The sequence below is a fragment of the Lycium barbarum genome, chromosome 11 (assembly GCF_019175385.1).
Source record: "Lycium barbarum isolate Lr01 chromosome 11, ASM1917538v2, whole genome shotgun sequence".
In the NCBI taxonomy this organism is placed as follows: Eukaryota; Viridiplantae; Streptophyta; class Magnoliopsida; order Solanales; family Solanaceae; genus Lycium; species Lycium barbarum.
The window spans coordinates 80,761,682-80,833,770 of record NC_083347.1 but is presented as its reverse complement, the minus strand read 5'-3'; the positions used below and the strand labels follow the sequence as shown (position 1 = coordinate 80,833,770).

The 72,089-nt window shown below is 34.8% G+C and overlaps 1 protein-coding gene across 2 annotated transcripts; it reads left to right on the top strand.

The window, feature by feature from the left end:
• Window positions 1-37,122: 37,122 nt before the first annotated feature.
• LOC132616567 (probable WRKY transcription factor 4) lies at window positions 37,123-45,609 on the top strand. 2 transcript variants are annotated; one of them, XM_060331066.1, is made up of 4 exons: window positions 37,123-37,785; window positions 40,839-41,521; window positions 41,623-41,781; window positions 45,153-45,609. In XM_060331066.1, the coding sequence occupies exons 1-4, from the start codon at window positions 37,417-37,419 to the stop codon at window positions 45,433-45,435; spliced, it is 1,494 nt and encodes a 497-aa protein (XP_060187049.1). In that variant the 5' UTR covers window positions 37,123-37,416; the 3' UTR covers window positions 45,436-45,609. The 2 variants fall into 2 exon arrangements, with proteins under 2 accessions (XP_060187049.1, XP_060187048.1); XM_060331065.1 differs by lacking the exon at window positions 37,123-37,785 and adding an exon at window positions 38,183-38,892.
• The last annotated feature ends 26,480 nt before the right edge of the window (window positions 45,610-72,089 follow it).

The window sequence follows — 72,089 nt, the reverse complement described above, 5'->3', positions numbered from 1 at the left end:
CACAACATCAGAACACATCATATGCCATATCACATCATAACGCCGTATAAAAGCGGTACCCGGCCCTATGGCGAGGAACTCGAGAACCGTAACACATCATACTGCCGAATATAACATAGTGCGCACGATCACAAAACCGGCCCGGGACCCGGCGAACGATGTAATAGTAGTATGCACGAGCGGAGTAGTGAGGAAACCATATGCATATAAGTAAATAAAGTCCAAGACTCAATGAATAAATATATATATCGATATCAAAAAGCTCAGAAACAAGTATCGGGTCAATCGGAATTAGTATAAGAAAGTTGCGAGCTTTTGAAGTACGGAACCTTCTAAAAACATTTCATAAGCCATATTTGGAAATTCCAGTATCATTCATATTAGGAAACTTTCGAATAACATTATGGATCAAATCAAATGGAGACTTTAAGACCATATTTACGTATCAAAGTATTCATCAAAGACTTTAGTCATCTCGATTTTCTTTGGAACAACATTCGGAAACATAACAACTAGAATCTTCGAACATCATAAATACGTATCAAGCCATATGGAATAGCTTATGGAAGTCAAAGATATTAGTCATCCTAGTGGCTCTAAGAATAGGATTTTCCTAAGAAGCATACATATACGTTATTCGTTCATTTCATAAAGGCCATGCCAAAAGAAGGAAAGGTAGGCTTTACATACCTCGATCGCTCGCTAACCAAATCCTAACTCAAGTCTCGGGCTCTCCAATATCTACAATAACGTTATCAATTACCAAACATTAGCTACAAGTACTTAGAAATTCGATTCTAACTAGTACTTGTCTACAGAAATTTCGGCAGCATCTCCCTTATAAATTCAACATCCCCGAGAATTTAACTCGGCCAAATTTATCAACAACCATACCAACAATACCAACAACCATACTAATAATCATCAAGAATCAATTTAAACGCATTCTAACATTAGTAACTTTCTTCTCTACGTAGCTTATCATATTCAATTCGACTACGTACATTCAAGCCAATATCAACGCTCACATCTTCATTACTAATCCAAAATCATTCAAATACAATTCAAAAGTATTTCAAACAATCTACAAAATATTCAAACAATTCCTCCAACACCATACTTCACCCGAAATCTCTACAATACAACAAAAGCCACAACAATACAATTTCTTCCTTCAAATTCAAAAACAACAACAACAACTCACACTTTAGCAACTCCATTTTCACAATTACATAAAAACCATATTAAAATCACATAAGTTCCTACAACCAATTTCCATGCCAACTTGAACCATTTGTCCTTCCTTGGCATCATAGAGTTTACAACAACACAACTAACATACTACATAAATTTAATTCATCTTCCTCCACCAATATAAACCACACGGCCACACACACACAACACACCCACACGGCCCACACACAACACACAACATTTCCATGATTTTCATTCAATTCTACTCACTATAACATATATAAATCTCTCATAACATGTAAAAGAATAGAAATTCTTACCTTTTCTTCAATTTTCCACTTGCCACCAAAGTGGTTTTCTTGCTTAAATAACTATACCACGTTGAAGAGGGTCTTGAACTTAGTAAGAATTCAAGAAGAAATGAATTTTTGGATCAAAGATTGATGGCCTCAATTTATTTTTCTTTCTCTTGTTCTTGGTCGAATGGCCTTTGTTTGTTGCTCTCAAATTTCTCTCTCTTGAATGTTCTTGAAAACTCTAAGGAGAAGAATGAAAAATAATGCCCAAGTCCTCATCTTTTATGATTTAAAGTTGGGCTCCCATGTGGCCCAAGGCCCACCTCATGGTGGTCGGTCACTTGGCCTTTTTTTTCAAGCCCAAAATCCTTTTTTTTTTTTTTTGATTTTCCAAGCCCACTTATTTCATGACAAATTTTTGTAACTCATGAAAACTATTTTCCAAATTTTCAATTTTGCCCAGCCTTCCTCCATATTTCCGCATCAATATTTTTCCATGAACAACTTATATATTAAGTAAAATCAAAATATTGCCCTATCTATTACTAGCTACAATTATTTCGATTTATCCAAATGTGCAAAATTACGGGATATAACACAATTTGTGGATAGTCGGAGAAGGAAAGAGGCGATAGCATAAGCACCCAAAAACCCGAAGATGAGAGTAAGATGGCTTTCTTTGGTATAGCACTTGAAGAGGAGAAACGTGACCTAATAATTTACTTGGTAAAATATTAAGAAGGTATGTTGCCATTTGTAAGGAGTGATGCCAGAACGAAGGGGGGAGAGAAGCATGAGCAAGGAGAGTCCGAGTGATATTATTGATAGAACGGATTTTTCTTTCGGCTTTCCCATTTTGTGCAGACGTATGTGGACAAGAAAGACGAAAGGACATCCCATTAGACTCACAAAATTTCCCGAATTGACCATTATCATATTCCCTCCCATTATCACATTGGACATTTTTAATATGACGTTCAAATTGGGTATGAATGTGGGTTTTTAAAACTAAGAATTTCGCATAGACATCGGATTTCTTAGCCAAAGGAAAAGTCCATAAAAACTTCGAAAAATCATCCATAAAAAGAACATAATATCGATGACCCAATGAACTTAACATGGGAGAGGTCCACAAATCACTATGAATAATATCAAATGGCATCAAAGTTTCGGAAATAGAAGAATCAAACGGCAACTTAATGTGTTTACCAAGAACGCAAGAACGACAAATACTAGAATGACTAGATTTATTACATTCAATGTTTTATTAAGCCTAAGACAATCTAAGATAGAATTTCCCAGATGACCCAAGCGAGCATGCTAAAAAGGAGAGGACAACGCCGCAAAGGTTAATGGAGTGGTGGTTGCATATTTGATGGTGGTGACTGGAAAAAGATCTCCCCGACTATCACACCGCCTTAGTGGCATCCCCGTCTGAAAATCCTTCACAGAAAACCCATATGGATCAAAATCAACAGACACAGAATTATCAGTAGTAAACTTCCGTACTGAGATTAAATTTTTAATGAGTTTAGGAGCATGTAAGACATTCTGTAAGGATAAAGGGGGGGTTTGGGGGAGGCAAACTAGTATGACCACAATCACGAATTGGAATCGAATGACCATTTCCCACAACAATACCATTATTTTGATTGCTTAAATTAAAATAAGATGAGATTATCGTCCGAAGATGTCATATGAGAAGTGGCCCCGGTGTCCATGTACCAATTTTGATCGGGCGGGTTCAAGGTCATGGTGTACATTGCGGACTCAATGTCGGTTGGAACATACGACCCGGGAGAGGCCACTGCCGCCGTGTAGAGCTGCTGGGTTGGAGAAGGGCCCAATATACTGTTACATCCGACATTTTCGCTTATTCGAAAAATTCAAGATAAATTGACTTGTGATGAATAAGGCCACAATTGGACCTTACTTGGTATGAATGTGTAGGTCATGAATTCAATGGTGTGGAATTACGAAAGGTGGCCAAGGGCAAAATTGGAATTTTGGAAACTTGCCTTATGAATTACAAGATGTAACTACCAATTTGGGCTCAACAAAATTAATAAAACAAGGCCCAAAAGGGAAGGCCCAACCAGCCATGCTATGTAAAAAAAGGGGGCCCAAGTCCATGATTTTAATTAGGTAATATTATATAGGGTTATACATATCCATAGAAGGTTCAAGAAAGCAAGAAAAATCAAGAAAAAGAGAACAAGACCATTTCGGGTTTGAGAGGAGAAAAAGAAAGAAAAGAAAGAAAAAAATTGGAGCCTAATCCTTGAGTTTAAAATTCAATTCTTGTGGGAATACTACTAAGTGCAAAGTCCTCTACAACTTGGTACAATTATTTTGGCAAGAGGACAAGTTTAGTGCCAAGTGAAGAACTTGAAGAAAGGTAAGGATTTTATGCTTTTGATATGTTATGGAAGGTATATGTATGTTGTAGTATGTGTAAATGAATGAAAAACATGGAAATTTTGTGTGTTGAAAAATATGCATGTTGGCCGAATACATGTATATGTATTACATGTCTTGGATGATTTGAATTCATGTTGTAATTTAATTGTAGTGTGGTGGAAATTGTATTAGAAATGGAAGTGGAATGAATTAGTGAAAATTGAAGAATGTAGGAGGTGGTCGTGTGGTATGGTCATGTGTTGATGGAGTATGAATTTGATCTTGTTTGTATATTAAGTATGTTATGGTGAAGTGAATGGAAAGATAACAATTTTTATTGTCTTGGAAAAATGGTTATCAAGTTGTTGTAGGAAAGTATGCAACTTTGTTATGGTTTATGTAAAAATGGAAATGAAAGTATCAAGAGGCAAATTATGATTATTGTTGATGAATTTGGAAGATGGAAATGTATAATTAACTTATATGTTGAAAGTTAGGAAAAATTGGACAAGTAGTGGCTTAATGGAAAGTTGGTATGTTTTGCATATCTTGTGTATATTGTGTGGAAATGGTATGATATGCCTCCGACGTATGTTGTAATGGTTTTGTTGGATGATGAATATGAAAATGATAAGTTTGGTTTGGAAATGTAAGTTTGAAACGAAAGATGTTTCGTTATGTCGAAAGATGGCTAGTGATGCCATAGTGTATGTTTTAATGTCTATTGTTGTTTTGATGTCATTCTGGGTTGTTGTGTTGATGAATTGAGCCGAGCTAAGTCTCGGGGAGGTCTTATATACAGAGGAAATGCTGCCGAAATTTCGGTAGGCAAGTATGTGTTAAGTTGGATTATTGAAAAGTTTGAAACTAACAAATGGTAAACTTGACCATTTCTAGATTTTGGACGAAATTGAAGTCGACGCCAAGCGAGCGTAAGGCGCTGTCGAGGTATGTGAAGCATTTCCCTATGTTCCTAGGCATGTTCTGGATGTGGTAGGCTCGGCCGCGAGCCTTAAGTACGACTCCGTTCCCCGGAATTCGAGACGGAAAACCGCTCCAATTCCTCCAATTCAATTGAAGCTATTTTCTTACAAATTTCCTTTAAAGTGAATTTTTGTGCAAAACTTCCCTAAACGGAGTCGGAACACTTCCAAACGATTATGGATGACCTCATAAGGTCTATTATCAATAATCTACGTATGTAGCCTCGAGTTGGTCCGAGGCGGGCCCACAAGGCCCGATACTTTCTGTATAATTTTAAATACTTCCGTTTTGGTCCGATTTTCTCGAAAAATTTCTGGACTATTATTTTGGGTATGATATGGCTATTTTTGTGTAAATTATACAAAATGATTTCTGAACATCTGAGAATCCGATTCTGATAATAATCCGTCGTGCCTTCCCAACTAGGACATAGGCGCGTACTATGCATACTATCTGGATATTCTGATTTTGGCTCGTCGTTTGGCACCCTTCAGTTTGATTGAGTCTATATGTTGAGGCTGTATGTAAGTAGTTTCTCATTTATCGGTTCGTGTCTGTCTCAATGCATTCTTTCACTGCGACCCGGGCCAGGTTCTGTTATCGTGCATATTTCTCTGCATTGTTCACCGCGTCCCTCGGCGTGCGGGCCGGGATCTGTATGTCTGTATGATATTATGATCTGTGTATGGGGATGGCGGCCAGGATGGCATATGATCTGATCTGATTCTGTCTGTCCACCGCGTCCCGTACTAAGAGGGCCGGGTTCTGTTACCGCGCCCCCAGACAGGGCCGGGATCTGTATGAATGTATGCGTGTGCCATCTGTATTTATATAAGCACATGCCTCTGTATGATTCCGTATGACTCTGTACTACTCTGCATGCATAATTCTGTCCGACATACTTCTGTCTGTCCGTCTGAATTACGACTATGTCTGTATGTCCGTATGGATTCTGATTCTGCTCGTCTGTCCGTATTATGACTCCATCTGTCTGTCCGGACCATAATTCTGTTTATTTGAATGGAACACGATTCTGTATGTCTGTCTGGATCATGACTCTGTCCGTCAGTCTGATTTATGGTTCTGCCCGTTATGTTTCTGTGACTCCGGTTCGGACTACGCTTATATCTGTTATATTTCTGCTTTACATACTCGGTACATTTTTCGTACTGACCCCCGTTCTTCGGGGGCTGCGCTACATGCCCGCAGGTACAGACGCGCCAGGTGATACGCCGCCAGTATAGGTTTCTGATCCAGCTGTTTTGAAGAGCTCCTTTGATCCGGAGCGTACATTTTTGGTATATATCTTCTGTCTTCCGTATACTCTGTATGTATGGATATTCTGGGTACGGCGGGGCCCTGTCCCGTCATATGATTCTGTATGTCTGTAGAGGCCTGTAGATAGATGTGTGGGTTACGGGTTTCGGCTGTATGTTAGCCTTATCGGCTTATCTGTAATGTCTGTATGCTCAGGTATATATATATGTTTGCGCACGTGCCGTATCTGTATCGGCGTACTTCTGTAACATATGTTTTAAAAAAAAAAATCCGTATGATTCGAAAGTCAGTCGGGTAGGTATGTACGGGTACCCAGTTAGGGTACCAGTCGCGGCCCACGGGGTTGGGTCGTGACATATACCCTGCTGCCGTGGCGGGACTGGCGGCGGACGAGCCCAAGAAGCCGTCGAATACGGGCAGGAGGGAGGAGCAGCCCAGCGTGGCTGCGGGACCCACTGCCAGTGGCCAAACTGGCCGGCAGTCCACTGCTGCGAAGTGGAGCCCGCTGGCTGCTGGCCGCCACTGCTTCGGGATGAATTACCGCGGCCGCCGGTGAATTTGCCGCTGCCTGAGCCGCGGTCTGATCCTCCCTTACGGCCAGTTCCAGAATTATGGCCGCGGGAATTTTTCGGTTTCCCTCGGCGTGAGCTTGTGTTGTCCGAGGGGAGTGGCGCGTCGACCGAGGCCACCATAGCCGAACCAGACCCGTGAGACACCATTACCGCAAGCTCACGTTCTTCCAAAACAAGGGAAGACCGAGCCTGAGTGAATGGGGGGAGCGGCTTTGCATGGCGAATTTGTGTCCCAACCCCTTTGTACGCTTCAGTGAGACCCGAGACTAGTTGAAGGACAAGGCGGCTATTCGTCACGGGAGCCCTGACGTTTTTCAGTTGATCGGCAAGGCTCTTGAGACGTTGACAATAGGCGGAGGCATTGGGAAAATCCTCCATACGAGTCGTCGTGAATTCTTGTTCGAGAGTCACCGCACGAGAAGTTTGATGATCTTAGAAGATATCACGCAAGCGATCCCAAGCGTCCATGGCAGTAGCGTCTGGTTCGATGATAGTGTTTAACAGATCATTCGAAATTGTCGAATAAATCCATTGAAGCACGGTGGCGTCAATAGTCGTCCATAATTCAACTTCCTCATCAGTTTTGGGAGCCGGCTTCTCCTTACCTTTGGGTGGAGGAATGATGTGATGAAGGACCTTGTGACAACGAGCATGAATTTTGAAAAGCTCGGCCCACATACCGTATTGTGAGTTTTCCATCTCATGAGTAACAGAGATGTGATTCTTGATATTGGAGACCGCGAGGGCCGGGTGGAACGTGGGCTTAGCCGGGGTGGTAGAGGCGTCGGCCATGGGAAAAAAAGTAAGAAGGGGGCGACGGCTTAAGGAAGGAAAAATAGGGACTAGGGCGTAGCGGAAGGAGGAAGAAGAAAGAAACCCTAATCTGATACCATGTAGGAAATATTTTTCTTGAATCCTTTCATTACTTGAATTGGTTTATATACAAAATTATTCTAACATAAAATAGGAGATTACACAATATACAAAATATTCTAACCTAAAATAGTAGACTACAAAATATTCTAACTAATATTTACATAATCTATCAATAAATTCTTTACTTTGCAAAATAAAAAATAGTAGTACAGTAGCTTCAGTTTTGTATATGCATGGGTTTGTGATATGAATTGTACTTATTACGTTTGCTTATTTTTATGTTTACATGTTTAGGTACAGAATTGGATTGAAGGGAAGAAAAGAAAGCATAGGTTAACATATAAAACAAAAGATTTTAGTCGAAAGGACTTTTCTATTCCAACTTATACTTAGTCAAAAATTTAATTTAGAATAAACAATAAAAACTTAATTTAGAATAAACTATGACCTTATATGGATTATAGCACTAAATGACATTTTTTAATTAAGATATTATAACAGGGAAAAGAAGTATAAAGATGAAAATACATATAATGTGAGGCTACTTTTCCATTAAATTAATTAAACAATAAGATAAAGTAATCAAATAATACTAAAAATGTTAAGTAATAGATAATTTAATAACGACAACAATATACAAAGAACAGCAAATTAATATTTTGGATTATAATTTTAAGTTAATTTCGAAATAAAATAATTTAAATAAATAATACTCACAAATATTATTGATAAATTCAAATAATCAAAGAACTTTGAGTAATACGATAATTTTTTAAAGATATCCGCTATAAGAAAAATTATATACTCCCTCTGTTTCAATTTATGTGAACCTATTTCCTTTTTAGTCCGTACCAAAATGAATGGCCTCTTTCCTAATTTGGAAACAAATTCACTTTATGAATAATTTACAGCCACACAAATATTCGAAACTTATTTTGAACCACGAGTTTCAAAATTCTTCCCTCTTTCTTAAATATCGTGCCCAGTCAAATGAGTACACATAAATTGAAACGGAGGGAGTATATTTTATCAAAATTTTGTTAAATAGGGAGTTTGGATATTATGTCAAGTGGCAGATTGATTAAAAAAGGTCACAGTTAATACAACAATGCTCACAATGAATGATAGAATAAGATTAAACAAAGAACAAAAAACAAAAGGACGAAAAAGTAAAAAGAGAAGTTCAGTTTCTCTCTAACCTTTCTTCACTAAATTCCTCAAATTCTTCGTCTCCAGCAGTGGATCCCAACAATCTACAGCTTTGGTTTGATTCCATGAATTGAATAGAAAAAGCTTTTTGGGAACGATTACAAACCGACTAACAAAAACTTTTATCTCTAGCCAAGTGGCAAGGTAATAACAAATTACTTAACAATTTTAAGAAAAGTTATGTCATAACATTGAGTTGAGGTGCAAGATAAAAAATTTGAATCCATAGCAAAATGTTTTGAATTTGAAATTAAATTAAAAGATAGTTCATTACTTTGAAAAAAGTCTTTTGGATATCTCATTGGGTGAAGACAAATAAAACGATGACGATTTTATAACATCTTTTGAGAATGAGATTGAATTTAAACTAAAAGATAAAGTTTTAAATTTTTCCATTTAAAAGAAAAGACAAAAGAAGAGAATGAAAACTTACTAACTACATAATACATATATCCCATTTCCATCCCACGTTCTCGGCAAACAGGCATGCACATAACAGACACAAGCACACATAAATAATATCAGAAAAGATTTTGTGAGCATTTTCATCTTCATCTTCCTTTGTTAGCATTCAAGTTTCACCAATTTAAATGATGCAGATGTTTCTTCTTCTCCACAATTTCATTTAACAAATAACATCATCGCCACTACTCTTCTTCTTCTTCTTCACCGTAATCCAACCTGCATTCCCTTTCTATTGCCCACGTTTGTTGAGGTTCATGACACTTTCTTTATCAGAATATATCGTATTGAGTCGATAATTTATCACTGCTTCTTGAAAATATATTACTTAGTATTTACTCTTAATCTTTGTATATATTTTTATCATCATCTTTAATGGAGTATGTTTATATATTTTGTTTCCTTTTGATGGATGGATTGATCTAATGTATCTCAAATCACTTTCAATGGCACACAAGAGGAAGAATTATTTGGAGGATTATAGCAGGCTTGAACATAAGCAGGAAATGTATTTTACTCTTAACCTTTGCATATATTGAATATTTATATTTTTTTAAAGAAAACATATATGCGGTTGAAACAACTACTCCATGTATGCACAATGAAATCCTAAAACAGTGCAGCCATTATTCAAGGCACGTTGAGGATTCTCTATCTTTTTTTTTTTTTTTTTTTTTGGTTGTTGGAAGTTATCATATATTTTATATTAACTATTTAAATTAAAAAAATAAATTTTAATTAAACTAATCATTGTTGAATTTAAGTTAAAAGATAAATATTGAGTCCTAAAATCGTGCAACCACAATCAAAGCCACGTTTAGGACTCTTTTTTTTTTAAAAAAAGAAAAAAATATCAGATTTTTTATATTAATTGTTTAAGATTAGTCTTGAAGAAATAGGAGCTAATATAAATTCAAATTGTTTGAATTTTGTAGCTGAATAATTAATCAAGCTCATTGAGTTTCCAATTACGACTTAGAGAATTTATATGTTGAAATAAAGTTGTCAAATAATCATCCAACAAAAGACTTATGACTTTAGTAATATAAGGACAAATTAATTATAGTTCAAGTAAATAAATTGATTATTATAGTTTTCATATCGTTATATCTTAATATAATAATTTTTTTGTCATACATGATCTTTATAATGGACAAAAAGATTATATAGGTCATATATATCAGATATCTCTGCACAATTGTCAAGGTATATTGTTCATTCTTAATTTAACTTAAAAAAAATTATATTTTTATTGTTTACAATTAATACTACATTTATATTTTTTCACAGATAATATAAATAGCTCACAAATGCGAAAGGAATATTTGAAAAATCAACAAGCACAATGGAGAACAGAAATATATACAGGAGTTTTACTGAATCATTTGTGTAAAGAATGACTGTGAATATATTATGTATGTATATCACTCTTAGATACGTCCACCGTGTGATGTTATATATATATATATATATATATATATATATATATATATATATATATATATATAATTGAATTGCATATGCATGATGAAGGGTCTAGTGTATCTTTTTCAGAATTTTTTCAATCACAATTTTTTCTTTTACTTATAAATTTTTTGCATAAACAGAGTTCCATCTTCTAGAATAAGTGCTATATGTAAATTAGTTTTCTGAATGGTAAGACAAAACTAATTAAAATAAGAGTCTTATGTCTTTACTATTTTTTACTTTATTCCAATGTTGTTTCTTCTCCCTATTTTATTGATGATGATTATTAGTTCTATTTATGATTATCAACTTTTTTTTTTTAAATATTGGAGCTTATATTTGTGTTGAATGAAATTATGGGGACGTAAAAAAAGAATAATCATAATCATGGATATTATCTGTGATTCAATTTTCTTTGTAATTATTTATTTATTGTAGTCAATTGATGTAAAAAACTTTATACTGTTTGAAGAAATGGTCGCTAATGAAGCAATAGAAGCTACATATTTTAGTCAATTGATATAAAAGACTTAATATTGTTTGAAGAAATGGTCAGTAATGAAGCAATAACAGCTACATATACATAGAAAATATTAGTCTGTAATAATACTAATACAAAAAAAAAAAAAAAAAAAAAGAGACATAAAAATTGCAATATCACACATGATTCATATACATTTGTTTATATTATTTCTCCGCTCTTATTTATTTGAAATGGTCTGCGCATCGCGCGGGTACGTATACTAGTATTATTAAAAAGAGGATAGTTTGCCCTAGGAGTTTGACAAGTGGCAATGTAGGAGAATGCCACGTGTTAGTTTTAGGACAACAATTAGTTAATTAGTTAATTTTTTTAATTTGAATTTAAAAAAGGGATTGAAAAGAAAAATTAAGGTTTTAGTATGTGGTTAAAGATTTCGGAAAAAAAAAAAGGGACGTGGGTGGGTTTTTGGTGCATGAAGTAGACTTTAGGGGGAAATGGGGTAGTTCAGTTACATTTTACTCTCTCTCTCTTTTTATTTGTTTTCCTTTTAATCATAAGAAATAAGAAATAAAAATTAAATATACAAAATTAAGAAAAGTCTGTAATGTCATTAAGCTAAGTGCACTTTAAGAATATGTCACTTGACACTTTTAGGATAAAGATGTTAAGAATTAGGAAAAAATCTCAAAAAATACACTGTGTTTTCACAAAGTTTAAAAACTTAAGAAATAAATTTTAAATCGTAATTAAACTTCGAACTCAAAGTTGTTAAAAAGTTAAAGTGGTCACAGGTAGTTATAACTTCTCCAGTTTATCCTTCTTAGTTTCATAATTGATATATTATTTTTTTTAAATAGTTTGAACTAATTTTAAAAAAGCAGTTTTAAAGAATTACGGTTTTGCTGGCTAAATGGACCACAACTTTGAATGTGGGCTTTCCTTATCCATTTGAATGGAGATTTCATTGGCGTATTTCAGTACCCTTTTATCTACTTTAATAAGACAATATCTATATCTATATCTATATATAATTAAAAAGAGGATAGTTTGCAATAGCATTGTGACAAGTGGCAGCGCAAGAGAATGCCATGTGTTAGTTTTAGGACAACAATTAGTTAATTATGATTAATAATTAGTTAATTTTTAATTTTGATATAAATATACTGATTTACAATTAAAAAATATTAGATAAAAAAGGATGTGCTCCAGAATATTAGAGCCAAGCAAACCCACAATCATCCTATAATGGGGTGACCACGTTCTATATTGTTGTTCTTCTTTGTTTTTTTTTTTTTTTCAAGTACTTATTGCTAATGTGTATTTACTTTCTTATTTGATTACTTGAAAAAAAATGTTTTATAGTATGTGTTTTTCCTTTCTTTTTAAGTTACGTTAGATATTATCCACACTTTTTATAATTTGAATGCATAATTAAAAAAAAGAATTTAAATATTCACTAAAATCCCAACCGTGTCCTAAATTTAAGCTCATTATACATTTTTTAAAAGGAGAGTCAAATTTTTTCCGTGTAATTTCTTTTACGTGTTTCCTTCAAAATTTTAAATTAGAAATTTTATATATTAGATTTTCAATTCTGTAATTTTTCTTACTATCTTTCGTTCAAAATTTTAAAATAGGAATTTTACAAATTAGATTTTCAATTTTTACATTTATCTATGCGTGGTAAGAATGACTACATTTTGTAGGAGAAATCACAATGAGCAGTTGTAAGTACTGGAATTGTATTAATGATTTGTCAAAGGAAAAATACATAAATAATAGATTTGAAACTAATTTAAACTTCTCCACACGTTTAACAAATGGCTAAATATGATTGCTATAAGTTAGGAGACATTATCTCGAGCAAAACATGAAATTTAACTTTTTGAACAATTTCCGTCACATAAGGAATAACCAGTTTAAAAATTTGAACATTTTTTACCATTCAGTTTTTTAAAATTAATATAACTTCTTATACCTAAACCAACCTCAAGCACTCACCCACGTTCCCCATTTCCCTGCCCATTTTCCATTACCACCTCTAACTCAACTGTTTTATGTTTTAATGCACTAATGCTATAACATCAATTTATTATACGATATCTTACATAACTGAGTTGATGAAGATGCTGGAACTAAGGGAGAAGGGTTACGTTTAGGCAGAATCTTGAACGAAATGGTTATTTTGTGGTTGTTGCAGGCATCAATGGAAACTAAGAAGGTTGATGCAGAATGCTGAGAGCATTACAAAAATAGCCACTGCAAGCTAAAGATAAGTATTTATCATTTGTCAATTTGTATAAAAGTTTTAGTTTTTGACTAGATAAAAAAAAATATGTACGTTGATAAGAGAATTTGTTTCCTAAGCTTTATGTATGTTTAATTACCTTCCTTGCAGGGAGAGAAGGTGAGAACTGATTTAAATTCATGTACATCCAAATGACTCTAGGAGTTTTCATCTCAAATAGACATGTAAGTCAAGGCCTCCCGGTTGAGTTATTATTCATTTATTTTATAATTTATTAGTTATTTTGTGTATTCTTGCTTAATTCTGTTTTGTAATTTGGTCTCTTTAATTTTTATCCTCTCTAATTGTTCACATACATATGTAAATGTTAATCTGATGAAGAAACCGTGTAAGTGTTTGAATCACCTTTAGTGTAATAACTATCTATAATTTTTCGTATTTGCGATCAAAGCTGCCAAAAATCGGGACTTTGATCCGATAACATATATTAGTACACAACACATATCATAACATTTTAGGATATGTTGTTTCAAAACAGATAAGAAGAGAAAGGCTGAACATGTACAACCGGATGTTGGAAGTACTTGTGCTACAACCAACTCTCTCTCACTTATCACGATTCCTGAACAATCTCATACAATAGTAATGTAATTTTCTTATAATGTTTCAAGGTTCTACAATTCTATTATTGTCATTTAAGTAATGTTGAATGAGTTACCGAATATGAAACTAATTATCCTAAATTTTACACTTAAATCATTCAAGTTTAACAAGGCCGCAATTTCATATAATTAATTTCATCAAACATTAGCTGCACCGTGTGCGGGTTCTAGGTAATTATGGTGTCAACTTTATATGGATATGAACATGAATCAGTGTTATATATATACATGAATTTGTGATTATCAGTGTGCAACCTTTTTTATGAATCTTTCGTTCCGAAAAAGTTCTATATGGATTATAAAGACTTGTGGTAGTTTTTTGGAATCATCATTGAGGTAAAAAACTAAAGTTACTATTTCTCCTAAGTATTTATTTCTTGAATCTATATAATAGATTTGCAATTAACAAAAAATGCAGCAAGCAAATGCACATTTTGAAATGGTATATTTTTCGAACTGTGCAGGGCATATCTTAAGGTGATGATAATGGTTTATTTATGTTTTGTATTTCTTTTAAGCATATCGCAATTATGGCTTTGTGCAACTGGAGAAAATCACTTGATTTTTACTATATATATGAGTGCCTTTTTAGGATTCTTTATTGGAATTTTGTATGGTTTTGTTGCGGGAATTAGCCAAAGATAATTATGGAGGGAATAAAAAATATTACACATCGGATCAAGTTTTCTTATTAATCTTAAAAAATTAGAATTTTTAGACACTAGGTACTCCTCCATGAAGAGTACGATGATCACGAAAGATTTAAAGCTGAACGTTATTATTTAGTACTCCTATAACAATAGTGTTCCCTTCTTAGTGGAAGAGGAAAACATTTTTATCAAACTGTCACTAAGGATACTGTTTATGAATACTTATTTATCTTATAAGCTATTTTTGTTATGTCTCTAGAGACTTGAGTTGCATGTAAATTCACTTTCGATTTCTTATTGCATTAGTTGTTCTCACAATAAAACTGTGTCATCACTACATGGTATCTCATCGACCAATCAAACATCTATTTCGTCTAGATCTAGACGAAATAGATGTTTGATTGGTCGATGAGATACCATGTAGTGATGACACAGTTTTATTGTGAGAACAACTAATGCAATAAGAAATCGAAAGTGAATTTACATGCAACTCAAGCCATTTTAGTCAAATTAATAGAAAGTAAGTTATTGAGTATCTTCGTTGGCTTGATGTTACGATCACTTGAATAAGGCAAAGATGTTCATCTTTACGTGCCATCTGGTAAGTATACAGATGTGAAGAGACATTAGCTCCGTTAAAGACCCTCTTTCCAAACGTCTTCTACAATGAAGCTATTGTCATCAAGAGCGGAATCACTTTTTCTTCTAGAATGGCCGCTCTTGACTTCATATTTTGGTGATGAAAGTGATACAATTTTCATGAATAACAACGGAAACATGGCAAAAAAAGTTTGCATGAAAAAGGTCTGGTGCTTCTGTTTTTGGCATTGCAATATGTTTTGCGATTTGTATATAGATTTTGGGTATATTATTTTTACTGCTGCGTTGCATGAGATAGTTGATCATAAACCTATCATTCGGTCAAATATTAAGATATTAACATCCTCTCTTCAAAACAGAAATAAGTCATATGTGGGAATTTACATCTAAATTTGTACATTTCAAATAGGGAATGACGGGGCCAAGGGGGTGATGCCAGGGAGAGGTGAGTTTCATGAAAATTTATCATCTTGCGTATGCGAGGATTCTTAGGTTGAACTATGAATCAAAATGGATCGGGATCGAAAAAAAAGTGGTAAAAGTAATGTCGATAAGAGGAAATATGTTGAGGCAGTTGTTCATGATGGACAATTGGTGAAGGTAATGTAATAAGAAATAACAGGCAGGTTTGGGTATTTATTTTCTAAAATGTGTAATTTTTTCTATAATTTTTTTTTTTGAAAAATGTATATTTATCCATTTCTTATTCCACCGTTAAATGTACATTATTTGCATTTCAAACAGAAGTTGCAGCTAATATAAAAGAGTCTAAAATATTTGTTCAACAAAATGATACTATTTTATTTCTATTTTTTATCTTTGTAATTTTTTTTTATAAATAAAGAGATAAGATAAGTATTTTCATGACATTTTGAGAATTTGTTAAGCTTAACTGGCAATAACAGAGTATCTATATCATAGAAAATCTTAATCTATAATAAGACTGATCCCAAATAAAATAAAATAATAAGAATATAAAATCTACAATATGTCATACATGGTTCATATACATTTATATCTATAAATCTCTTTGTTTCTTTAAAATAATCCGCGCATCGCGCGGGTACTTATACTAGTATAATTAAAAAGAGGATAGTTTGCTTTAGGATTTTGACAAGTGGCATCATAAGATAATGACACATGGTAGTTTTAGGACAAAATCTATATATAATTAAAAAGAGGATAGTTTGCCTTAGGATTTTGACAAGTGGCATCATAAGATAATGACACATGGTAGTTTTAGGACAAAAAATAGTTAATTAGTTAATAATTAGTTATTGTTTTTGAATTTGAATCTAAAAAAAAAAAAAAAATCTAAAAAAAATTAAGGAAACACATACGTACATCTATAAATTGGGTTGTGAGTGGTCCGAAATGTTTGCACCATTTTCTCTCCTGTATAGTTACCCAACTTTTAAAATATTATCAATTGCATTTTATCAGATTTGCTATTCTTAATACCTCTGTTTCTTGGATTAGAGAGCACTCTTAAGCTCTTACTTTTTAGCCAAATTCCAGAAAATATTGGGGCACTGTACTGCTATATGATCTCGAGGAAGCAGACATTCGGAAGCAATGGATGACGAGCCCCAAAGGCTATAACATGATGACAACAAATTGTAGGGAAGATTCATATGGATAGTAATAAAAACAAATACGGACAGTGTTGTGTTAGAAATGAGTTAATAATACTCTTTTGAAAAGTAGATGGTGCTTTTGGTAGCAACAACAAACGGAGGAGCAAGAAAGCAACATATGGTTTGTTTTCTCTCTGGTTTCTTGCATTTACTGTTCATGAAATTATAATCTTCTTCTATATATAATTAAAAAGAGGATAGTTGCACCATTTTCTCTCCTGTATAGTTACCCAACTTTTAAAATATTTAAAATCCAATAAAACACGTTTTTGCCTCCTTATTTTTAGAAACAAGGAACAGTTTTAAAACCAGTAAATTGAAACATAACTGTAGAGAAACCTATTGGTAATGGGTCATGCACGTTCTATCTAATAGAGTAGTTACAGTTTCATCTTAATTTTGAATTTGAGTTTATCTAGTATTTTTTTTAACCTACTTAAATTTGAATTGAGATATTAAAAAAGAAATTAAAAAAAAAAACAGAAACCATGTTCACTATCTTTACACGTTTGGAGCAGCAGTTGTAGTTGCATTATTGCAACATAGGAATTTAGAAACTACCAACAGTACTCCCACTTCCCCAATTCTCTTAACTGCACTTGACACTCTCTCCTCCTCCTCCTCCTCCTCCTCCTCCTCTCTCTGACGTCTACAACTCTCTCTCTCTCTCTCTCTCTCTAACGTTTGCTCTCTCTCTAAAATACTATTAGTTTTTTCACAAAATTTAATTTAAACAATCTTTCAGTCAGCTTCAAAGAACAAAAACATCTCATTTTTCGATTCCAAATTTGCATCACCACTGTTGATTCAGGTACTTTCTTTCAGATCTACCATGAATTTAAATTTATGCTTAAAGCATGGGTTTTTGTTATTTTTCTTCCTTTGTTAAATGATAGAAAGCGTGAAAGTAAATCCCTGATTTTTTCAAAGAATGTTTCTCTGGTTAATTTTATTTCTTGTATACAAATGAATACAGTGCATTTTGAAGTGTATACAAATGAATATAGTGAAATTTATTTCTTTGTATTCAGTTTTTTAGTGTATTCATTAATTTTTTAGTGCCAAATTATGTGTTTTGGGGTGTATTTTGAAGGATTTATTTTTGTATACAATCGGTTTTAAATACAATGTAAAAGTAGCTATAGATGAATACATTTGGCATGAATACAGTTGAGTTGAATACATATGACTTGAATACAGTGAAAAGAATTTTTGAAATTTTTTTATTCGCTTTATTCATGAATACAGCTAGGCCGTTTTATGAATACAGCGAGCCATTTTTCGAATACAGCGGGGTAACTATAGCTACGAAATGTAAATATTGAAACTGTAGCTATGGCAAAATTTAAACCCCCAAAGTGTAGTTATTTATGTAAAATTCCCTTTATATATAGATTCAGGCGTCAAAAACAACATTTTCTTTTGAAGTTTCTTTCAAGCTTCAAGGTTTTATGCTTTCATAATCTCTATATATTTTATTCGATTATTATAAGCATATGGTTTGTTTCACTTTGTACCTGTTGCAACTGTTTTTAATTTTATTTTTTCAGAACTTTTCGTTTTTCAACATTTTTTTCTAAACTTTGAAATCACATTTTGTATCTATATATCAAAATCAATATGCTAACCGGCTTTATCATAAGCATATATGGATACTACGGTTTTATATATTTCTTCGGAAGGGGTGAGAAATCACAGGAATGTAACTGCTGCAGATTAATAGTTTCTTCCATATTTGTGATTGTGGTAGTTTTAGGGCAGACGAATTTGAGACAGAGACAACAACAAATGGAGAGTCATAGCACTTGAATATCTTAGGAAACGGAGGAGGAGTTACCGTTGTTTCTCGAAATACTCTCAAATCCTTGAAAGTTCCAATTTTGATCTATTTTCAATCAATTCCTAAAAATCCATTTTCTGCTACTGCTACAATTTTTTCCGAGGGAGTGCTACTGCTACAGTTTATTTTAGACTTTTCTTCTACTTTTGCTTGATTTGATCAATGCATGAAATTTTGGTAAACTTAATTATGATTTTCTACTAAATTTTGCTGGAATTACCGATATAATAGGATAAGAAGTACTTATGCACATGAATTCTGTAATCTGCTGCGATTTTTTGCTCAGTTGTAATCATCACGTGCTTTAAAAAGAGATGTTGGATAGCAGCTTTATATAGCTTTTTTCCGTGTAAGTTAGAAAACCAAAAGATAGGACATGAGAACCAGTAGTATACGAGTCATATTTGATATCACATTTAGGAGAATAGACTATTTTAGTTTCTCTCTATACTTCTCAGGTAAGTAGTAAGTACTATAGGCCAAAGAGGACAAGTAATTTAGGACATGAGGAAATTTCAGCTCAGGAAGTATACATAATTTCAATTATGCGAGTTACGTTCTCATGTTCAAGTTGCTAGCAGATCTTTGATTAGCTTAAATATTGTTTATCTGTTTTTGATCTATTGAGATTGGCCCTTTGTTATTTATGCTATCTGGTGCGATCTTTGGATTATCAATTGCATTTTATCAGATTTGCTATTCTTAATACCTCTGTTTCTTGGATTAGAGAGCACTCTTAAGCTCTTACTTTTTAGCCAAATTCCAGAAAATATTGGGGCACTGTACTGCTATATGATCTTGAGGAAGCAGACATTTGGAAGCAATGGGTGACGAGCCCCAAAGGCTATAACATGATGGCAACAAATTGTAGGGCAGATTCATATGGATAGTAATAAAAACAAATACGGACAGTGTTGTGTTAGAAATGAGTTAATAATACTCTTTGAAAAGTAGATGGTGCTTTTGGTAGCAACAACAAACGGAGGAGCAAGAAAGCAACAGATGGTTTGTTTTCTCTCTGGTTTCTTGCATTTACTGTTCATGAAATTATAATCTTCTTCTGCAGATATTCATGTTCTATTTTCACGAACTAGGATTGTAGTTTCTTTGTCTTTGACAATTTTTAGGAAGTTTTCTTTAAAGTAAATACTAAAGTTGACAAGAAAGTTAAGCTCATTTCCTTTGGAAATTTTACCCAAGACTCTTTCACATTGTATTCTCTCATTAACTAATTTAGTGTTTTTGCATTGTGATGCTTGATAACAGTGCAATTCCTCTAGCGCCAAGTCGAGGTAAAGTACTTAGATGACATTTATTTAGTCCAAAAACTGACTTTGCAAACTTGGTGTTCAATGAAAATGGCTGGCTTTTTAAACAATCAATCCCTTAGCTAATAATATATTGTGCTCTCCGTTAGTAATTAGCAAATATCAAATAATTGGAGAGTTTTGATTTTGGTGTTGCTTGGATAGCAATGTGTTTTTGCTATCAATGTGATTATTAGTTTTTGAAGAAGTTTGTTTACCCTTTGTTTATTGTGATAGGTACAGGTGATTCTCAAACTTCAAGATCCTTTTTTTTTTTACCGTTCAGTTTTCCTACTAGGTTAATTGTTTTCGGGAGACGTTTCTCTCCTATAAGACTTATTTCTAAATTTATTTTGCGAGGTATGCAAGCAAAAGCTCTTGAACTCCAACAACAAGTTAATACCTTCTTAGATATTTTTTGCGAAGGTAATAAGTATTATTCAGTTATCAGCACTTAGCGAATGCTGAATTTGTTGTACAAATAAAAAAAGTGTATCCCTCTTTTAAACTTGATAGGACTTATTAAAACCAAAAAAAAAAAAAAAAAAAACCCTGTCTAGCTTAAACCATTGTATGATATTTTAACTATGATTGCTACTCATTTATATGTAACGGAATAAGCTTAATACATTAACTTTCATAATATGTTCTCATAGAGTATGTAAAAGTTTTGATTTCAGTGTTGGTTCACTGCTCTTCTCAAAATTGTGAATATCCAATAATTGGAGTGTTTTGCTTTCAGTGTTGCTGGCATATTGTTGTGCTATCAATGTACTTATTTAGCTTTTCACTTTGTGCGAAAGTTTTGATTTCAGTGTTAATTCACTTCTTTTCCGATCCCTTATTTTTCGATTGAAGACTGCTATTAATGTACTTTTTTGGGTTAATATGAAGTAATATTCAGATATATTATATATTAAACAAGTTAATGTATGCCCTTATTTTCTATCCCCATTAGTTACGTAAGTATTGCAGTTATGCTGCCGGCTGATATGGATACTGCTCTGTTTCTTCGTGGAATGTACCAGGATGTTGTAACATGAAGCGATCTGAATATTATATATATTCTGCTCTCAATATTGAAATGTGTTCTTTAACAAAATGATTTGGTAAATTTTATATGTTGCAGGTGTTTTGGAATCGTGTACGCGCATATGCAGGTATAAGATTTGATTGTTTCAAAACTGTTTTCCTTGAGGTTTTCTTTATTTAGTTCATGTAGACATAAGATATTATAGGGTTTTTCCATCTTTTCTATGAAATTGGTCTAAACCAATATGTATAGATGGATATGCGTTTGGAAATCAATACCGACAACTGATTATGTTATTCGAGGAGTTGAAAACTCAAATAAAATTGGATAAAGCTCTTCAATTGTACGTGGTTATTTGATTGTAATTGTACATGTTTCTCTGCGCCAATTTTGTTATGATTAAGAAATTTGTCCTAATACACTTAGAAAATATTTTTACTTAAATGTATTTTCTTTCTGTAAACGCCAGTTGAGTAGCTCTATTCGTGTAATAACAGAGAAGAGACTTTATTTAAAAAATGCTATTTTGTCAAAGTTGACACATGAAATTTCTTAGACTTCTACTCATTGGTTTCCATTTTATTTGATGTAGCACATTTAAATCATGCTATCAAAAGCTAGAAGTAATAAGATATTTCATGTGCTAAGATGGATTCAGTATAAGGATTTTTTTCAAAATTTTCTTTTTTCAATTCCTAACTGTTTGTTTTTATTCTCTACTAAATATTAATATGAATTATATGTTTTAATGTTTTCAAGCTTCTTAATATTTTTGAAACAACTTCAACACTCTCCTCTTTCTTCAGCTAAAACATGGGAACAATGACCAATGACAAAATCAGACAATCAATAATTCTCGAATACCCTAATAAGTACTACAAACACTTTTTTAAAGCAGAAGAAGCTTAGCAAAATATCTCTATGTATTTTGTTTCACATTGATTCTCCTGGAAACATTCACCTAAAAGGAAAAACTCAAGGACAATACGATGGTTATTAAAAAATTTCAAAATATTAACTTTCGCAAATTCTCCTTGATTTTTATTAAACATAATAGAAGTGTCCATAATGAGAGGGACTGTGGGAGGGGGTGGGTGGAGGGGTTGGAGATAGAAAGAGGGGGGTGTGGAAGAATAAACACGAGAAATTCAGATTCAAATAAGCAAAGCCATAACAAATCAGTTAACAACATGAAGCAAAACAAATGCCAATTTGCGTGAAAATCATTTGAACTTGCCAACCAAGTAATTATATATATCTGTTTCTATTATCTCTATCTGCTTCTTTTTCTTTGAAACGATCCGCGAATCGCGCGGGTACGTATACTAGTAAAAATTTATTTGTGGAGATCTTATGTATGTAGGTTTCACCAACCCTTTTTTCCTCATTACTTACTGAATATCGATGTCCTGTGTTCAACAGATTCTTCAAGTCCTTCCTGCCATTCGGAGGGTTGAGAACATGCAATTTGAGGTTTTGTTAGATACTTATCGATGAATGTATTGTAAATGCTTCTTAATGCTAATGGAATATTTTTATTTAACTAGCACCTCTCTGTTTAGGGATGAGTATACCTTTTTTTAGAAGGAAATTTTTGGGTCCTTTTGTAGACGCCAGCGATTAGATATCCCTTATTATTTTCATATTTTTTATTTTTTAAGGATTATATGATATTTGATCCATTTGTTAATAGCGTTACTGATGAGTTGTATGATAGGTATAAAGAAGTGAGGGACGACGTTGTAAGGTAAATATCGTCAGATTTTGCAGTCGTATCATTTACTAAATTTCTCATTGATATTTGCACTCTTAATTAGTGTCATTGGAAGAACAAATAGGAAATAAATTACCTACATGAGAATTTAAATTATTAAAAATAACAAGATCACAAGAAAAAGAAATCCTACTTACAAAATCTAAATTTAAATAGATACATATTTTACACATGGAGACATTACAGTACCATTTTTCTATTGATCAAGAACCTAAAGTGGTGTTTGTTATGAATTTGCTCACAGTACTGGGATGAGCTTCAATGCTTGCTATTTTGTTATGTCAATTGCATATTTTTTTCAAATTTCTGTGTTTTCCATAAGTACGTTACGTTGTCGTGACATGTTTAAATTATTAGTATTATGTTAAAACTTAAAAGGGCTGTCAAGTTTTAATTTTTTTTTTTCTAGTAATGGAGATTTCAGTTTTTGTCATCCACGGATGTTTCCGAAAGTTCGCTGGAAGAAGTGTAAATCCACATTTATGAATGAAGACGTAAATGGAGTTATTTTCTAGATAAATCGAGATAAAAAATTACCTTTGGTAAAAAAATAATGCATAGCGTACACAGAAGTTCTAAATCAATTTCATTGTCTGTATTGGTTATGTATTACAAAGAAAATGTTATTACATGGTATATTAAATAATATGGTTATATAGATTAAATTAGTCTAGCTAACTTATTTTCGATTTTATCCCATTTCAGACCATCGATTATCAGATGAAATATTCACGAGGGGTTAGATATAGTCATGCTAAACTCAACAATTACTTTGGAGGTGATGGAGGTACCGATGGACCATTGATTAGCGAGGGAGAAAACAAGTATACATCATTTCTCAATATTGTTTAGGACTAATGAGGTGGTGCACTAAAAGTTTGAAGTAGAAGTAGAAGTTTGATGTCAGACTTGAAGGTTGTTGTTGTTGTTATTGCAGTATTAGCTTGATTAACTGCTTACAAAATGGACAAGAGCTACTTTGTATAGACTATCATTGAGTAATGCACAAACTTTAATATTATACGTGGTAAATTTCAGACCATACTATAAGCTAAATATATACTTTTCAAATGAAAATATTATGCCATTTTCGAAGGAAATATTGAATAGTAATATATCTTTATTACTCCTACATGTTTTAACTTTTCAGTTGCTGCAGAAGTTACATGTACGAAGTACCAACATAAATCACCATATAAGTGATAATCTCAATTTTGTCTTTAATATAGATTAATGTAGTTAAAAGTCCCCCGCTTCCCGATAAGCTGCAAGGCTAAAAGAACTCTCCAATCGTAAGTACAAGTAGAGTTAAGTTTTGATCTAAGTTTCATGTGCATTGACAAAAGAAAAAGAATCAAAATGGGAAAAGTAATTATTGATGTTAAAACCCTGTGATAGTTTTGCAGGAATCATTGATGTAACTAAACAAGGAGAGCTACTTCTCCAAAATATTTCTTTTCCTTGCATGTAGCTACAAAATAAAAACGTGATAATAATTGTTTGAACTTTGAAGAATTGCAGTTTTTATTTGTCGGAGAAATTGAAAAGAAAAACTATAAGTCAATTATTGTATCTGTCAAAATAGGGCTGAAAATAATAAAAGGTAAAATAGACATTACATGAATAAAATGTAGCGAATGTTGTTTATTGTTGGAGAAGGGACTTTGTTTTACTTCACAAAGTTGAAAATGAAGAAGATTCCAACAGGTGCCAAACATTTATATGGATACGAACATGAATCTGTGTTATAGTGGGATGGTTTTTGAAATGCCACCTAAGTAGTTGTGTTATAAATAAACATGAATTGTCATTATTAGTTGATTTGTTTTTTAAAATTTAATAAGGTTATTTGCAGATGGAATAATAAGTATATATGAAATGGAACAAGAAGATTAATGAACAATATTCGTTAAGTTAATGAACAATATCTGTCGTATGAGCATAAAAAATAATTGCTTAAAATGTTGATAATTCAGAGTTTACTCGAAGGATAGACTCATGACTTGTGTCGTCACCTTTTCTTTTTAATGGTAGAGTTTGAGAATTGTCCGTCTACGACAATATTTAAAAATTTGAAATCACAATTTGGAATTTTAAATCATACTTTTTGAAAAATATGGGATTTGAAATCATGAATTTAAAGTTAATATTTTGTGCAGATTTCATAAACAAATGCTGATGTGAAATCAAAATATGAAATCAGACTTCCAAATCGCATGGTCAAACGCCTACTAAACCATTTGAAATCTCAAATATTGAAAAAAATTCAAATTGTGTAGATTCGGAAACCTCATGATGATGGTGCCATTAGGAAAATTAGGAAATTGAATTGTGGGCATCACTAATATTTTTAAGATAAATTCATTTTTTTTTGTTCTGCTTCATGTTATCACGATGTTATGTTAGTATAATTTCTTAATCTATTAACACAATTCAAAATGATCCGAATTTAAAGCCAAAATTGTTAGAATTGCTCCGCTCTTTTTCTTTTTTCGACACGATCGTGCGGATACGAATATTAATATATCTAAACTAACACTAGTCGATAAGTAATGGTGCTTCGATATTTCATGTTTGCATTATATATGCTGAATGCCCACTTAAAAACAAGTACTCGATACCCATTCGAAACCAAGAAAACAGAACAAAGAAGAGAAGAAGAAAGAAAGCCTATCCAAAGTAAAACAATGACATCAATCTTTCTCAAGATGTTTCTTTGAATTAATAAAAAATTCTAAATTTCGATCTCGTGATAGCTGTCAAAACAAAAGGAAATGACAAAATTTATATAAGCGAGTAACTAATTACCTTTAATTTCTAATGAAGACAAAATGTTTGTTTTCCAGAGAATAGCCAGGAAAAGGTGTTTTCACGGCTGCTCTAAAAAGCCTTTTATACACAAACTTAATTTCAACAACTTATTGGAAAAGACATATCACCTAGTTAATATATTATTATTATTATTATTATTATTATTATTATTATTAATTATTATTATTATTATTATTATTATTGTTGTTGTTGTTGTTGTTGTTAAATTATATAAAAGAGAAACCCTCTCGCTCAACTAATATTGGACATTTATGTCACTAGCCTCACCCGCTAATTCAATTACAGGATATTGATTGACAACTTGAGGAGGAAACGCTAAACTAATCTAACCATTTACTGAGAACTTGAAAGTCATCACTGAAGGATGTGGTGCAGTAGATGAGGCTGCTGGTCTCATTGTCACACCCTAGCAATGGTAGGGCATGACGGGCACCCGACTCTCATCATAGTCGAGCGAACCCTTAGACATCCGCTCTATTAAAACCTGTCATTTCAAAAACTTTTCAGAATATAAAACTTTTCCAAATAGAAATCATTATCTCTATAACGATTATGAAAACTTTCAATCAATAAGTACTTTAGACCCAGCTATATCATCTAAAATACATACTCTTTTAAAATCCATAAATGACTCAACTGATATCATTTCGTCGACATCTCGACGAACATACCACAGGACACTGTCTGCAGAAGTCTCTAAGAAGTGAACTGAACATTATGAGTCAGGACAGGGCCCTGACATACCCGTAATCATACTTATCAATACATGACTCAGTACAGCTCCAGAATGAGGTGGAACTTGCCAATCCCAACTGACGTCCAAGCATCCTAGCTATACACTTAACCTGCCAAACAATCTGGGGCTGCGGGCATGAACGCAGCGTCCCCAGGCAAAAGGACGTCAGTACGGAAAATGTACTGAGTATGTAAGGTGGTAACAAATCATAATCATAATTTGATTTAGGAGAGAAGAGATCACAATCTACTCAATACTTGCAGCCTTCGCTGGAAGAAACATAAATATATACACGAAGTCTCCAAAACAATCTTTAAGTAAATAATGTAATCCAACACACATTCTTTAAGTAAATAATGCAATCTCACACACATGCCGCTTCCGACTAATAACAAAATGGTCCCTTCGGACAGCCACTTCCGGCTAGTATCACAATAGTCCCTTCGGACGGCCGCTTCCGGCTAGTATCACAATAGTCCCTTCGGACGGCCGCTTCCGGCATAATAATGATGGCCCCTTCGGGCAGCCGCTTCCGGCTTAATAATGATGGCCCCTTCGGGCAGCCGCTTCCGGCTTAATATCACAATCATGTCAACACAAACTTAATCCACCAATATCAATGCAAAGAGATGATGCTATGGAATGTAAACATAAGTCGTAAATGAAATGAAATAGTAAAACCTCGCACCCCCTTCGGAGTGGTTTTGAAAGTCTAACTTTATGTTTCCTTTAGTATAAAACTAATTTCCTCGAAATCATTAGTAAAACCATATACACAACCCAACTGGGACCTTATGGGTGTTCCCTTCGGAACAGAGTAGGAGTACTATATCAATAAACCATCACAAGAAACATTTAGACCTTACTCGTCTAAGAATGGAATCATATGGAGTACATATAGAATGAATAGCACGAGAATCATGAATCACATTCGGAACCTATGAATAGAGTTACCCCAAAGTTCATATCATTCATCACTTACATGTAAGACATGCCAAAAGAAAGAAGGGTTATCCTTACATACCTTTAGCGCTTATTCGCCACACAATATGTATACGCTGCCCAATAATACTTCAACCTATATTAAGACGCCAACAACTACGGTTAAGCTACGGGGAGATTCAAAATGTATTCTAACGTTAGTAACTCCTTTCTAGATGTTTAGACGATGTTTTCTCTTGTATCCAAACCAACTACATACAACCAATCCAACATCAATAATTATATGTTCAATACCAATCCGGACAGCCCACACAACATTCCAAACAGGCCACATTCACAACATGCAATAACGATTCACATACGGCTACTACATTCTCAAGTTATTCCTAATAGTTCGTAGCCTTAATGTTTGCATGTAACAATTTTATAACAGCCCATCCAACATACAACACAATGCATAATCTTAATTATCATTAATCTTCCAAGCTCAATAAGAATAACAACAACGTGTCAAAACAGCCCGTACCTTACAACACTAGATAATAGTGTACATGCGATTATGACACATCCAATTTATTCTTGTTAGTCTATAGTCATAATATTTCGTCGAAACGATTCTATAACTTCCCAACCACTATGACAACATGATGTATACTCCTAACTATAATTATTTTTTTCCAACTTAATGAAAACAACACGTCCAAAACAGTCCCTAACCAACAACACGTCCAAAACAGTCCCTAACCGACAACATAACAATGTTCGGAATTCTTGCAAACGTTTACGAACATACTAAGCAAACCACATATGATTCTTACACATTATTTCGTGTCTTCTTTTCATATAATTTCAGTAAGTTATGACCAGCAATCACATGACAACTACATCATCAATTCATACGCAACTAAGCTACGTTATTATCACTATAATCCTTACAACAACTCACAAATGACTTTAGTTCCAACTCCAACCATTAAACACCTTCATTTCCATCATAAAATTCATGACAATAACAATCAAAATATCAAGTAAAATCAGTCCACAAACTTCTACAAAAACAGTCCACTACACGGCTTAACTATGCTTCAACATCACTCACATAAAATCATAGATTCAATTTATTTTCATACTAACACAACTTCACCTTTAACCTTCCAATTCTTTTCATTCTTTTTACCATGCAATCTATGATAGCAAAAATCATAATTACTAAAGAAAATCAGTCCATCAATTCCACCAAAACAGTCCCTACGGCCACATAATCATTCCAACACCAACATTCATGATTTTATGCATGCAATTCATGTTCACCAAGTTACAACCATACTTCAACATCAACATATATAACTCCTTGGTTACTATCATGTTCCAACATCAACACACATCATTTCATGCATACAACTTATATTTACTCATTTACATCACCCTTAATACATGAAAAAGAAAGTTAGATCTTACCTTGACAACTTGACTTCTCAACTTGGCTAGAGTTTGTGAATTGAAATGATAATGGTTCTTGTTGCTCCAATGACTATCTTCACGTTTCTAGGGACCTTCTAAAGGGTTGAAATGCTTGAAGAAATCATTTTTTTGATCAACACACAAAGAGCTCAAAAATCAGCCCCTTGGCCGAGACTCTCTCTCTCTAGGTTCTAAGTTTTCTATGTTTGTGTTGTGAAGTTGAAATGAATTGTAATGGCTGATTTCTTAGTCATCATTTGGTTAAACTATGATGACTACAAGTTGGACACAACACATGCTCCACTCATGACATTGAGCACTCAATTAACTTTACACTAGAATTCAATTCTTTTTCTCTATACTTTCGGCCAACCTCACTTCTTTGTCTCCTTTCTTCTTTTTTTTCATTTAATTGTTTGCAAGACAATTGCATGTGTAGTGGATGATTCATACACTAACCTTGTCCATTGCAATCATACAAAGATGAATGATCAATATTTAAATGTGCAATGACTCATCCAACTTGTATACCTTCATAAAATAATGCATACCTTCATAAAATAATGGATACTTTCAATATTCAAATGCATGCCTCAACTTTTTCTCCTCTTATTTTCAGCCATCTTGGCCGAATTTCACATCCCTTTTTCTTTCCATTTGGTTGTCCACAATATAATGAAAGTGTAGTGGATGAATCAACATTAAATGCATATTTGTATGTCTTCCATAATAGCCTTATTTTAGATGACTTTGAGTCATCTTTAGGCATTGGCACATTAATGTTCATCTTGGCTCATTGTTGCCACTAATTTTTACTTAACACCACAATTAAGTAGTTCCTAATCTCCAATAACATTTTTATACTAAGTAAAATTTATAACCGATTAGTTCTAGTTTAGAAATTAAAAATCCGAGGTTTCTATCTCACGTCGATTCCTTCGTGAATAACTCGACGTATAAAATACGGGGTCTAACACTCATAATCAGAGGTCTCGAGTTCGAGCCCTGGATATGAAAAACTCATTGGTAGTTAGTGCTTCCCCTGAAGAGGTCCATGCGATGCGAATCCGAATATAATCGGGCTTCAATGCGGATATCATACACCAAGTGAGAAATAACAAAAAAAAAAAAAAAAAAAAAAAAAAAAACTTAGAAAGTCAATTTATTGAATTGACAAATTCCAATTTAATAATTGTCCACCTAAAATTATTGAACTATGTACGTAATAAACAATTCAGGAATTTTACATAAAGCCGTAGGGTGATCTCATTGTCAATCTATCTTTTTAAATTTTTGTTGCTAGCTAAAGTTGAGAATAGTTGGGGGTTTTAACAAGAATAAATTAAATAAAGTTTTAATACTTTACAGAGCATTAGTGATACACAACTATGACGGTTTGTGTCAACTTTAATTCTATTTACTTGGGTTCACAGTGATATTTCGTTTGATTTGGATAGAGAAATGAACCTAGAGCCCGTATGGATTGACTTATAAGTTGTTTATAAGCTGTTTTTAGTTTTTTTTTAGTGTTTGACTGGTCAGCTTAAAGTCATTTTGTGCTTAAAATAAGCTCAAAAAAATAATTGGGCCCATTTGACTTAGCTTATCTAAAGCAGCTTATAAGCTGAAAACAGTTTAGAAGCCAAAAAAAAATAAGTTAGACTACCCAACTTATTTTTTTAGCTTATAAGTTGCAAACGGCTTATAGGCATAAGCCCATCCAAACAGGCTCTACTACTAAAAGTAGCGAGGCCAGACACCCTTCATTATCTTCGACAAGTGTTTTACACTTATCGTAAAAAATTAAAATATACTTATATAATGTGTCTGAGCTTATAGTTTTAATCAATTACTAATATCTTTAAAAAACAAAATATTTGTTGATATGTAAATGAAATTGATTTGAATAGACTGTAGAAATATTAATAACTTATATAAATGATCTCAACTACTTTGAAGTGAAATGCCATTAACCTATTATCACAAAGTATATAAAAAGGTGTCAAAATATTTCCCACCTACAAGTTTAAAATTTGAAAGAGTCTTATTTCAATACACAACTTATATGTAAAAAAAATTTACATTATCAAGTTACCAATTTATGTAATACTTTTTCCTTTTTAGTTAGTTCCAATTTTTTTTTTCATATTCAATAATAATTATCTTAAATTTTTTATTTTACCCTTAATGAAATGATTTATAGTCACGTAAATATCTATGACTTACTCCTTCGGTTACTTTTTACTTGTCCCTTATACTAACAATAATTTCCTTTTTAGTTGTCTATTTTTGAAAATCAAGAGAGAGTTATTATTATCTTGCAATATTGTCCTTATCATTAAGTAACTACATAAAATGTTATTAGTCAAGCTTAGATTTTCAAAGCATAATTAATAAGCTTAATTTAGTAAAATAAACACCTAATAAATACTCTCTCTCCTTCCCGAAGTATTTGTACGTTTAGCTTTTCCAGAGTCAATTTGACTAATCTTCAGAGTTAAATTTAGTCAGCTTGATTTAATATCTTAAAGTTAATGTTGGTGAAAATACCACAAATTACAATAAATTAAAGTTGAAAAATAAGATGAACAAAAATAAATAAATAAATATTCAGATGAGGCGCGGATATCTTGTTCTCTTTAAAGAGATTCAAGCCCATTATCGTACAATCATCACCGGTCCAGTAGCATAGTTCTAACCTGTCCCCTCCAGGATACAACAGCCAAACAACGTCGTTTAACTCAACAAACTCTGGACAAGATGTTGAGTCCAAAGCTCCACCAAAAGATTACCTTCCTTCAACTAAATAACATTCTTTTTTTCCTCACATTTTCAAGAACTCTCCAAAAATATTTCTACCCATCACAAAGAAATGACTTCTATTTATAGGTGAAGAAATTCACTCTTAGAATGAATTGGATGAGAGGTGGAAAGATGGGGTAATAAATTGGTAATAATATGTAGAATATGGGAGAATAAAGAGTTAAGAGTTTACAAGAGTTTTAAGAGAAGATAATGGCCGCATTCTTGATGTAAATGTCATGAACGTGAGCAGCATAATAGACACATTAATATGCACTTTAATATAAAATTTATAATATTAAAATGCTCAATAAACCAATAATTCCGCATTCATTTTAATATTAAAATAAGAGAGTTCACCAATTTAGTTGAAGGGAGATTATTATGCATAATGAAGGCGTGTTCTGCATTGAACCTCCACTTAGTTAAACAACGATCTCTACTCCAGAGTCAGTAGTGTGCTCTGCATTGAACTATGACTGCTTAAGAAAAATAAAGTATCACTGCGTACACATAATAATCAAGGTATTGACATAAGCTTTTACAGACAACACATTACGGCCTTATGCTATCCCAGTTTTCATAAGTGATTCTAAGAATAAGCCCAATTCTCATAGGACGCAGCCTACTTCCACACTCACATAGGTGAAATCTATCAAGGATGCTTCTGTAACATTAACACCCCCCTCATACGAGTTACAGAATTTCATTAAGAGTTTATAGACTCAACCTCCACAAATCATTACAGGAAAATGCACTCATAACTTAGGGAGGAAATAAAATAAATATAAAAGTGCTTTTCACAACAAGTCCTCATATGATTCGTTTTCCCCGTTGAACTTGATTGTAGGACCTCTAGTCCTTAGGTTGGGTTTCCTCATATATCACTCGGGAATTTTCGGGCTTCAATTCCATCCCCTCGATGTGCTTCAGACTATTTTTTCTTGCTAACGCCTTAGTATTTGAATTTGCAAGATTATCATAAAATTTTACACAATCAATATTTATGGTATACCACTTTCCACAAACAATCGCACAGTATAGTGTTTTTTTCTTTTTGGGTCTGGATTTCGTAATAACAATTTTGAAAAAATATTGGTGCTAATACAATGAATTAAAATAGAAGGAATTGATTTTCAAAGAAGATATTTGAAATAACTTATATCTCAACCAAATCTCTTCTTAACTTGCTGAAATTGACGCAAAACCTAGCCTCCATGGTAGAGTTAGTAATAAAAAAAAAATTCTCAACAAATAGCACCGTAGTGTTCCCATCTGTGTCTAAAAGCCTTTGAGTACAACTGGATATTTTTTATAAAACAAGCCATAAATTTTCGTACCAAATTAATATACCTGGCTTGCTTGTACCTGCTAAGTACTTCTACTGTATACACAATATCAGGTCAAGTGCAATCAGTCACATCTCATATTTTTTATTAGGCAAGCATACTCCTTTTATTTATCACACCATTTATACATATTTGAATCAAAAGGAGTTGCAAGGTGCGTACAATCAATAAATCTATGCTTCATAATTTTTCAACATAATATAACTGATCAAGGAAAATTCCATCAAATATTTTATGATTTCTTTCATTTCAAGAATGAAATTTATCTCACCCAAATATTTTATGTCAAAATGACTACTCAACATGTTTCTTTTTGTATCTTTGTTAACACCCATGTTAGAGTCAAATACATAAAATTATAGGCAAACAATAAAATGTGAGCTATTCCAAAACTGATATATGCACTTGTAACACTCACTTTTTATTTGAAAATTCATAAAGATGCAGAAATCATAGTTTTTCATGATGAATATTTTTCTCATTTCATCAAGCCCCACTATTTCTACTATTTCAAGAATATCATGAAAAGTAGTATAACTTTATTCATGAAAAATATAAGGTAAAAAGTTTTTACCTTCCCTCCGCTTGAATCGAGCAAGTACAAAAATACTTTAGACTTCCATCTCTTAAAGAGATCTAACGATGTTGAAGCGGAATGATGTTGAAATCTCCTGCCTTGATATCCGCAATTTTTCAAACTGTAAAAAAAATGAATCTCCTTAAAATTGTTGGTGAACATACCACAAATTACAGTTGCAATATAAAATGAACAAAAATAAATAAATAATTATTCAGGCTGAGACGCATATATCTCGCTCTCTTTAAGTAGATTCTGCGGTACAATCATCACCGATCCAGCAGTATAACTCTGACTTATCCCCTTCAGGATACAACAACCCAACAATGTCATATAACTTAACAAAATCTAGACAAGATGTTTAGTCCAAAGCTCCACCAAAAGAACACCTTCCTTCAATTAAATAAACTCTCTTTTCCTCACTTTTTTAAAAACTCTCCAACATTTTTTCTATCCACCACAAAGTAAGGATGACTTTCATTTATAGGTGAAGAAATTCATCCTTTGAATGAATTGGATGAGTGGTAGGAATGTGGGGTAATAAATTGGTAATAATATGAAAAATACGGGGGAATAAAAAGTTAGAGGTTACAAGAGTATTACGAGAAAATAATGGCCACATTCTTGATATAAATGACGTGAACGTGAGCAGCATAATAGACACATTAATATGCACTTTAATATAAAATTTATAATATTAAAATGCTCAATAAATTAACAGTTAAGATTTAGATATTTGAGAACTATACGATAAGCGCTACAAATTGCAACTCTTCTTATATCAATATGGTAAAAAATACATATTAAAATATAGGTCATAGTTCATGTAATTTGACTCTCGAGAAAAAAAACATGACAAATATTTTAGGACGGAGGGAGTATTTTCTTACTCACTAGTTTCATAATAAGTGGTGTTTTTAGCTTGGACACACCCTTTAAGAAAATTACTCACTCCTAGAAAGTAAGAAGTGCTTTACTAACTTACCCTTAATCAAATGCTTAAAAAAAAGTAGCACTTTAATAGTTTTTTTGATTATGTTAAAACCCATTTATTTAAATAAGGGTAAAATTGAAAGAAAAAAAAAATTAATGCCTACTTAATTTTGTGAAACACCTTGAACTAAAATGAAAAAGTAAAAACATACTCCCCTGTTTCAATTTATGTGAATCTATTTTCTTTTTAGTCCGTGTAAAAATGAATGACCTCTTTCCTAATTTGACAACAAATTCACTTTATGAAATGATTTACAACCACACAAATATTCAAGACTTATTTTGAACCACAAGTTTAAATTTTTTTCACTCTTTCTTAAATATCGTGCACAGTCAAATGAATTCACATAAATTGAAACGGAGAGAGTGCCACTTATTATGAAAAGGAGCAAGTGTGGGAATGTTAAGTCAATATGAGCCAAATAACAAAGAAGGTATGAGATACTTTAAATCTCGAATTTCAAAAAAAAAAAAAAAAAGTTCCTTACATTTCATGCCCAGTTAAAATGGAGAAAACGACTTTTAACATTATAAATAAATCTTTATAGGTCAAATCCAATCTTAAATCAACTTCTAAACCACGCAACTAAAAATATTTCTATATTATCAACACATTTGTCTTTTTTTTTTTTTTTTAGAAAAGGATCAAAAACGTCCCTCTACTTTGGAAAAAGGACTAAAAATATCCTTCATAATAAATTTGGATAAAAAATAGCTCTCCTGTCATTAAAGTTTTTAAATGTAACCCTGTGTCAACAGAAATCTCCAAAATAACCCGATTTTATTTTTAAACCCGCTCTATTTTAACCTGATCTAATGATAAAAAAAACCCATATGCTACCAACTTGTTCCTGAGTCCTACATCCGGAGCCAATAGGCACATGAGCGGGTAATCCATATGATTTTTTATTTAGTTGAGTCGGGTTTAAATGGAGTGGACTTAAAAATAAAATCGGGTTATTTTGAGGATTTCCGTTAATACAGGGGTATTTAAAATTTTTAATGACGAGAGGAATATTTTTTATCCAAATTTTATAATAAACGATATTTTTAGCCCTTTTTTCAAAGTAAAGGCGTATTTTCGACCCTTTCCCCCTTTTTTTTGCCTTTTTCTTCCGTAACTCATTTGTCTAATAACCCAAACTTGTGGTCAACTTCAAGACGACATGCAAACAACAAAGCCAGATAAACAAATGCTGTAACCAATAACCGACAAGTCCCAAATTTCATTTAAAGAAATAATTTATTGCTCCACCCACTGTACATTCTCAGACATATCCATAAACACCAATACAAGAGAAAAACACCAAGGATCAAGAAATTACTCAAATTGAACAGCAACAAATCAACAGAAAGTGTTGATTCTTTTGTCTTTTCTGTTAAAAAATTTCACAAAGTTATCATCATCCTCTTAACAACTGATAAGTTGTACACTTTCATCTCAAAATACATTTATACGTTATACACGCCTTTAATTTAGAGAGATTCAAAATATCTTTTTATTCTCTAAATTTTGTGCCTAGTCAAACCAATAACTTGTTTGACCAAACATCTAAAATCAGATTTAAAAAAATATTTTTGATGAGAAACAGTTTGCATTTGACCAATTAATTTAAAAGTCTTCTGAATAATAATTAGTATTTTGTCAAACTTTTAAAAATTATATCTAAATATATTTTTCTCAAAATTATTTTTGGAAAAAACTATTTTTTTATCTTTTAAAAAACAGCTGCTACTACTTTCCAAAATTCTATTTTCTCCCAAAACTTGATGAGCAACTCACTTTTTTAAATAAGTATAAAAAAAAAAAAAATTGGCCTCAAACATGCTACTATAAGACAAGATAAGGAAAAGCTGTAACAATAATAACCCAAAAGTCCCAAATTTCAATTATATATACACATCATTCATTGCTCCACCACCACTGTACATCCTCAGGCACATCTATAAACAGCAATACCAAACAAGAAACACAAAAGAATCGAGAAATTCTTCAAATTGAACATCAACACATAAACAGCAAACCATAAAGTGTTCAAATTTCACAAAAACATCATCATCCTCTTAACAACTTTGTCTTCACTGATAGCAAGAAAAAACCCCAATCAAGAATGGGTGAAAAACCCAAACCCAAAGCTCCAGCATTTCAAAAATTTGTTTTTTTGTTCTGGAAAATGGTTTTAAAGTAGTATTCTCTCCCTTCTAATTTACGTGATATAATTTGTCTAAACATGAAATTAATTTATTTTTTTTTTAGAAATTTATGGTGTAAAATAAGTCATAAATATTTGTGTGATTGTAAATTATTTCATTAAGAGTAAAAAAAATTTTAAGTGAAAATTATTTTTAAATACAGAAATATCTCTTTTTTTAGTAAAGCTTACCACATAATGGCTTTTAAGAATTGAAAATGAAGTTTTAATGCGTGAGGGGCGAGGAGTAAACAATTCTAAACTATGACTACATGGGTATATTTATTAAAACATTCTTGCAAGAACAAATATACCTTATTTTGGACAGCAGGGCAAATACAACCTGCAAACAACAAAACACCACAGCCAGAAGAAAAGCTGTAACCAATAAAAAGTCCCAAATTTCAATTAAACAAATCATTCATCGCTCCACCACCACTGCACAGCCTCAGACATATCTATAAACACCAATACAAAACCGGAAACACAAAGGATCAAGAAAATTGTTACAGATCAACAACAAACCATAAAGTGTTGATTCTTTACTTTCAAATAAAAAATGGGGGAAAAATTGAAAGCTCCATCAGTTTCACCTTCTTCACTTTCAACACTAACAATCCCACCTAGAGCTCCTTTTGAATCATATTTTAATGGTGGAAATATGCCCTTTTTCAGTCCAGGTCCAATGACACTTGTCTCCTCCTTTTTCTCCGATTCCGAATACCCCTCTTTTTCACAGCTACTTGCTGGTGCTATGGCTTCTCCTTTAGCAAAACCACAAACCCTTTTGGCTGAAAATGAAGAAGAGAAGAGATTAGGGTATAAACAGAATAGACCCATGAGTTTAATGGTGTCTCAATCCACCCCTTTCTTTACTGGTTTTGGTCCTGGTTTGCTTAATTCACCTGGATTTCTTTCCCCACTTCAGGTAAACAACTTAATCAAAGACTTCTTTTCTGTTTCTGGAAAAAGCTTTAAAGTAGTAATATGATATTGGGGTTTCTTGTTTTTTTTCATTCGGTGTCCGGTATTTGAATTTGAGCCCGATTATATTCGCATTTACGCCGCATAGGGCCGAATGAAGTGCTATGGTTTTGGGGTTTTTTGTTTTTTTCTTTACGCTCAGTGTATAGTTGGAGGCCGATTATATCTGAATTCGCCACACATAAGGCTCGAAAGAAGCTCTCTACAAAGGATTTTTTGATATTCACATCACAGACCTCTGATTAAAGGAGGCGGTCATCCGTTACAGCACATTCTTTGACAGCGATTTTGGGTTTCAGAAATTAGCATTTGGTAAACTTATTTAGAATAGCGAAGGCCAAACATAATTTCTTTTTCAGACTACAAGGGCAAATATGACCTTTTCTCGTATAGAAACTGCAACCAATAATCACCCAAAAGTCCCGCATTTCAATTAAACAAATCATTCATTGCTCCACCCAACTGTACATCCTGAGACATATCTATAAACACCAATACAAATCAAGAAACACAAAAGAATCAAGAAAATTCTTCAAACTGAACAGCCAAAACAGATCAACAGCAGCAAACCATAAAGTGTTCAATTCTTTTGTCTTTTCTCTCTTAAAATTTCACAAAAACATCATCATCATCCTCTTAACAACTTTGTCTTCACTGATAACAAGAAAAACCCCAATCAAGAATGGGGGAGAAACTCAAAGCTCCATCAATTTCAACATCTTCACTTTCAGCACTAACAGTCCCATCTAGACCCCCTTTTGAATCATATTTTAATAGTGGAAATATGCCCTTTTTCAGTCCAGGTCCAATGACACTTGTGTCCTCCTTCTCCGATTCGGAGTACCCGTCTTTTTCACAGCTACTTGCTGGAGCTATGGCTTCTCCTTTAGCAAAATCACAAATCCCTTTGCCTGAAGATGAAGAAGAAAAGAGTTTAGGGTATAAACAGAATAGACCCATGAGTTTAATGGTTGCTCAATCTACCCCTTTCTTTACTGGTTTTAGTCCTTCCGGTTTGCTTAATTCACCTGGATTTCTTTCCCCACTTCAGGTAGACAACTTCATTCTTCATTTTCCATAAGTTAATCACAATTAAAGATTTCTTTTTTGTTTCTTGAAAAAGGTTTGAAGTAGTATGATTTTTGGGGTTTCTTGAAATTAGTGATAACTTATTTAAGGGTCCGTTTAGTCATAAAAATTGTGAAATTTGAAAAAAGTAGTTTTTGTTTTCAAAGTAAAAATGGTATTTGGAAGTTGGAGTTGTGTACTTGTGTTTGGCCATGAATACAAATTGGAGTTGTTTTTGGATTTTTGTGAGTGATTAGGAGTGAGAATTGTGAAAACAGCTTTTTTGAGTATTTTGAATTCCGATTTTTTTTGGATTCAACTTCAAGTTGAATTCCGGAAAATAGTTTGCTTTTCGAGAGTCAAACTTCTTAATTTTGACCGTGTGTTTGAACATGGAATCTTTAAATTTTTTTAACAAATAAAGTTTACATATTTGGAAATAACGTAAAAAGTAATATAAGTCACCATAATTATTAATTTAAAATATTTAAAAGACATGAAAAAATTATGGTCAAAGAACAACTCGTTTGACTCTTGAAAAGTGAAAAGTGTCGAACATATTGGGACTGAGGGAGTAACAATTCTATTTCCAAGCAGTTTTCGGAATAATATTCCAGAAAAAAGTGAACTATCCATGGCCAAACGGGGACTTAGTAACTATTTACTACTGAAGAAGTGCTGCAACTTTTTAGTCAAAGCTGTAGTCCGGCAAGAGTCTTATGAGTGAGCTACAAGCTAGTAAATCACCTGTTGGAGCTTTTGTTTTGGTTCACACAAGTTTGGGACTTGACCTTTAGTACAATAGAAGCTGCTAGTTTGCAGGATTAATTTTAGTATAAAACCTAAGGGTTCCTCTGCAAGGTTTGTCCACGGAGGGTGAGTCAAGGCCTAAGATCAGGCTGAAAGGCGTATTCGATGGACAACAAGTGAATATTCCTGTACTATCCTTTGTTAGTCCCGAGGGACGGAGGAGGCTAAGTTAGCCGAAAGATGGGTATCGGTTTAAGAACATAAGGTGTTCATACCCAAACAGGAAAAACAAATTTGGATTCCTAACAGGTTCGGGTGTGACTCCTACATAGGTGACGAAGATTTTTTTTTTTTTTTTTTTGTGATGACATGGGAACCCGCAGCCGCTACCCTTTGGGTGCGCACAGGGTAAACCCAGCACATAGGTGACGAAGAATTTATCAAAGGGACAAATTGAGTTTTTATGTTAGTGGGTGCGGAGTACCACTGTTTACCACTACTCTTCATGACGATATGTGATGAAGGGTGCTAACTTAGTGCTATATATTTTTAAAAAGTTTTCAATTTACATGGCGCCCGCACCCATCGCCAGAAGGCTAAATCCACACATAGTTGTCAATGATGATGAATTCATGACTATTTATAATTGTTCCAAGTGTCCCACATTGTTTGAGGAAATGCATTGTTGTCTCCTCCTTATATGATCTTGGACAATCCTCGCCTCATGAGCTAGTTTTTGTGGTTGTCAATGATGATGAATTCATGACTATTTATAATTGTTCCAAGTGTCCCACATTGTTTGAGGAAATGAATTGTTGTCTCCTCTTTATATGATCTTGGACAATCCTCGCCTCATGAGCTAGTTTTTGTGGTTGAGTTAGGTGCAAGATCAATTTTCTGAATATGATATCAGATTCAGACTCATCCTTGTTCTTGGTTGCCTAATGTTGGACCTCCTGTTATATTGTCCAAGCATCAGATGTCTAGTTTTGGACACAGAGCTGGTGTCCCATATTGGTTGACAAAATGAGTTGTTGTCTCCTCATCTTCATGATCAGCTTTTGGATTGAATTAGACCCCAGATTATTTTATTAATAATAATGGTTAAACAAAGTTATCAATCAATCATAGCGGCATCTTGTTGTTTATTTATAAAACTCATCACATCTTTGCTTGCAGAGTCCTTTTGGAATGTCACACCAGCAGGCCCTAGCACATGTTACAGCACAGGCAGCATTTTCCCAATCTTACTTACAAACTCAAGCTGAATGCCATTTCTCCTCGCAAGGGACACCAGCACAAGTATTAGGGACATCTGACCCAAAAGAATCTTCTTTACAACCTCAACTAGATACTACGCCGTCAGACCAACAGATTAAGAAAGTTGAACTGCCACAGGTTTCTCAATCTGACGATAAGCCAGTCGATAGACCAGCTTCTGATGGTTACAATTGGAGGAAGTATGGGCAGAAGATGGTTAAAGCAAGTGAATGCCCTCGGAGCTACTATAAATGCACACATCTAAAATGTCCTGTCAAGAAGAAGGTTGAGCGATCCATTGATGGTCACGTAACTGAGATAACGTATAAAGGCCATCACAACCATGAACTCCCTGAACCAAACAAACGCAGAAGAGACAGTTGTGCTCAGGATAGTTCAGACTGTCCCAAAGTTAACGCTGAAATTGAAGCACATACTGAGATAGAAATCAACGGCTTAAATGGGGCTCTTCTTGCTCATTCTGAACAGATGTCTACTGAAATGGCATCTGAACGTCCTGTTCCAAATGAATGTGACAAAATTGAGGACACTGCAACAGCAACAGGCAAGGCACATGACGATGAACCAAATGTGAAGAGAATGTAAGTTCTTTCAGCATCTTCTGCTGAGTTAAGAAACCTCTTGAAATGTAATTTGGTAAAGAGAAACAAATATGTAGCTGATCGAAGTTACCATGATGCAGGAAGACAACCGTTGAGACTCCTATTCTTTCTTCATCAAGTAAAGCGGTATCGGAATCCAAGATTGTTGTGCAGACAAGGAGTGAAGTAGACATTTTGGATGATGGGTTCAAGTGGCGTAAATATGGGCAGAAAGTGGTGAAGGGGAATCATCATCCGAGGTACTTCTACTTACTCTTATGTATTTTAACTGTGACCTTTAGAATGCGTTAGTCGCTCTGCTGCTTGCAGCTTGATTGGTACACTGTTTAATTGACTAAAACAGCGGTGTTTACTTGTATCCTGCTTTTTATCCTTTGTCCAGGATATTCCACTTGCATATTTCCTAGGCATTTGACAAATGCAAAACAAATAATTTAGGAATCGACTACTATTTCCAAGTCATATTCTTCGATGAAGTGGTATTAAGTACCATAAAATCTTCTTGCTCTAAAGCTCTCGCTAGTGCCTTGTGAATTTGAGTGATGTTGTTGAGCGCTGTTCCTGCAGGTTTAAGCTGTAAGAAGACTCTTCTTCTTCAATAACAATAAAAGAACAGATTGAATAGGAAAAAATGTAGTATGTATGAAGAAGTCATAGGAACAATTTTTACTGATAAAAAAAGGTCATAGAAACAATTTCATTGAATTCCTGGATTCTAATTTGATCTTATTTACATGTCATCTTTCATTCCGTGTGAGCAAAATATTTTCAGCCTTGTAAAGTTTAGCTTTAGACCTTAACAAGAAAAGAGAGATAAAAAAGGATGGTTCGTATTGGATCCTTATCTCCGTCAAATTACCTGGTTCTTCACTCTCCAGTGCTCATTGTGTGACACTAGGATGCTAGACGACAAAAGAGGGATGGTCCACATTAGCTTCTCTTTTCTTTTGCCGATTTCACTTTTATTATTTTGTTTGTCCCAAACTGCTCTAGAAAACTTTCCTCAATGAAATGAGTTGGCATCAATAGAGGCCTCCTAAAGCTTTGCAACCTTAATTGAAGAAACAAAAAAGAAAGGGAAGAAGGTCCGAGTTGGTCCTTGGCGTTCTTCAATTTACTTGCTCTTCATAGCTCATTTTGTGAAACTGGGCTCATAGAGGACAAAAGAGGGGCGTTCCCGTTTAGCTTCTCTTTTCTTTTGCCAATGTATCCTTTTCATTGTTTTGTTTGTCCCAAGTTGCTCTTAGAAACTCTCCTCTCAAATTCAGTTGCATTCTAATTGAAACAGAAGTGAAGATGATTATTTAAGAATTGAAGTCAACTTACTAATAAAAACAAGATACCAACGAACTTTTTTGAAATAGTTTCACGGGATTCAGCCAATTGCCTAGATTGTGGAGTATCGTGCAAAATAGGAATCCATGTTATAAGAGGATTTTCCTGTGATAATTTCTAGTATGGAATGAGTCAATAGTACTGGAGACATAGTCCTGATTGACGAGACTCGCAACGGAGTTAACGATAAGCTGGAGGGCTGGAGACAGACGTTGGAGTCTAAAGGATTTAAATTGAGTAGGACCAAGACAAAATACTTGGAGTGCAAGTTCAGTGGCCTACCACGTGAGGCTGACGAGGAAGTGAGGCTTGGTACCCAGGCCATTCAAAAGAAAGGAAGTTTCAAGTATCTTGGGTCTATTATACAGGGAGATGGGGATATCGACGACGATGTTTCACATCGTATTGGTGCAGGGTGGATGAAATGGAGGCTCGCCTCCGGAGTGCTGTGTGATAAGAAAGTGCCACCAAAACTTAAAGGCAAGTTCTACAAAGTGGTGGTTAGACCGACCTTATTGTACGGGGCGGAGTGTTGGCCAGTCAAGAAATTTCATGTTCAGAAGATGAAAGTCGCGGAAATGCGAATGCTGCGGTGGATGTGTGGGCACATTAGGAGGGATAGAATTAGGAATGAAGATATCCGAGACAAGGTGGGAGTGGCATCGGTGGAGGACAAGATGCGGGAAGCGAGACTGAGATGGTTTGGGCATGTGAAGAGGAGAGACACAGATGTCCCAGTGCGGAGGTGTGAGAGGTTGGCTATGGACGGTTTCAGGAGAGGCAAAGGGAGGCCGAAGAAGTATTGAGGAGAGGTGATTAGACAGGATTTGACACAGTTTCAGCTCACCGAGGACATGACCTTACTTAGGAGGTTGTGGAGGACTCAGATTAGGATAGAAGGCTAGGTGGCTAATCCTTTCACCATAGTAGTTGTAGTTTCGCTCATTTGTTTATTGACATTTGATTTCTGCATTTGATTGCTGCTTATATTTGTTGGGCCGTTGTACTTTGGTTATCTTAGTTATCTATAGTAGGTAATGCTCCTTTCTTTCCGGACTGTTCTATCATGACTTTCTCGCTTTTGTTATTCCTTGCTTTCATATTGTTTTCGATATGCTTGGTCCTATCTAACCTTTTGTCTTATTTTTCCTCTCTTGTTTCTCCTCTCTTGAGCCGAGGGTCTTTCGGAAACAACCGCCCTACCTTTCAAGGTGGGGGTTAGGTCTGCGTACACTCTACCCTCCCCAGACCCCACATGGCGGGATTATACTGGGCTTGTTGTTGTTGTTGTAATGAGTTAATAGTACATTTTTGGTATCTAATTTAAAAAATTTATGATTTTCTCCTCCTCGGTTTGGAGAGGCCTGTCTGATTAGTTCGCTTGATAACTTCTGCCATTGTGGATATGGAACTGTCTAAAAGCTTGATGATATTAATTCAATACTGGCATTGAGGATTCTTTTTCTTTTCGTTCTAGCAAAGGAGAGCCTTGAAGCAACATTAAAGTTGCCTTCGTGTGACCTATAGGTGACGTGTTCTAGCCGTAGAATGAACCAAATGATGCTTGCATCAGAGTAGGTTCCCTGCATCACATCCCTTAGGGGTGCGGTCCTTCCTTGGACCCAGCGTGAATGGCGGGATGCTTCGTGCACTGCGCTGACCTTTTTTTCTTTTTCCTTCTTGCCTTGTGAGATTTATTTTGAGACCTCTTGGTTAATGTTTGTTCTGTATGGATTGACAGAAAGGCTGTGGTAGTTCTTTGCTGATTTGGCTATAGACTATGAAATCGAACTGTGAAGAAAAACACTTTTTCTTCCTTTTCCATGCCCATTCTGTATATTCTTGTTTTGCTTGTTATTCCATGAACCATAAGGACCATAGCTACACATGTGTTGATGTAGCTAGATTCATGATTTAGTATTCACAAGCCAGGAGTCCTGTAGCAGTTTCTTATTACTCCAGCAAGAGACATAGATTGAATTGAAAATTTCAGGATGAAACCGGAAGTTGTTTTATGCTTCAGTTTCTATACTAAAGCTTGTGGCGAAGGGTTGTCATATGTATCTGATCAAAACTAGTGCCATAAGACCTTTGGACATCAGAGTTAAGTACTATACCCTGTCAAAATATCTTGTTCAACGGCTAGTTCTTAAAATTTTTCGAGTGTGGTTTTTCATGTTTTCTGTTTTATGTGATTAAAATTTGTGTTTTTTCCTTTATTCCTGCTCTCAAGGTGTTATAAACATCTATAATGCATTCGGTGTTGGATTTGCAGGAGTTATTATCGTTGCACATATCCTGGATGCAATGTTCGCAAACATGTTGAGAGGGCTTCAGCAGATCCTAAATCTGTCATAACAACATATGAAGGGAAACACAACCATGATATTCCCATTGCTAGAAACAGAAGCCATAGCGGGGCCCAAGATGGTAGTAGTCGTCAGTTGACCGAGCAAGAGATTGCAACTTGGAGGCCGTCACATCATGAAAATGTTGCTCTTCATACCAATGAAATACCAGTGTGTAGGCAGCTTAAAGAGGAACAGATTGCAGCATAATTTGCATTACTTAAAAGGGAAAAGGGTGAATATGTTTCTTTTGTGTGACCAATAACTGATTAAATCCGTTCTGAAAACTTCATGCTAATGCCATGTATCTGTACACAAGTCTCGGTAAATGTTTGTAAATCTTATGGCTACTTGCCAAAGATGTCTATATATTTGTTACTAAAAGGTGCTCTAATAGTTTTAAAATTTCTGCATCTCTCTATTTGGGGGGTGGTCTTTAATTTTTGCCTTTTGCCTAAAATAGCCCGAGGTTCTGCGTTCGAACCCGGCTCAGTAAAAAAATAATAATTTAGCAAGGCAGAGTTTCGTTGCAAAATTAGGCTTATTCGTGTAAAAGTTAGGCCATCTAACTTTTGTAGAATTCCAGCAGAGTAAATTTTTTAAATTTTTTTTTGGGCCTTAATGGCAAAATTTGGCAAATTCTGCCTTATAAGGCAGGCTTTTTGCGAACCCATGCCTTATGATTTTTTTTTTTATTGAGTGAGGGTTCAAACCCAGAACCTCGGGGTATTTTCGATCACTTTTTTAAGCGAAGCCCAGAAATTAGGGACTAATATTAAAGACCAGCGTCTTTGAAGGGAAATCCGTGCAAAAAATGAATTAAAAAATTAGTCACCTTTGAAGAGCTTTTTGGAAAATATTCCGAGCCAAACACCTATGTCAGTCTTGTTTATTTTGAAAGGGCAGGAGAAGAAGGAATATACAATTTACGAGGATTTATACATTTTGTATTCTCTCTATAGAGGTGATTATTATGTTTTGTGTCCCAATGTACATAACAACGCTTTAAAGAATTGGGAGATTCAAGGTTCAAATCTTAACATGGGCAAAAAGTGCTATGTAATTTTGTATAAGCATTGATGAACAAAGTTACTTGATATCTATATTGTTGTAGAATAATAAATATTCGGTGAAACAGTTGACACACGTATAAACTAATCAGAAGACTGGGAAGTTATTAGGAAGGACTTGAAGAACTAGGTGGTTTGGGGTGGGGGGCGGGCTCATGATCCCTAAGCCAACCAACTTGTCAATAAACATTTAATACAATTATTTGCTTAATTGATTACTGAATAATCGACAGAGTTGGAGTGGTTGGGCAGTTTCTTATTATTAAGTCCTTTTGAACCCACCAACTCAAAACCCCACCCCAACTAAAGCAACTATGAGCCCGTTTGAATTGACTTATAAGTTGCTTATAAGTTGTTTTCAGCTTTTTTGAGTGTTTGACTGACCAGCTTAAAGTCATTTTATGATTAAAATAAGCTCAAAAAAAAATAATTGGGCCCATTTGACTTAGCTTATCTAAAGCAGCTTATAAGCTGAAAACAGCTTATAAGTAAAAAAAAAACAAGTTAGACTACCCAACTTATTTTTTTTAGCTTATAAGCTGCAAACAGCTTATAGGCATAAGCCCATCCAAACAGGCTCATAATAAGAAGTTGATTCCAAAGAGGGGTGTACTATAATATTCCTGTTTGATTTAACACAAAATTTAAATGCTAAAGAAAAGCTTATGACACGTAAGTTAAATATATATAATGTATCGAGATTATATTATTATTAATTAATAATTGGGAGATTCAAGGTTCAAATCTTAACATGGGCAAAAAGTGCTATGTAATTTTGTATAAGCATTGGTGAACAAAGTTACTTGATATCTATATTGTTGTAGAGTAACAAATATTCGGTGAAACAGTTGAAGCACGTATAAACTAATCAGAAGACTGGAAAGTTATTAGGAAGGACTTGAAGAACTAGGTGGTTTGGGGTGGGGGGCGGGTTCATGATCCCTAAGCCAACCAACTTGTCAATAAACATTTAATACAATTATTTGCTTAATTGATTACTGAATAATCTACAGAGTTGGAATGGTTGGGCAGTTTCTTATTATTAAGTCCTTTTGAACCCACCAACTCAAAACCCCACCCCAACTAAAGCAACTACGAGCCCGTTTGGATTGATTTATAAGTTGCTTATAAGCTGTTTTCAGTTTTTTTGAGTGTTTGGCTGGCCAGCTTAAAGTCATTTTGTGCTTAAAATAAGCTCAAAAAAAATAATTGGGCCCATTTGACTTAGCTTATCTAAAGCAGCTTATAAGCTGAAAACAACTTAGAAGCCAAAAAAAATAGGGCAATTCGCAGAATTGCCCTTCTTTTGGGGTGGTCTTTAAGTTTTGCCCTTCATATTTGAAATCTTTAAATTTTGCCCTTCGCTAAATCCCATGGGTTTCAGGTTCGAACCCCCACACAGTCAAAATTTTTTAAAAAAATCGCAAGGCAAAGTTTAAATTTCGCTATGCCCCCATCGGCATACACTTGTGAAGGAATTAGCAAAGTTATGCCGGACCCGGCATACTTATGCCTTATGGCATACTTATGCCGGTTCCGGCATAACTTTGATAATTCCTTCACAAGTTTATGCCGGATCCGGCATAAAAGTTTGCCCATTAAAAGTATGCCCCCATCGGCATAAACTTGTTAAGGATTTACCAAACTTATGCCGATGGGGGCATACTTATGCCTTATGGGCAAACTTTGCCTTGAAGCATATATATGTATTTTTTCAAGCATATATACCAAAGTTAATGGAAAAGTATTATGCTGCAACCAAATGTCCATCCCATATACAAATTCACACTTTGGCTGGCAATACAAGGTAGATTAGCAACTGTTGATAGACTTCACAAATTTGGCATTCAAGTGCCACCTGATTGCATCTTCTGTGGGCAAACCCAAGAAACATTTTTCCATCTTTATTTTGAATGCTCCATCACAAAAGGGCTGTGGTACAGATTGTTGGTATGACTGGGGTACACTAGAAGAATAGGGGGCTGGCAAGATGAAATCAAATGGATCTCACACATTGCTAGACACAAATCAGGCCACTGCTCCATTACTTGCTGCATTTTTGGTATGCTAGTGGCATTGGTTTGGAGAGAAAGGAACCTACTCAGATTTCAAAACACTCAGTTTCTTCTTGATAGACTCTGCAGAGAGATTGCACAACATATTCACATCCAAGGCAGGAACAACTTCAAATGGCAGAGAGCTCTTGCTGCTATGAATTGCTATCCCTAGCTAAGTGTAGTTGATTAAAACTGGCTGTTGTTTTTTTAATGTAATAGTTACTCCTAGTTTGACTTATACAAGTTAGTGAGTAGGAATTTTACCATGTACAGTTGAAGGTCAGCTTCAACTTTGTGCTGTACAAGTTTTTTGGATGGAATAAAATAGACTTTCAACCAAAAAAAAAAAAGTTTGCCTTATAAGGCAAAGTTTAAATTTTGTATGCCCCATCCGGCAGACTTTTAGTTATGTAACATAACTAAAAGTCTGCCGGAGGGGGCAGACTTTGCCTTGATGGGCAGACTTTTAGTTATGCCGGATCCGGCATAACTTTAACTTTTTCTTAAAGATTGTATGCTGGATCCGGCATACACTCCCCCAGTCCTGCCTTGCGATTTTTTTTTTTATGCCTGAGCGGGGGTTCGAACCCAGAACTTCATGTATTCGCTCATCTTTCCAAGCAAAGGGCAAAATTTAAAGACCACAACTATGAAGGGCAAAATTTAAAGACCACAAATTTGAGGGGCAAAATTTAAAGACCACCCCAAACGAAGGGCAATCCGTGCAAAAAAATGAAAAAAATAAGTTAGACTACCCAACTTATTTTTTTTAGCTTATAAGCTGCAAACAGCTTATAGGCATAAGCCCATCCAAACAGGCTCTATAATAAGAAGTTGATTCCAAAGAGGGGTGTACTATAATATTCCTGTTTGATTTAACACAAAATTTAAATGCTAAAGAAAAGCTTATGACACGTAAGTTAAATATATATAATGTATCGAGATTATATTATTATTATTATTATTATTATTATTATTATTATTAATTAAAGTTTAAGTTTCATGTACTGATGGTATAAATATACTTACACAGTTAGGTCATTGCTTATAAGGTACTTTTTTGTATAATTTCCTTTTTTATTATTATAATTTTCGGGTGTGATATATATGTTGACACCCAATTTTGTCCCGCCTCTCTGCCAAAATACCTATTTTAAGCTTCTAATATTTTTGGGAAAAATAAAAAATATACATTATGTTTACTATAATTATTAGCCTCTTATCAATACCGACATTTTATTATTCTATTATAATAATAATAATAATTATTATTATTATTATTATTGTTATTATTATTTATTAATATTATTATAATTCACAATTCTTATCATTTCGGCATTTTTACCAGCTTACGCATTTATCTTTGCATAATTAAATAATAGTATTTATTTAGTGCGGATTTTCAAAGAAAAATAACATATATTATTACACGGCTATTATAACACCATATGATTTTATTACCCGAGTCTAATAATCACACATTTTGGTATTAAGCAATATTTTGTCACCCTCGGTATATCATTAATTAAATTAGGTCTTCTATTTAAATTTAGAAGACAAACTATTTCTTGCACTCGATCCGTATTTTGACTTATCGGACCCCAAACCAAAGTCCGATTAACCCCTAATATTTTTTGGACTAGTCCGTATCTCTTATCTCAATTTTTAGAATAATCTGTGTTTTAATTTATTAGCCTATTCTCTTAATACCCAGTCTAAAAAATTGACCCAGTCCATTTATGGACTGGGTCCGACCCATTTTCGTCCAAAAAGGGGGAAACCCTTAGGGCTTCCCCACATTTTCACCCGCCTCCTTCTTCACTTCCTTTCCTCTTTCTCTCTCGCCTCCCTCCACCTTTCCGTCATCTCCCATCGCCGTCTCCACCCATCTCTCCATCATCCTCACCACCTTCTTCACCACCTCCACCACACCCACGTTCTCTTTCTGACCTCCCCACTCTCCACTGCCCCTTGCACTCCTCCACTACCTCCTGCCAACCCACTCACCACTGCCACCCCACTTGCTCTGACACCTCCACTACTTCCATCTCCGCCCCACTCACTCGACACTTCCTCACCTTCCCATCACACCACGTTACCCCCACTACTTTTCCGACATCATCACACCCATATCCATCATCTCCACCACACCCATACCCCCACGTGCTCTGACATCACCACGTTACTTCTCCCTCTGTTCCTTTCGCCATTTTTGTCTTGAACCCAAAACCCTATAAAATGGGGTTGATTCATCGATAAAAGGGGGGATTTTTTTGGGATTCAGAAAATTCCCAAATAGCCGATTTTCTTTCAGTTCAAGAAACCCCCTGTGAAATATTTTGTTTAGTTGTCACAATATCGCAAAATATCGAATCAAAATACTCAAACGATTTTTCGTCTGTTCTGTGTTTGTTGCGAATCCGAGTTTCGCAACCTCGAATTTGAAGTGTTTCGAGGTAGATTCGAGACCTTCGCCTCACTTCGCTGCACCCGAAGAAGGTAATACCCCTTCCATTAGTGATTTTTTTAGCAGAATGTTTGAATGCTTAAACTGCTTACATGGTTCGTTTGATCGTTGATGATTAAGTTCCTGTTTATGTTGGGTTTTAGTTGTATTATGTGTGTTTGAGCTTAGTTTAATCCTGTGTCTAGTTCTGTAGTTGTTCAGTTCTATGTTAGGTATCGATTTGGATTAATCACGTATTTTGTTAGGTTCACATTGCTCATTTGTTCTTCGTAAGATTAGTTCTGTATATCAGTTTGTGGTTTGCTAACGATGTGTATGTGTTTGTTCCGCGATGGTTCATTTATGTTTTTGTTTTGATCAACCATATGCATCCAACTTATAGCAGTTTAAGTATATTTTGTATGCTCAATAATGTTTGTTCACATATTAGTCCAGGTCTGTAGTTACTTAGCTATGCCATACATGTCCAACTTTGACTAGTCATGCATCAGATAAACCTGTGGTTCACCTGGCCATGATAATAACAATTAATTTAGGTTTATTATTATCCCCCATACTAGTTTAGCAGAAGTCCTATCGGTGCAATTGCATATGTTTACTCAGATGTTTTAGTAGTTCAATAAAAAATGCGAATGTCATTCAGTTTAGTGTCTCTTTCATATCAGTTTGGCATAAGCATATTGGCCTTTTGTGCCTCTGTAGTTGTTTGGTTCGATTTGAACTTTTGTTTGCAGTTGTGTCATGGTAACCTCACTGAGAATATGACAATGGCCTTCCTTATTTGATTAGAATATGTTGTAATAAAAAATGAATGAGTTCCAACATATCAGACTAAGTCCTTAAAAGTCTATGTTCTGAGTCTCATCTGTCTGCACTAGAAATGCCAGTTTTTTTTTTGGTTTTGTATTGTTTGAATTCCCTGGGTATGAGTTCATACATTAAGATCTCTGATTGTTCTATAAGAGTTTGGATAAACATTTGGCCTTAGCATAAGTTCAGTTCTGTCAGCTTGATGGAGTGTATATTAGTCCAAATTAAACATTAGCCTGTTTCTTTTGTTTCCATTCTTAGTTTGGTTGCTGTTGTAATCTATACTTAGTCTAGATATTAGCATATGGTGTAACTTTAAAATGGTTTTGAAGCCACTGCTGAGATTTCAAACTGATGATAGTTTTAAAAGTGTTACTTTGTTTTCAACATAGTTTTGTAGCTGTTTCTTGGCAAGAATCTGCATTGCTGTTGTTAATCTCCAGATCAGCCATTAGTTGGACTCTAGGATCCAGGATCATATATTGCATCTCAACCATACATTTGTAGGTCATACTACCCTTAGCATCATTCATTGACTAGTCTATCCTATTGGAACACCATATTAGCTTCACCCTGGTTTATGACCTCTGCGCATGTCACCATTTGCATTGTACTACACTGTTCTGAATTAATCTCCTATATGTTGATGTTGACATATCTCCCTTCCCTGCTATCCTGCCTCTCATCATAAGCACCCCCTCCATCTCTGTGTATGTTTCCTTATAGTTCATAGCCTACTTATATCTCTTTGCATCCATTCCCTTTACCAAGTTATGTCATAAAATCTAGGACTCCTTAAACCACCTATTCTATTGACTAACTGCAGTAGTTGTCTCTTGATGATCCTGACAACCTTGTGATCTTGCATCTGTTTTATTTGTTTTAATTTGGGTACATGTAATGATCTTAAGAAAAGAGGTAATTACGACAATTATTTTTAACTAGATAGGGCATTCTTCTTTTTATTTGCTGAAAATATACAAGTAAATGTTAAGATTATTCAGTATATATGAACTAGCCCCTTGAACTTCCACCTGCCTGTCCCCTTACCAGAAAAGTGTTCTATGAGTCCATCATGTATAATGTATGTCTGCGTTTGCAATAGTCGTAACATTATCATATATTACTTGTTTCAAAATGACTTTGAGGCCTGGTATTCTGCCTATCTGTGTTATGACTCTGCCTCAATACTTTGTCTTCCTCTTTATATGTTCATGATAAATGAGAAACTGATTGAATAATGTGAACTGAGAGGCGACGATGTTATGTTATTGCTTTAGTATTATAAGCTACAGGAAGAGATGATTTTTACTATAACCACTGGTGTCTTGCTTGTTAATATAAAGATATGAACTGAAATGTGTCTGAATGCCATAAATGTCCCTCCTAAATTCAGTAGATGTTTAGTATACCATGAATCATCCCAAAATCTGCAGATCGGGTGACTGTTAGTGCTGGGCAGATGTTACCTTAGTATGTATAAATACTCTAATGCTGTTTGCTTTAGCATACGGGCAGTTTTCTTACAATATTCACTGCTATTGCTGTGTTGGTGTTATTTGCCTTAGCATATTGTATAATTTTTCTGGTTACGTCCACTGCCATTGATGGGCAGATTATGTGCCTCAGTACGTTATAAATGCTTTAATGTTGTTAAGGCAGTGAGATCGTATACCTATGTATACACGAGTTATACTTCAAATATACATAGAATATACACGATCTGCTAATGTGTTTGAGTTTATATTCTACATGTTTGACCTCATTCATCGATTATATACTGATCCTTTTCTTTCCATTTTTATGCATGATCATCGCATACGAGTCCGAGAGACTCGCCCACTTCCGCACCCGATGTTTGGGCTAAAGCCCAACGAAATTCCTTCCGCGTCCAACCCAACAGTAGCAGCCCAGCAAAATAAGGGCTGTTGGGCCGCAGCCCAACAGCAATACCCATAGCAGGCCATCTTAAAATGGGGCTGAGCCCATTTGCTTTAATTGTCTCCTCTCTTATTTATTTTGTGATTTTAATTTTGTATTATGCCACTAACCGTTTTATTTATTATTTCATTAGTTAGATAAATCCTAATTAATTAGTAAGTTTAGTTTTAATAATGGGTAGTTTATTTAAGGAAAAACCAATGATTAGTTTTCCCCAAAATTCCATTTTTTTTCTTCCTTCTTTTTATATTAAAATTATTTATAGTATCCATAATATTTACTTCTAAAATAATTGATAGTATAAAATTCATATTTTCGAATTAACAGAGTCACATTCTTATTGTCTTAATTTCAAAACATCATTAATATGCAAACATAAATTCAAACATATTTTAAATAATTCTTCAAGATTTTGAATCAATCATATATATATTTTTAGCTAAGCATAGTTAATAAAAAGTGATAGAAAGGATAAAGAAAACTTTCAATAGCCACTTTGTATTTTGTTCCTAAAAACCAATAAACATCTCACCATTTGAATTATTTCAAGTATCTCGTGAAAGCGTCGCATAAATTCGTATTTTTGTTCACTCATATATAAATTATCTTTGCAGGTTTTATTGCAAAGAATATCATTAGTATTCGAAATCATATCAACATTTATAAGTTTAGTTTAAATGGCATTTGAAATTTCCTTTTATGCAAATCATCTGTTTCCTACAAATCTCATTCCAAATAGCATTTTTATTTAAAGTTTTATCAATTTCTATCAATTTTGTTTTAAATGGTGTTTGAAATCTTTTTATGCAAATTATTATATTCTCTCTAAATCTTATCTTAAGCAATATTTTATATTTTTCCTTAAAACTTTAGCGGTATTTACAAGCTATTTTCTTTAATTTTAAATATTTTATTTGCATCTTTAGCCCTAATTAATTAACCTAAGTTTGATCGGATAACCGTGAGTTAACGGATTCTAAAGGATGCCTAACCCCTTCCCTTTAGGATAATATAGAGCCCTTACTTAGAATCACACTGGTTAAGCAGACTATTAATTGAGGTTTAGTTTTAACTTTACCTTAGTTAACATTTCGGTGTCCTAATTCACCGTTAAATTAATTAGGTGGCGACTCCTTAAAATAAAATAAATAGGAATCACCAATACGTCATACTCCCTAAATCGACCCGGTTAAAATGGGGTGCGACAGCTTGGCGACTCTGCTGGGGAGTTTCGGCTCTTAACCATAACAACTTAGGTTAATAAATCATTTGTTGGATGCTTTGTTTATTTTGCTTTATTTTGTCTATATTGTTGCTTTATATGCTTTTAAGTATTTTTATTCCTTATATGTATTTTCTGTGTAATATGTTATTACTGCTTTCCTTAAACTGGCATTCCGTTCATATTTCCTCCACTTTTGGAAACTTCACACTATCACACGTACACGCGAGGTGTGCTTAGCGCACCCGCAAATTTCTTCATAGAATCCAAATTTTAAGGGAGTTGGCGCATGCGCGGGGGTGCCCGAATAACGGGGACCGCGTAGCCTTCTCACTCGAGCAGTCCGCTCGGGAACCTTGTGTCTAGCAAACCCATTCTTAGTCTACTTAGGGTAGAGCGAAGCCAAAACCTTGTAAGAACATGCATCATTTTAAACCTAGGAGGCTTAATACCCTTGGTGTATTAAGTTCATTAGTCAACCTTACCAAATGTCCAAAAGAGTCCATGACTCTAAGTGACACTACTCACTATCTATGTGCATTATTTGAAGGATAAATATGTGGAATATGTAGACCTAGTACTCTATAGATAAGTATTTCAAGAAAAACTGACCTTTTGTTGCAGGTTGACGTGGAGCATCTAAAATTAATATCGGAGGTTGAAGACAGTTAAAAGAAATTAGTGGAGATAAAGCGTTAGATATCCTAGATCAACTTTAAATTGTATTATTAAACTGGCATGTAATAAATTTTATTTTCTTGTAAATTAGTTGTAAGAAGAGTTATGGAATGATACATAAAAGACATGTTTGTCCTTCAATGTTCGTTAGGCCTACCTCTGGCATAAAGAGGTCCCTTGCATTATAAAACGCGATGTATTATGTGCAATAATGTGTTTATATGCAATAATATTATCCTTACCGTATACTGACTCATTTTCCTTTTCTTTTTCTTGTTTTTATCTTTTTTCTTTTTAAACTTATTTTCAAAACGAAGAAGGTTGACTTGTGCTAAAGGGGAACTGGCGGAGCATCCATATTTCACACGGTCTAGAGCCAAGAAATCAGACTCTGACTCATCACTAATCGCCTGGTTAACTAAAAGGACTCGTTCTAAAATGGAGCAAAGTTTGATCAATGCAACCACTTCATCTGAGCCATCTCTTAGTTTACCAATCACGAGTGATCCCACATCCTCTAATGAACCAGAAACACATTTGGAGACCATTGCTCGTCTGGAGCGACGAGTTGCCGAACTAAGTCATATGGTACTTCATAACCGGTCATTTTCTCAAACACCGCCACATATGACTCCGTCCCAAGGGGTTCGTCAGACTTTGCCTGTGCCACCTCCATTCCCAAATTTGGACGAATTTAACCAAGCAAATTATTTCACCACTTCTCAGCCAGTTCGTTCCGAACACCTCACTCAAAATGCTCCCTTTTTATTTACAACCACCTCTTCAAAAGCTCAATTCATACCGCCAGCACATGACACACATCAAGTTCCGCCGGTGTATACTTATACCACAGCTCCACCCATGACACAGATTCAAGGACAATGTCGCACAGATGTTGATCATTATGTCGAAGTTGAAAATGAGGCACGGTCAGTTAATGATGAAATGATAAATAGAAAGCTCAAAAGTTTGGAAGATGCCATGAGAAGTTTGCGTGGACTTGGTAGTAACCAAAGCGTGAGATATGAAGAATTATGTGCATTTCCTGAGGTAGAATTGCCACCAGGTTACAAGATTCCAAAATTTGAGAAGTTTGATGGGCCAGGGAACCCTTTCTTCCATTTGAAGGTCTATTGTGAAAAGTTGATTGGTGTGGGGAAGAATGAAGGGATAAGAGTCAAACTATTCAATCAGAGTTTGAGTGGAAAAGCCTTGGAGTGGTATTCTAAGCAAGATACAACCAAATGGCGTACTTGGGATGATTTGGCAAATGCTTTTGTGGATCACTACAAGTTTCATGTTGGGATCGCTCCTGACAGAATCTCAATTACAAAGTTGAAGAAGAAGTTCACCGAATCATTTCGAGAATATGCTATACGGTGGAGGGAAGAAGCATCTAGGGTACACCCACCCATGGAGGAGACAGAAATGGTTACTTTCTTCATTCAAGCACTAGAACCGGAATACTATGAACGTTTGGTGACAATGAGTGGAAAAACTTTTGCAGAAGTGATCAAAGCTGGGGACATGATCGAAGATGGCATTAAGACAGGGAGAATAACAAGTCTAGCAGCTTTGCAGTCTACCAGTAGGGCTATACAAACTGGTACTCTCGGAAATGGAAAGAAAAAAGAGAAAGAAGCAGCATCGGTGATGGCCTTGGGAAACACATCATACCGCCATCAACGACCACCGCGATACCAGCCTAACGCTCACCACTCACAATATTTCCAATATTCTCCACATCCCTACGACCAAGCTTTGTCATCTTACCAACCTCAATCACCACAAATATCCTACCCTGTTTACAACACACAACCAGCATATCGAGCTCCACGACCACCAACATATCCAGCTCCACCATCACAAACTCATCATCCAAACAATGCATCCGCACCTCGCCCAAATAAACCGTTCCGCAATTTCACACCATTGGGAGAACCACTGAGCGTTGTTTTCGAAAGACTGCAAGCTTCAGGCTTAGTATATCCCGTGGAAGGTAGAATTCCAGATCCATTACCCCGAAGCTTTGATCCCACTAAAACATGTGCATATCATTCGGGGGTAAAAGGCCATTCCACTGATCGTTGTTACGCATTGAAGCATAAGGTTGAGGATCTTATTGAAGCAAAACAGATCACGGTCAAACCACCAACACCAAATGTGGTTAACAATCCACTCCCGACCCATGATGGGGCCACGATAAATATGATTGGAATAGATGAAAATGTTGACGACCCAGCCGAATTTATAGTGCCTGTGGATCGTGTGGAGGATCATGATTTTGTAGCCGTCGCTTCTCCGGCTGTAGTGATAAGGGGTTGTGTGCCTGTCGAGATATTAGGAGCTTCATCAACGCCTGTGGAAGTAGTTCAAGCACCAAATCAGTTACCAGTGCTCGATACAAAAGCCGTACCATGGAATTATCAACAAACTGTGATGGAATGTCGAGGAAAGGACACGATCACTGACAAGGTTAAGACGTCAGGAATGACAAGGTCTGGAAGATGCTATTCTCCAGAAGAGCTAGTTAGATTGGGGCAAGTTAAGGAAGCCAATGTACCTCCCAAAAGGGTCGTGACTGAAACCGAAGCAGAAGAATTTTTGAGGAAGATCAAGGCTAGTGAGTACTCAGTTGTGGATCAGTTGAAAAAGACCAATGCTCAAATTCCTATTCTCTCTTTGCTTTTGAGTTCAGATATGCACAGGAATGCATTGTTGAAGATCTTGAATGAAGCGTATGTTCCAAGCGAAACAACTAGTGAGGCGTTAGCTGGGATGATTGAGCGCGTACTTGACAGCCATCGAATCAGCTTCGATAATGAAGAACTGCCGCCAGAAGGATGTATGCATAACAAAGCACTCTATATAACTGTCAAGTGTCGTAACATGTTTGTGGCTAAAGTATTGATTGATGGGGGTTCTGGACTCAACATCTGTCCATTAGCAAGTCTGAAGAAGATCGGATATAATGTTAGTGAGCTCAAGACCAGTGATATGAATATTCGAGCATTTGATGGGGCTCAAAGGCGCCCTATTGGGGAAATAGAGTTGAAAGTGTTGATTGGCCCTGTTGAATTCATTATGGATTTTCAAGTACTTGATATTTCCACAACATACAACATGCTGTTAGGTAGACCGTGGATCCATTTGGCTGGGGCCGTACCATCTACTTTGCACCAAACTGTCAAATTCGAGTGGGATCAGCAACAAATATGTATACACGGAGAAGGAGATACGTCTTTCTATCTAGAGCAATCCACCCCATTCGTCGAGGCAGAAGGAGGGTTCGACGGAGCAGCTTACCACGCTTGGGAGGTTGTGAATGTCACTAAGGAAAGTGAAGTATGTCAAACTCAAGAGTTCAAAAGATCATGTGCCGCAATTATGGTTGCAAAAGAAATGGTGAGAAATGGGTACCAACCTGGATTTGGGCTAGGGAAAACACTAAATGGGCGGGTTGAGCCAGTCGTTCTCCCTACGCAACAGTTTACATTCGGTTTGGGATATGAGCCAACTGAGGAAGAAGTGAAGAAAGCACGAAAAAATAAAATGAAGGAGATTGCATTGCCAAAACCTATTCCTACCATTGATCAAACTTTCTCAAAACCTTCAGATCTGATTGTTGAAGTTTCCTATGATGATATCGTGGAGGGAGTCAAGAACCTGTTCGTGGAAGATGAAAATGATCATGCTGCGATAATCAAAGACTTTGCTGAAATATTGACTTTATAGGCTGCTGAGCCAGGACCTGAGTTGCAAAATTGAACTTCTATCTTAGCCCCGGTTCGTCGGGAGTTTCAGTATTTTAAGTTTAAATTTCCTTTTGTAGTAGGCCGGAGGCATCAACTAGAACATTTAGTTCCTTTTGTCATGTTGCCTCTATGTTTTGTTACGGCCTTTTTAAATTAAGATTCTGTCATTTTGTTTGGAACGAACTACGTTTGGCCTGACTTCCTGTTGGATACGTAGGCAGCCCACATCGGGTTCGGCCACTTTTTCAAAATATTTCAGTGTTTTGTTGTATGGGTGGAACTACGTATGGCCTGATTTCCTTTTGGATACGTAGGCAACCCACATAGGGTTCGGCCCCTTTATTAAAAACAAAACAAACTCAAAAATCTTTATGTTCATAACGAACTACGTCTGGCCTGATTCCTTTGGGATACGTAGGCAACCCGAGGCGGGTTCGGCCCTTCTATCTTAAAATTTTTATCTTCAGTTTGTCCAAACATTTTGGTTCCTATAAAATACATAAGGATTTTTATACAAGACTTGGTCTTCCCACCGCTTAAATTCATGTGTCTTAGTATCTGGAAACTGGGACAAATTTTTGAAATCGGTCAAATCACTTTCAAAAAATTTTCATTACAATTTTCTCACTTTTCGATCGTTTAGAACCAAGCGTTTCCAGGACTTGAAACTGGGACAAATTTCGAAGTCGGTCAAATCACTTTCGAAAACTTTCATTATAAGTTCTTATTTTTTCAATTGTCCAGAATCAAGCATCTCTAAGACTGAAACTGGGACAAATTTTTAGAAGTAGCATAAAAGTGGTCTTAAACAAAAGTCCATCCATATTTCTAAAATGTGAGTAAATTCAAAAATCGAGTCTTCTTAATCATGTTACATATTAGAGCCACTAAGTATTTCCTTTCAAAGTCATCCAAATCTCATTACTTTTATTTTCAAAATACATTTTTTTATAACTGAAACTCCCCGGCAAAGCAAGATATGTGGTGAGACATCGAAGAACGTGGACGCGACCGAGACAAAAGTCAATTCAAGGGCCAAGTTCCCCGACATGCACAAGTCAACCAATTTTCTTTTAAACTCACAATTTTTCTTTGTTGAGACAGGTCCAATTAACATGAACACGGTGCATGTATTAAATTATGGGCGTGATCAAAAAGTTAACTTTCTTCAAAATGCAAATACTCTTCAGCGTGGATGCAAAGGTAGCTTATGCCGAACGGTGGGCGTCGTTCCACTCATCACGAAATTTCAATTGCAACAGTGGACACAAGTTCATCTTCTCAACCCAGGGCTGTAAGTATAATTCTTTTAGACCCAGCTATTGATTCTTATCACTAACAGTTGTTTTAGCTCGTGACATTCATCGATGGATCGAATACATATAATCATGGACACTGACCTTGATCACCTGTTATTGGTTAGAATTCCTCAATTTCGTCATCACTTCATACATGTTCAAATCATTATCAAATTCTTTTAGAATGAAGTATGTTAATAAGATAACAAGATCGAAATATTGCATCGTATATCAAATTGTGGGGGTTAATTATATATTTAACTTCCGTCACAACGGGACAAGGATTAAGATGTGGATATCTTTTTACAATACTATTTCTAAAGTGGACGTGGATTTACATTTACATTGTGGATGCGAGCATGGAAGTGGAAATAGAATTATATTACAAAAAAAATATACATATAATTGTAGAAAGTGGATACAGATTTATGTTCTCGAAAGTAAAAGTGAATTTATTTTTGCGCCGTATATTGCAGACGTGAAAGTAGATGTAAATTTACTGTTGTACCGTATAATACGGACGTCAAAGTCGACGTGGATTTATATTTTGTACCGTGAAAATGCGGACGTAGATTTATATTTTTGAACTGTGAAAGTGGACTTGGATTTATTTTTCTGCACCCTGAAAGTGGACATGGATTTACATTTTTTGCACCATGGGAAGTGGACATGATATAGGCACCCACCTTAAAATGCGGGTATTTCAATGTTCAATTTAGGCACCCACCTTAGAATGAGGGTATGTCAATTTCAATCCAGGCACCCACCTTAGAATGCGGGTATTTCAATGTTCAATTCAGGCACCCACCTTAGAATGCGGGTATTTCAATGTTCAAATTAGGCGCCCACCTTAGAATGCGGGTATGTCAATTTCAATCTAGGCGCCCACCTTAGAATGCGGGTATGTCAATTTCAATCAAGGCGCCCACCTTAGAATGCGGGTATGTCAATTTCAATCCAGGCACCCACCTTAGAATGCGGGTATTTCAATGTTCAATTCAGGCACCCACCTTAGAATGCGGGTATTTCAATGTTCAAATTAGGCACCCACCTTAGAATGCGGGTATGTCAATTTCCAATTTAGGCACCCACCTTAGAATGCGGGTATTTCAATGTTCAATTCAGGCACCCACCTTAGAATGCGGGTATTTCAATGTTCAATTCAGGCACCCACCTTAGAATGCGGGTATTCCAATGTTCAATTCAGGCACCCACCTTAGAATGCGGGTATTTCAATGTTCAAATTAGGCACCCACCTTAGAATGCGGGTATGTCAATTTTCAATTTTGGCGCCCACCTTAGAATGCGGGTATTTCAATGTTCAGTTCAGGCACCCACCTCCGAATGCGGGTATCTTATATTTCAAGTTCAGGCACCCACCTCCGAATGCGGGAATTTTATATTTCAGTTCAGGCGCCCACCTCCGAATGCGGGTATCTTATATTTCAGTTCAGGCACCCACCTCCGAATGCGGGTATCTTATATTTCAGTTCAGGCACCCACCTCCGAATGCGGGTATTTTATATTCAAGTTCAGGCACCTACCTCCGAATGCGGGAATCTTATATTTCAGTTCCGGCATCCACCTCTGAATGTGGATTCAACTTTCGAAGCAGGGGTTGCAAGTGTAACTTCTCCAACCCTGCCTTATTTACATATATTTCTTTATTGCTAACATTTGTTTTTAGCTGATGGCTTTTGGTAATATCAAAGTTGGCATCACACATCAAATCGTGGAACTATTTCTTCGGCAGCGAACTGGGGCAATTTGTCGGGAAGGATAGTCAAACTTCCCGACACGGGTCAAAGATCTACCTCGAACACTCGTCTCTAATTGCAAGTATTCTCTTGCGTTCCAGCAATTCAATTTTCAGAATTCTAAAGTTTCTATCACAATACCCAGTGTTATCATAATTCAGCACTGGGACAATATTTTGCAAGTTTTGCGCCAATTGGGGTTCAAGTGTCGTAATTGTCCCAGAACTACACTCGACCTGATTCTCGTATAGCCCGAGATATGTAGGCAACTCAGAGACCGGAGTTCGGTCGTAATCCTCTCAAGTTTCCTTTAGCCGGGACAAAATAGACTATTGAGTCAACGTCTTTGCCCGACAACTCTTTTCATCATTACCGGGCAAAGAGGGACAAGTTGTTGACACCCAATTTTGTCCCGCCTCTCTGCCAAAATACCTATTTTAAGCTTCTAATATTTTTGGGAAAAATAAAAAATATACATTATGTTTACTATAATTATTAGCCTCTTATCAATACCGACATTTTATTATTCTATTATAATAATTATTATTATTATTATTATTATTGTTATTATTATTTATTAATATTATTATAATTCACAATTCTTATCATTTCGGCATTTTTACCAGCTTACGCATTTATCTTTGCATAATTAAATAATAGTATTTATTTAGTGCGGATTTTCAAAGAAAAATAACATATATTATTACACGGCTATTATAACACCATATGATTTTATTACCCGAGTCTAATAATCACACATTTTGGTATTAAGCAATATTTTGTCACCCTCGGTATATCATTAATTAAATTAGGTCTTCTATTTAAATTTAGAAGACAAACTATTTCTTGCACTCGATCCGTATTTTGACTTATCGGACCCCAAACCAAAGTCCGATTAACCCCTAATATTTTTTGGACTAGTCCGTATCTCTTATCTCAATTTTTAGAATAATCTGTGTTTTAATTTATTAGCCTATTCTCTTAATACCCAGTCTAAAAAATTGACCCAGTCCATTTATGGACTGGGTCCGACCCATTTTCGTCCAAAAAGGGGGAAACCCTTAGGGCTTCCCCACATTTTCACCCGCCTCCTTCTTCACTTCCTTTCCTCTTTCTCTCTCGCCTCCCTCCACCTTTCCGTCATCTCCCATCGCCGTCTCCACCCATCTCTCCATCATCCTCACCACCTTCTTCACCACCTCCACCACACCCACGTTCTCTTTCTGACCTCCCCACTCTCCACTGCCCCTTGCACTCCTCCACTACCTCCTGCCAACCCACTCACCACTGCCACCCCACTTGCTCTGACACCTCCACTACTTCCATCTCCGCCCCACTCACTCGACACTTCCTCACCTTCCCATCACACCACGTTACCCCCACTACTTTTCCGACATCATCACACCCATATCCATCATCTCCACCACACCCATACCCCCACGTGCTCTGACATCACCACGTTACTTCTCCCTCTGTTCCTTTCGCCATTTTTGTCTTGAACCCAAAACCCTATAAAATGGGGTTGATTCATCGATAAAAGGGGGGATTTTTTTGGGATTCAGAAAATTCCCAAATAGCCGATTTTCTTTCAGTTCAAGAAACCCCCTGTGAAATATTTTGTTTAGTTGTCACAATATCGCAAAATATCGAATCAAAATACTCAAACGATTTTTCGTCTGTTCTGTGTTTGTTGCGAATCCGAGTTTCGCAACCTCGAATTTGAAGTGTTTCGAGGTAGATTCGAGACCTTCGCCTCACTTCGCTGCACCCGAAGAAGGTAATACCCCTTCCATTAGTGATTTTTTTAGCAGAATGTTTGAATGCTTAAACTGCTTACATGGTTCGTTTGATCGTTGATGATTAAGTTCCTGTTTATGTTGGGTTTTAGTTGTATTATGTGTGTTTGAGCTTAGTTTAATCCTGTGTCTAGTTCTGTAGTTGTTCAGTTCTATGTTAGGTATCGATTTGGATTAATCACGTATTTTGTTAGGTTCACATTGCTCATTTGTTCTTCGTAAGATTAGTTCTGTATATCAGTTTGTGGTTTGCTAACGATGTGTATGTGTTTGTTCCGCGATGGTTCATTTATGTTTTTGTTTTGATCAACCATATGCATCCAACTTATAGCAGTTTAAGTATATTTTGTATGCTCAATAATGTTTGTTCACATATTAGTCCAGGTCTGTAGTTACTTAGCTATGCCATACATGTCCAACTTTGACTAGTCATGCATCAGATAAACCTGTGGTTCACCTGGCCATGATAATAACAATTAATTTAGGTTTATTATTATCCCCCATACTAGTTTAGCAGAAGTCCTATCGGTGCAATTGCATATGTTTACTCAGATGTTTTAGTAGTTCAATAAAAAATGCGAATGTCATTCAGTTTAGTGTCTCTTTCATATCAGTTTGGCATAAGCATATTGGCCTTTTGTGCCTCTGTAGTTGTTTGGTTCGATTTGAACTTTTGTTTGCAGTTGTGTCATGGTAACCTCACTGAGAATATGACAATGGCCTTCCTTATTTGATTAGAATATGTTGTAATAAAAAATGAATGAGTTCCAACATATCAGACTAAGTCCTTAAAAGTCTATGTTCTGAGTCTCATCTGTCTGCACTAGAAATGCCAGTTTTTTTTTTGGTTTTGTATTGTTTGAATTCCCTGGGTATGAGTTCATACATTAAGATCTCTGATTGTTCTATAAGAGTTTGGATAAACATTTGGCCTTAGCATAAGTTCAGTTCTGTCAGCTTGATGGAGTGTATATTAGTCCAAATTAAACATTAGCCTGTTTCTTTTGTTTCCATTCTTAGTTTGGTTGCTGTTGTAATCTATACTTAGTCTAGATATTAGCATATGGTGTAACTTTAAAATGGTTTTGAAGCCACTGCTGAGATTTCAAACTGATGATAGTTTTAAAAGTGTTACTTTGTTTTCAACATAGTTTTGTAGCTGTTTCTTGGCAAGAATCTGCATTGCTGTTGTTAATCTCCAGATCAGCCATTAGTTGGACTCTAGGATCCAGGATCATATATTGCATCTCAACCATACATTTGTAGGTCATACTACCCTTAGCATCATTCATTGACTAGTCTATCCTATTGGAACACCATATTAGCTTCACCCTGGTTTATGACCTCTGCGCATGTCACCATTTGCATTGTACTACACTGTTCTGAATTAATCTCCTATATGTTGATGTTGACATATCTCCCTTCCCTGCTATCCTGCCTCTCATCATAAGCACCCCCTCCATCTCTGTGTATGTTTCCTTATAGTTCATAGCCTACTTATATCTCTTTGCATCCATTCCCTTTACCAAGTTATGTCATAAAATCTAGGACTCCTTAAACCACCTATTCTATTGACTAACTGCAGTAGTTGTCTCTTGATGATCCTGACAACCTTGTGATCTTGCATCTGTTTTATTTGTTTTAATTTGGGTACATGTAATGATCTTAAGAAAAGAGGTAATTACGACAATTATTTTTAACTAGATAGGGCATTCTTCTTTTTATTTGCTGAAAATATACAAGTAAATGTTAAGATTATTCAGTATATATGAACTAGCCCCTTGAACTTCCACCTGCCTGTCCCCTTACCAGAAAAGTGTTCTATGAGTCCATCATGTATAATGTATGTCTGCGTTTGCAATAGTCGTAACATTATCATATATTACTTGTTTCAAAATGACTTTGAGGCCTGGTATTCTGCCTATCTGTGTTATGACTCTGCCTCAATACTTTGTCTTCCTCTTTATATGTTCATGATAAATGAGAAACTGATTGAATAATGTGAACTGAGAGGCGACGATGTTATGTTATTGCTTTAGTATTATAAGCTACAGGAAGAGATGATTTTTACTATAACCACTGGTGTCTTGCTTGTTAATATAAAGATATGAACTGAAATGTGTCTGAATGCCATAAATATCCCTCCTAAATTCAGTAGATGTTTAGTATACCATGAATCATCCCAAAATCTGCAGATCGGGTGACTGTTAGTGCTGGGCAGATGTTACCTTAGTATGTATAAATACTCTAATGCTGTTTGCTTTAGCATACGGGCAGTTTTCTTACAATATTCACTGCTATTGCTGTGTTGGTGTTATTTGCCTTAGCATATTGTATAATTTTTCTGGTTACGTCCACTGCCATTGATGGGCAGATTATGTGCCTCAGTACGTTATAAATGCTTTAATGTTGTTAAGGCAGTGAGATCGTATACCTATGTATACACGAGTTATACTTCAAATATACATAGAATATACACGATCTGCTAATGTGTTTGAGTTTATATTCTACATGTTTGACCTCATTCATCGATTATATACTGATCCTTTTCTTTCCATTTTTATGCATGATCATCGCATACGAGTCCGAGAGACTCGCCCACTTCCGCACCCGATGTTTGGGCTAAAGCCCAACGAAATTCCTTCCGCGTCCAACCCAACAGTAGCAGCCCAGCAAAATAAGGGCTGTTGGGCCGCAGCCCAACAGCAATACCCATAGCAGGCCATCTTAAAATGGGGCTGAGCCCATTTGCTTTAATTGTCTCCTCTCTTATTTATTTTGTGATTTTAATTTTGTATTATGCCACTAACCGTTTTATTTATTATTTCATTAGTTAGATAAATCCTAATTAATTAGTAAGTTTAGTTTTAATAATGGGTAGTTTATTTAAGGAAAAACCAATGATTAGTTTTCCCCAAAATTCCATTTTTTTTCTTCCTTCTTTTTATATTAAAATTATTTATAGTATCCATAATATTTACTTCTAAAATAATTGATAGTATAAAATTCATATTTTCGAATTAACAGAGTCACATTCTTATTGTCTTAATTTCAAAACATCATTAATATGCAAACATAAATTCAAACATATTTTAAATAATTCTTCAAGATTTTGAATCAATCATATATATATTTTTAGCTAAGCATAGTTAATAAAAAGTGATAGAAAGGATAAAGAAAACTTTCAATAGCCACTTTGTATTTTGTTCCTAAAAACCAATAAACATCTCACCATTTGAATTATTTCAAGTATCTCGTGAAAGCGTCGCATAAATTCGTATTTTTGTTCACTCATATATAAATTATCTTTGCAGGTTTTATTGCAAAGAATATCATTAGTATTCGAAATCATATCAACATTTATAAGTTTAGTTTAAATGGCATTTGAAATTTCCTTTTATGCAAATCATCTGTTTCCTACAAATCTCATTCCAAATAGCATTTTTATTTAAAGTTTTATCAATTTCTATCAATTTTGTTTTAAATGGTGTTTGAAATCTTTTTATGCAAATTATTATATTCTCTCTAAATCTTATCTTAAGCAATATTTTATATTTTTCCTTAAAACTTTAGCGGTATTTACAAGCTATTTTCTTTAATTTTAAATATTTTATTTGCATCTTTAGCCCTAATTAATTAACCTAAGTTTGATCGGATAACCGTGAGTTAACGGATTCTAAAGGATGCCTAACCCCTTCCCTTTAGGATAATATAGAGCCCTTACTTAGAATCACACTGGTTAAGCAGACTATTAATTGAGGTTTAGTTTTAACTTTACCTTAGTTAACATTTCGGTGTCCTAATTCACCGTTAAATTAATTAGGTGGCGACTCCTTAAAATAAAATAAATAGGAATCACCAATACGTCATACTCCCTAAATCGACCCGGTTAAAATGGGGTGCGACAATATAAATGGAAGAACTTATATTATTAGTATATGCTAAATTATGGTTCTAGGTTTTTCTCCTTGCATATGTTGGTTTTGTGTATCCGTAAATTTCTACTATAATAGTAAATTTCTGATTTAGTTTTTGTTCTTAATCTATTTTGGAGATTTAAAAAAGAGAAACGAGTATGAATTGAATGAATTTGTTCACGTGAAGGAAAGACAGGTCAAAATTATCAATTTGGTGTTAATTATGTTTAGGAATGAAAATAAGCAAATAGAAAACAGGTAATGAGAAAGTTACATACAAACTTTAGAAAAATATGTTCAACTCTCACGATTTTCAAGGGTAATGACAAGATCATACACCTTGATAAATAGCACGCAGTATATTTTTGTCATACAATTTTTTACACCGTAGAGGAGTTTTTGTAATTATATTATGCCCGACGCCACTCTCCGTATTATTAGCACTTGACAAGATTGATAAGAAAAATTCAATATAAAAAAACTGAAATTGGAAGCATTGCTGTCAAGTTGATAAAATATTTACAACATATTAACACTTCAATAGTGTTTTCTTGCATTCAGGAATAAAGTTCTTCAAAGATACTCAAAACCTTGTGGTATATCTTCATTGTCGTGCCACCCATCCCACGCAACACTCATTTTCCTTCAACATTTGCAAGTGGTTTTGCGATACAAACAAAATCACCAAAATCACTATTGTTCAATGCTGGGTAGACTATTTGTAGCAATGTTGGAGGAACATAATTTGGTTGGAAAGTTGCTTCACCATCACTTATTTGCCTATACAAAAAATAGAAAAAATCAGGAAAAGATTTAAGTTCGATGGTAGACAAAGAAAAATCATATAGTTCAAACACATTTTAGGCCGAGTTCTCGACTGTTCGACTCTATGATCTATCTATTTGTAACTAAGTAGTCATATGTGAGAAAGAATTGTCTGAATAAATAGAAAAATATAATTTTTTAGAAAGAATTGTCTGAATAAACAAAAAATATAATTTTTTAGATAGGATTACAGGGTTTCTTGGATCATTTTCCCTATCTCTTTGGAAACATTTCTTATTCCAACTTCTTGTTTAGAGGTTGGGACTTAATATTTGCATCCAGATAAATTAGTATTCAAATAGCTGATGTCCTTGTCTGATACTTATTTATAAATTCATTGTCTTAAAAGACATATCATACCAGTTGTTTAGAGACCATCCATATTCGAGAATATACAGGAACGGTTTTACATGCATGTGATGTAGCAACTTTGCCTCCTGCAGAGTTCCTGAAAGTATTTTAGGCTTCTTGGTTGGCAAAATAATTGGCAACTGAAAGAATAAGACGCAATAGAAAGCTCCTCTTTTCTAAATTTAGTAAACAAAGAATAAGTATATACGTGAAAAACAACTCTTTTGTTAATGGGTGGCTGATGCAATGCAAATGGGGATATTGACTAAGTAGCACCTAAATCCAAAAAAACTTAGATGGTACAACACATCCACTTTTTACCTTGCAAACAGAATTTGTAGGGATTTAAGAACCCTCTAGAATATTCCTGCTTAGATTAGCGGCAAAAAGTAAATCATTTTGTAAAAGCAGCAAGACAAATCTCACCTTCTTTTCCGTCACTTCTCTTCATCCCTGTTATCCTTATCTTCATCTTCTTCGATAACATCTTTCATATCTCCAGATTCATCTTCTTCAGCATCCACTCCAGTAAAGCATGACATTACATGCGAAATTATTTTGTTCTAAATTATTGGGCTACAAAAGCACAAAATATAACATTATATTCACTCTTCAAATTCAAACAACAACTTATGACACATAAACAAAAATTGAATTTACTTGAACAAAGATAAAAGTAAAAGTGAATTATTTGTTTAAGCAGGATTCAAATACTCTTCGTACTCAGTCCTATTGTTTGTACCAACTTACCTTTGTTGTCTTATTTGCTAAAAAAAATATCAACTGGAAGTAAGTATTAAACTGCATTTCGGCAATCGTGCTAGCATCAACGATAAGAATCCAAGGGGGCTCATTTGCTAAGGTACCATTTTATGGACCTTCGTTTCCAGCTGAGCAACTTACGAATATTCCCTTTGCCACAGAACTTCATTCCAAAACGGGCTAGAAAACCAACGAAAATGGATATGACATCAACACCATCTTCAATTGCGGCATCCATCGCAGCCAACATGTCGCTTTCCGAACAGAGGCCATGACATATAATATAATTAACTTTTTCCATGAGCCCAAAGATTACAAGAAAAAAGGTTTGCCAAAAAAAGCCAAAAGTGACTTGCAGAAGTGACTGCTTCACCTGCAATTGTTTTTACTAAAAGAAGACAATGAATTAGGTCACTGAATACTGGCGGATGGAGAAAAAGAGCTATTCATCAACCTAGAGTAACCTGCGATATGTTTACAGGAGGGGGTAAAGCTGAGTTACAGAAGCTTTAAGTGGATTACTTCTTGGGGAAAACATTTACATTTAAATTTTATTTAAAGGTATCATTAAACAATTGACACAAAGTAAAGAAAACCCCCTAAAATCATCTAGTACAAAGATAACAAAGAGAATTAGTTGTTCTAGAATGGAAACAAAGCAGAGGCATTTCCAAGGATCCGTCACTTGTGGAACGGCAACTTGACAGCTTAGAAGATACATCTAAGTTCAGGATATAGATTCTGCGAAAGCACTTCAACTATGGCTGGGAGTAGATTCAAATAGCACCTGATGCAGTATTAGACCCTTGGTATTGTTATGAATTAAGTTAGCACACATTAAGAGTTAGCATACTTGCTACTTTGAGCATTAGAAGCACTAAAACTCCAAGGTTTGCACCTAAACTTGAAATTTTCTTTCAATTTATTTTGTTTGAGATATTGCGAGAAGCTAGAATTTTGGTGAAATAGTATCCACTTTAAATTAGTGTCATATTGATTTTGTTGCTACTTTAATAGTTTACTTGCTTTGTTGGTTGAGAAAGAATATCTTGAGACACTTCAATATGATAACGTTATCATTGAGGGTATAATTTTGTAATTGAGTTATGAGTATGTTAAAATCACATTGGTGTCACCCCAATTCTCTCTCCTTCTTATCATCAGATCTACTGACTAAATGATTTTTTAAAATAATTTTCTCAATAGTTCATTCTTCTGTATTCTTCGAGAACATGTATTGATGGGTAAAGAGTAGCTGAAAAGTTACAAAAGAATGATCTCTATGATTTTAACACACAAGGAAAAAGAACACATAATGGACAAGCGCTTTAATTTAGTCCCCTGAAAAAGAAAAAAAAAAGAAAACAGTACTGATTCTTGTATCAAAACACATATTTATTATGTATTATGTGGTCTGCACTATTCTCAATCTCTTCTTGTTTTGCTCTTTTAAATTGTATACCAACAGAAGGGTTTAATTACTTATCGATTACTAAGTACCTCTGGAAGAGCCTACTCTGAGGATTTACATTGCAATCAAGACCTGATTTCACTCAATTCCTCAATCTTTCTGTAAGGAAATTCACATCAAGAAATGAAAATTCAGTTAAATTTTGCTCTTATACAACGTGATACATAGATGTATGCATAGAAGCTTCAACAAAGACAGTTACCAAAGTAATGTGAAATGAACTGACTCATCAATTGATAATTTGTTTGGTTAATTAAATATAAGACAGATTGAAATCTCAATTTGATAAAGGTATTCTATTGTATTACCAAAGGGCAGAAACTGTAGAAAGAACAACAAAATTACAAATCACCTGGCCATGAGAACGGTTCATCGAAATAGCAACAGAGGTTCCGTGGTCTTATAGCACACTAAAAACTATAGAATTGAATTAACATTAAAAAGCATGTGATAGCAAATTTGGGTGGACAATCTTGTCAGGACTATAGTACACATCATTATTCGCAACAATAAATGAGAAAAGGTGATATGTGCTAATATGAGCTGCAGGTTATTGCACATCCAGATGATATGAAATCAAGTAAGAATTTGGCACTGAATATCTACTTCACACACTCATCATAATTTCATAAACAAATTAATGAGTTCCTACAAACTTTTGGTTTGGACACCAGTTTACCAATATAT

Coding starts and splice junctions, on each gene's coding strand:
- LOC132616567 (XM_060331066.1), top strand. CDS start 37,417: ATGGGGGAAAAATTGAAAGCTCCATCAGTTTCACCTTCTTCACTTTCA. Junction 37,786..40,838: donor GATTTCTTTCCCCACTTCAG/GTAAACAACTTA, acceptor CTTTGCTTGCAG/AGTCCTTTTGGAATGTCACA. Junction 41,782..45,152: donor AAGGGGAATCATCATCCGAG/GTACTTCTACTT, acceptor TTGGATTTGCAG/GAGTTATTATCGTTGCACAT.